The sequence below is a fragment of the Carassius gibelio genome, chromosome B1 (assembly GCF_023724105.1).
Source record: "Carassius gibelio isolate Cgi1373 ecotype wild population from Czech Republic chromosome B1, carGib1.2-hapl.c, whole genome shotgun sequence".
NCBI lineage: Eukaryota > Metazoa > Chordata > Actinopteri > Cypriniformes > Cyprinidae > Carassius > Carassius gibelio.
Genome location: NC_068396.1, coordinates 9,374,185 through 9,446,273, shown reverse-complemented (window position 1 = coordinate 9,446,273; position 72,089 = coordinate 9,374,185). Strand labels below are relative to the sequence as shown.

The 72,089-nt window shown below is 36.8% G+C and overlaps 1 protein-coding gene across 3 annotated transcripts; it reads right to left on the bottom strand.

Moving 5' to 3' along the window:
* Window positions 1-29,884: 29,884 nt before the first annotated feature.
* On the bottom strand, window positions 29,885-47,793 carry pcdh10a (protocadherin 10a). 3 transcript variants are annotated; one of them, XM_052545310.1, is made up of 5 exons: window positions 44,811-47,793; window positions 43,602-43,660; window positions 42,842-42,948; window positions 32,986-33,303; window positions 29,885-31,165 (listed from the first exon to the last, which is right to left on the bottom strand). In XM_052545310.1, the coding sequence occupies exons 1-5, from the start codon at window positions 47,298-47,300 to the stop codon at window positions 31,146-31,148; spliced, it is 2,994 nt and encodes a 997-aa protein (XP_052401270.1). In that variant the 5' UTR covers window positions 47,301-47,793; the 3' UTR covers window positions 29,885-31,145. The 3 variants fall into 3 exon arrangements, with proteins under 3 accessions (XP_052401270.1, XP_052401271.1, XP_052401269.1); XM_052545311.1 differs by having other exon boundaries at window positions 33,146-33,303; XM_052545309.1 differs by lacking the exon at window positions 29,885-31,165 and having other exon boundaries at window positions 32,707-33,303; window positions 44,811-47,792.
* Window positions 47,794-72,089: the final 24,296 nt, after the last annotated feature.

Genomic DNA, 72,089 nt, shown 5'->3' with positions numbered 1-72,089 from the left:
GTACAATGATGACACCTATTCACTTGTAGGCTACGATGCCTGTCTCTATAGAAGAATAAAACATCATTAGCATGAGCTAGTGGTAAACAAAAAGAGCATAATGAATCACACTTTGACAGCTGTAGTTTTTATGTGTGCTGAAAAAAAGTGGGAGCAGCAAAAGTGGAAGAAATAAGAGAAATGTCGTGTTGATTTCATGTCGCATTTTTACTGTTTGTTCAGTAAACATGGGTCATAACTGCAAAGACTAAAAAGCCTTTAAAAACACTTAATATTAAATAGATATTCAACAACCATAAATATAAACATTTGTCATTAAACTCACAACAGTGTTTCTGCTATAAACATGAAAGCTATCTGTCATTATTACTTTTCTTTGTGGTCCTCCTTTTGACGTTAGATAAACCTATGTCAGATAAAAAATGTAAAAAAAACAAAAATTATCCCTCTATATTTATGCTGCTGGTTCTGTCGACGAGGACAGCTCCCGTAAACGTAAGCGTACAGGCTAACCAAACGACCCAAGAAGAGTTTGGGACAAGAGGAGAGAAAGAGTGAGGATCAAAATCGGTGTTGCATTTTCTAGATGGAGAGAGCTTTGTGACAAACTTCAACTAGAAAGAGATGCCGATCTCGCTTGTGTTTTACTCGACAGGTGAGTTGATTTGATTCATATCTTTACTTAAAACGTATGCTATTATAACGATCAACAAGATTAGTATTATGGGGCATACACGCCGAATGCGGGGCATCGTGTCTCTAGACCCGCGCGAGGACACATCTGATCCATAGTCTGATCGGGTTTTTGCATTGACTTTGTATGTAATCTACTCGCGCAAATCGTTGAACTCGCATTTGCTATGTATGCCAAATTGTTGTATTAGAAGACAACAAATCCCATCATTCCACGCTCTTTCTTAGCATCATCAAACCACACGATTGTTATTGTTTTAGTAGTGCACCCTCTAGTGGCAGGTCCTACAACCTGTACCTTTAAGGTTTTGTGGTCCTTCAAACACTCAAAGTGAGTGTTTGAGCTTTTATTTTTAAATTGTGATGAGCAGTTAGCATATAGAGAAAGATATTGATGTATTCTCCTGTGTTTGCATAGGTTTATAAATAATTTAACTTACAAATCTAATGCAACATACCCAGTTGAATGTTATAATAAACCCAAAACAACAATATGCAGAGATGGAATTAGAGATGTAAATGATAACAGTTTGTGTGGAGCAGCATTTACTGTGAATGGAGCCACTCTAAGATGCACGTAATGTTGCATAACCTATACACATGTGTAATTCAAGAATAATTCAAGTGCATATGTTAATACATTTATTTAATTGAAATGTAGTTATGCAATATATCATGCAGCCTTGTAAGCTTTCATGGATTCTCATCTCTGCAATGTGCTACTTCCGGTATTTTGTAGGTTACTCAACACAACATGCTAGCACCAAACTCTATAAAATGCAACAATCGGGAGGTAAATTCTGGGAAAAAATGCCATTCTTTGCATATTTTGCCATAAACTAAAAATCTTTCTGCTCATATAATCAACAATTTTAAATGCATAGTTTTATGTTTCTCAGTCATTTTTGGTAGGCTTCTGCAGTGCTTCATAGTTTTGCAGTTCTTTGCCTCATTAAACCTCTGCATTCCCTCATTAAAAGTACACAGCCTTGTTCATTTGTCTTTTAGTATACGGTTGCTTCAAGTAAAAGTTTGTAATGTAGTGATGAATGTTGTGAGGAATGTTATTTGCATGATTCACCCTATGAAAAGTCACTTACAAGGTTCCATTTTGGTTAGAATGTTGCCTATGTAGGCAGTACACAGCAGGGCAGCTCACTAGCTTCTGGAACAGAGCTAAAATGTCGCGTTAAGAAAGAGAGGGGGAGAGATCTAAACAGGAAAAAGCAGGAAAAGCTGTCAAATGTAGGTTTATAAGGGATTAGGCTACGGCTCACACCAGACTCCAAAGTTTAGAATGCATTAGTCCTGTTTACACAGGCTTTGGCAAGATTATACTCACACCCACAGAGAGAGAGAGAGAGAGAGAGAGCACGTGTGCACACTTAAATAACAGGAATTTTGCAGATCTTAGTCACAGATGGTTGGGCCTACACAGGGGGGTTGACCTCAGTGATGGCGGGATATAAAGAGACGAGAGGGGGAGGTAAATAATAGAGACGGGGGGTTGATAGAGGAGACAGATATAGTATACTGAGACAAATATATACTGAAAAGAAGGACAGAGAGAGATTTTTTTTTTCTTAGAGTAATCATGAATTGGATTTCAGTACAAACTCGCTCCTAATCTTTTCTGTGTAATTTAATTCGGAGGACAAATACACTGACAGACATCTTAACACAAAGCAGCTGTATCAGTGTGTGTTTGAAGATGTTTTGGTATTAAACCATCCAAACAAATGAGTTTGGGGCATTTACAGGGTGAAAAATAGTTCAGCAATGAATATCTCCTCATGGTCAGTGCATTCGCATCCTGTTTGCTCCTCACGTAGGCACCCCTAGCTAGAATGCAGTGAGAAATAGTCCTGACCTTTATGACAAAATAGGGGCTTGGTCTGGAAAAAAGATTATGTTGGATAATAGATTATTACAAACAGCACTTCCCTCAGGACTGTACTTTTATTTGGTGGTCTCAATGAATGTGATCTTTCAGAATAAATCAAAAGTATATTAGTTCAAAAGTATTTAATTTATTCTATTTCTATAAATATATACAGTATATGTGTTGCATTTAAAAATTTGTGTAAAATATGTAGTAATTTTTAATCAGTGATCAACATAGTATAATATAATTTCAACTCTCAATCTTTCAGTGCATCATACTGAAAGTCTATAGAGAAAGAGCCTTTTTTTCCCTATTATAACTGCATTTTAATACAATTTTTTGTTTTTTTTATATATATATATATATATATATATATATATATATATATATATATATATATATATATATATATATATATATATATATATATATATATATATATATATATTTTTTTTTTTTTTTTTTTTTTTTTTTTTACAGTAGACATTCATTTAAAGTTGACTACCTGTCGTATTTCTGCAGCACATTAAAGCTACTTAATCATATAAAATATCTAAAGAAATAAATGTCATTTAATGACATATCCCCAGACGTTTCTAATTTTGATATATATTATGTTCAGTAATGCATTGGTTCTTTCTGATGTTGGCGTCTCCTTTAATTTGTCAGGCACCTTCATTGCTGTTATTGCCTCTGGTTATATTTAATACAACTGACAGTTGTGTTCTTGGCTGTTTGAGCTTGTTATCTGTTGACATAGAGTTGATTTGCTGCCACGTTTTCTGTGACAAGCTCTATGTTTTAGCACGAGCAAGAGTCTACAATCTGATTCATTATAAAGGAACCTTTTATTTTGTCACCATGGTGACTGGCGGATAATATTTTATAGGAACCGGTCCCAAAAGTTGACAGTTGTTCCAAGTATAATGTGTTTACACCAGGGTAGGAAATTAATAATAAAAATGCATGTATTATTAATAATATTTAATATTTATACACTATAAAGAAATATGGAATATGAATCTAAATGTAATTTCTGATTATTGGAAGATTATTGGAATACGCTTTACAAAAAAAATACTGTTTCACATTTAATTTAGTGTTACTTGTTTCTTTTTATTACTATTTGGTATATTTACTAGCAATTTCTGAGTGTAATTTAATTTAGTGTCATTTTTTTAATAAACATTAATCATATTTCATATCTGGTAATTTTTTGGCTTTGCTTTTAAGAAGAAATTTGTGATTTCAGATGTGGGTTTCTGTGAATAAATAAATTGTGTGTATATATATATATATATATATATATATATTAATTAATATTTTTTTTTTTTTTTTTTTTTTTTTTTTAGAAAAATTCAGTGATTTCAGATGTGGGTTTCTGGTCATTTTTTAGCTATTTTTTATGTCTATCTATAGTGAAATGAACATTCATATATTTGCTTATTTAAATATTTGGTCATTTCTAAGTTTCCATTTTAAGAAGAGATGAGTGATTTCACTCTGGTCCTGCACATTCGGCTAACTTGTATTCTGTAATGCAGTTCACTTTTGTTTTATTACCACAAGATATCTATACAATATTGGCAAATGGAATTATAACAAAGCATAACAGTCAGCACCGAGTTGAATATATCTGAAATATGATTACTTCCTCTCTCTCTCTCGCTCTCTCGCTATATTAAAGCATGGCTATATTATGCTTTTTATCCTAGCATGAACTTTCTCTTCTGTAAGATTTATAGTTTTTCATACAGATGTGTTTTAGATTGTTTCCAGGTTTTGGCTGCTATTCACAAAGTTCATAAAGTTTCTTGTTTCGCATTGTTGACAAAAACTATACATGCATATTTAACGCATGATCATTTTTATCCATGCACACACACTGAATGTGGTACAGTAGTTAAACTGTGCTGCTTAAAGCGACTCTAATCTGCTCTCCTGAGGGGCGTCTCTATGCCGTCTCTGAAAGCAACGGATCAGTCTGCCAGCTGTTGTCCAATCAGAGCTCAGAGACCAAGCCAATCACAGAGCACTAATCTGTTTACAAACCGGTTTACATATTGAAGTATTGCTTAAACAGTTCATATTCATTGTTGTTTTTCTTCATATTATATAATTTATATTATATAAACGACCGCAACAAATTTAACTGCAAGACATGTATTTATTTATTTATTTTTTTATTTTGAGGTGAGCAATCACAGATTATTTATCTAAAAGAAATTATTTAGCTACATTTTTGTAATACCACAGTTCTTATGTGTTTATTTGATTGTTTATGTCCCTCTCTTAGCACTTACTCTATCAGTCCATCTTGTCTATGCGTATCCAGGTATACCTGCAGAGTAAACAGGAAATGGGGAGCATATAAATGCAGTGACTTGCAGTGGAAAAGGTCACAGTGGTGACGGAAGGTGATAGAGATCCAATAATGAGGACAAGAGGACTGAGCTAGCATACAGCTAGATGATTATTGATACATTACAGGGACAGAACAACAGTCCAAAAACACTGAGAATACAAGACAAAAGCCCTGATTTGCTGTCCTCTTTCATAATAATAACACACGGGTTGAATTGAGAAGATTACCCATAGTAGCCTACTCACCTTGTGTATGGGATTACAAACCATGACGGTTTTCGCAGTAGTAATGCAGGGCCAATATCCCAATATCTCAATATCTTGAATTTTAGGGTATAACTGCATTTATTGGGTTGTTGCCCTCCATCGTATTTGTCAACAGTTAACTGTATGAAATGTAAGCTGACATGCAGGTCTGGGGGTGTGGGCAATGCGTTAACAGAAAAGAGGGCAACGAGCTCACAATCATGACTTCATAAGTTGAAAATAGGAAGTTTCTGATAGCATGTGGAGACAGCAGAGAAGCGCATGCTCAGCAAAGTGGAGTGCATTGTTTTGTGAACTTTATGGTTTGTTCTTTTGAGTCGTATGGGACGCGGTAACACACATCACTCTCACAATATATTGCTTTACAGGTCTATCGCTTTTGCTGCTCAGAAATATTCACACAATCACGCAGCAGGTATCAGAAGATCTGCACTCTGGTGCGGTTAGCGCTCACGCTCACTGATCTATATACAACTGAACGGTGCTCTTGCCCACCTCTTCCAGCGGAGCCAGGGACTGCTACACGGAACGATCACACTAATAAAACGAACCGGGCTTTGGGGCTTACGATTGGCTAGTGTGAGCACACCCTAAATATTCTCCCGCATCCCACACACAGGAGTCTATAACTGCACATGTAGTGTTGTCCCGCACCGCACTCTGCTGCGTTGGGTCCCGTGATCGTGCAGATCTCTAATAGGAAGATGCCTATTATAATGTTATGATCGAGGCTCCAGACTCTGAGCATGACTAGTTTTTCAACAATAAACGGTCAAATATTTTCTATTAAAATGTCCTGGCAGTGACATACGGCTTGTTTTATATTTAATTTAACTTCATTAATGTTATAAGTTAAGATTTACAAGAAATATTTTAACTGCTACAATGAAAATGGAATATGGCCTACTGCTGTAAAAAAGCACCTTTTGTTTTTGCGAACCAAATGTTATTGCACTTTTGTTCATATAGCAGTAGGCCTACTTTTAAATGAAAAAAGGTGCACAATCCACTACTTTGAATGCATTATTAGTTTTGTTTTCAACAATGCATTTAATTGCAATTAATCGTATGATTGTCTGCAATTAATCATGATAAAATATTTTGCTTAATCATTGCCCAGCACTAATATATATATATATATATATATATATATATATAGAGAGAGAGAGAGAGAGAGAGAGAGAGAGAGTATAGCTTTATACTGAGCTTATTTCACATGCCTGGTTGGAAACTGCTTATTTGATACATGATTTTGTGCATTATTTCACAAATTAATCACCAGCTGTCAAATGTTGTTGTTTGACAAACACACACACACAAAAGACAAGCTAAAACATAAAATAGGCAAATAGTTATAGGGAGAACAGAGGATAATGTTGTGCGGAGAGAGGGCCTTGTTGAGAGAAATACACCCCATATCGAAAAAGAGACCGTAGATTGAAGTGGTGGAAAGAATATTTGGAGAGATACTTTACAGCAGCAGTAGAAGAAATGGGAGAGAACGAGAGAGGACAGCTGGAAAGCAATCTGACATTTCTCTTAAAAGCAGCATATCTCTCTATAAAGTGATTGGCTATGCAGAGGTGAAATGTTCTGTTCTCTCACTGAATAAAACCACTCCGCCAATTTCCAACCTGGCAGCTTCCACAGATTCCTTTAACCTCCCTCTCTGTTTCTCTCTCTCTCCATCCCATCACTCCCCTCGCCTTGTTCTTTTGAAAATTGCTAGCAACATGACAGAAATACGGGTTTCCTTCCAGAGGGCCCAGGGGTTGAGATTCATAGTAACAGAACAGAAGAGTTGTATAGAAGTAAATGTTTTAATTTGTTCGAAAACTGTCATTACAGTGTGACATGTACAAAGTCCTTTTTTTGTGTGCGCGTGTGAGGTTTGTGAGTGTGTGTTGTCAGTGTTCTCATAAAGAGCCCTTCAGTTTATAGCTATTGATATTCAATGTTCTGAAGCTACGCTCAAGCCATCGTGTGTGTACTTTGAAACATGGGGGAAATGCACCTCCGTCAACCACCTTTCTCACTCCGAAATAGAGTTAAAGGTCTCAGAATTGTCATCTAAGTGATATGGATTGAAGTAATATAAAGAAGTATATATAACATAAAAAATAATAATAATACAGTGGGCTCCTACACATTAAGGAAGCTCCAACAGAGCGTTTGACAGATAGGAATGCACAGGGTTCATTTTAAGGGTACAGAAAAAGCTGGATCAGTTTGAAAACAAGGAAAACAGATAATGAGTTTTCTGAAAGCGATGAAATTCTCACTGGTCAATAGAAGTGCACTGGAGTAAAAGTTAAGATTTTGGTTCTTCATGTCTTTTTGACGAATCATCCACCATTGAAATCAATAGATTTACAGTGTTCTCTAACACAATGTAAGAACCATATCACCAGTATAACACAAAAATAAAATTCTGAAATATGTACAAATATAGTAAACTAAAAAGACTACATTTAAATTAGATGAAATAAAGCATATAAATAACATTTCATGATGCTAGTAAATTTATAGAGTTGTAATTAAAGGGCTAGTACACACAAAAAAAAAATATATATATAATTCATTATTTACTCACCACCATGTCATTCCAACTTTGTATGCATTTCTTTCTTCTGCTAAACACAAAAGAAGACATTTTTTTTGGAATGATGATGCAGATTAATTTTTCATTGACTCCAACAGCATTTTTTGTTCATAGAGGTTGAAGTTAATAGGAACCAAAACGGTTTAGTTACCAACATTCTCCAAAATATCTTCTTTTGTGTTCCATAAATTAAAGGAGTGTGTAAAGGTTTGGAATTTTTTGGTGGATTATCCCTCTATGACAATTTTCAGCATTTGCTAAGAAAAAAACACATTGTGGTAGGCAAGTAAATCTTTAAAAAAGGCATTACAAAGTGGATTTAGACATCATACATAATGGTTTATTTTGTTTTGTTTTAGAAATACTCCTGTATGCTTTACATATCATGATACCCCAGCTGTCTTTGAACACATGAAGATGTTGTGTGTGAGTGGCTCCTAACAAATGTTGTGCTGTCTGTTCTCAGTAAATGCTGTTTGGCAAAGTGTATGGTAGCAGCTGGTGATACGCTTTAGTGATGCGGGTCAGGGAACATGAATATCTAAAACATTCCAAATATTACTTTTGGCAAGAATTAATGAATGCAAAATTCCAAAATTTAAACAAAGTCTTGATCCAGAGTTCCAGGACCCCCGTTTTCACAATTTAGTATTTTCTGGTCAAAATATTCAAATGGGTCCTATTGACAAATGCTGTTCTTTGTGAGATTCATGCTTAAAAAAATTAAAAATAAGTAAAAATTTACCATAAGGTTGCATTTGTTAATATTCAGTCTAAAACGTAAACAATTATAAATACTTCTAAAGGATTTGAAAATTTGGTTAATGTTAATTCCAATATTTACAAATACATTATTGAAATCAAAAGTTGTATTTTGTTAATTTTATGTAATAGACTTTATCTTACATGAACAGTGAACAGTTGTGTTGTTATTAACATTAACAAATATTAATAATTACTGTAATGTAGAGTTTAACTAGATCTACTAAATATCACTATAAAATGAATTTTCATTTCAGTTTTAGTTTTGTTTATGGTCCCATGTTATATTAGGTGGCCTTAACTACTATGTACTTGCATAAAAAATAAAAAATAAGCATAATTTACTTATTGTGTTCATAAAGAATTGCAAAACACTTTTCTCCTATTGAGGTGGGATACAGATAATGTTAGGGACAGGTGTGGTGGTATGTGTAGGTTTAAGGGTGGGTTGAAATTTAAAGGATGAGTCAACAGTTAAATTACATAATTTTTGTGCATCTTTTTCAATGAATTTTTTGTGCATTTTTTTCAATGTTAATGCATGTACACAATAAGTGCATTGAATTTATTCATGTAAATGTAAGTACAGAAGGCCACCTAATATAAAGTGGGATCATAACTAAAAATGTAAATTAAATTGAAAATAAATAGAGAAAATAAGAACTTATAAAAAGTAAATAGTATAGTAATGTCTCAGTGGTACAAAAATAACACTGTTCTTTACTAGAAAAGAAGAGAAATAGACTGATTTTTTTTCTTCTTTTTTTCTATTATTAGTCTATTCTGTTGTGGTGTCAAGAGTTATCTCTATCAATCGTGGTACATTAGAACTGTAGTTGAGATGAACATGGTCTCTTTGTGGCTTTGAAGCCCAGGATTTAGGACGTCTAAATGGAAAGGCTTTTATCTCAGTTTCTCATGTGTGCACACGACGGATTGGTGCATTATCCACTTTCTGTTCCGCTGTTATCTGCCATTATATCTAATCATTATCATTATCATCATGCTCAGCGTACCTGCCTTGCTCCTGTTCTACTGATGTTGGAACTCTTTTTGTCATGTCAGTTTTTGAAACGTTAACTTTGCTGTGCAATAAAGCCCACAGCACATATACAATTTGCTATTCAGACGTCTGAATATGTGTGCGGGTTGAGTGCCTTAATGCTTTTGTCTAAGATCCCCTCCAAAGTTTTCTTTCTACAAAAGTTGTCTGTGCCGGTAAATTGAACTGTAAATCACCTGGGCCTATTACACAATGTTCTTGTCCATTATCTGCTTTTGGCCTGCAGTGTGCCGTACGTGTTCTGGGTTTTCTTATTGGTAACCCAGCAACCTTGGTGGTGCATATGGTCTGATCAGACTGCTTACCTCTCCCATGGTCTGCCTCAAAGGTCCATCTCAGGACAACAGGCTTTACAGCACCAGGATCAGCCTTGGTGACCTCACTGAGCAGAGGGATGAGTAATCTCGACAACACGGAGCCCTCGCTACATACAGTATGCTCAGACAGTGCTGTCCAGATGATACATTCAATTTGCATTTGATTTATTAAAGTACTCCAAGTTAATCAGTAACTTAAACTGATCCATTATGACTAACTGACTAAACTGATGAGCAATGTTCAAAGTCAATGTAAAATAAGGCAAAAAATGAGTGCACATGAATAGAAATATATGTTTAAGATTCTTACGCTGATCAAGGCTGCATTTATTTGATCAAAAATACAGAAGAAAAAAAAACAGTACTGTTGTAAAATATTATTTATTTATTATCATGTATCAATATCACTGTGATGTTTATATTTTATTCATTTATTTATTTATTGGAATCTGTGATACTTTTTTCAGGATTCCTTTATTGAATTAAAAGTTAAAAAGAACAGCATTTAATCAAAATCTAAATATTTTGTAATATACAGTAGATATATAGACAATATACAATATATATATATATATATATATATATATATATATATATATATATATATATATATTCACTTTTTTGTAATTTATTTCAAAAAGTGACAATTTACAACCTGTCCTCCAGCCAGTGTGCCCGTATACAGTAGGTTGTTTGTCAAGATCCCTGAAATATGATGCATTAGAGCATATATTACAATATCACCCTATCGGCAACAGGACCTTTTTATATTAATGTTGTGTACTCTTTATTTGCGCTATAATTCGGGTTTTGTGTAGCTCAATTGGTAGAGCATTTTGGCATATGCCAATATGTTATCACGCGATCATGGGTTCGATCCCAGAGAATGCACGTGCTCATAAAATGTATATGCTCTATAAATTACAATTTAGCATGATTTCTGTGAGGGGTGAGTTTAGGGGCGGGGTTAGGTGTAGTCATTCCAATGGATTAGCCACCTAGTAAAATATGTACAAATTACAATGAGATAGGTGTAAAAAGTCCACACATTGCATTTAAATAAACACACATTTTGATTAGTGATGACAGTTATACATAATTTCATGACAACAGATGCAACTCAATACTGTCATTATTTTTATGCCAGCTAGAGGGCACTAAATTTAAAAATGTAAATATAGGTAATAATAAGGTGCTTGCACAAACCACCTAATAGGTCGTGTTTTTTTTTTTTTTTTTTTTTTTTTTTTTTTAATTTCATATATTCTAGATTCATTACATGTAAAGTAAAATCAACCAATCACATGGCAGTTGCTTCAAGCATTTAGGGATGTGGTCCTGGTCAAGACAATCTCCTGAACTCCAAACTGAATGTCAGAATGGGAAAGAAAGGTGATTTAAGCAATTTTGAGCGTGGCATGGTTGTTGGTGCCAGACGGGCCGGTCTGAGTATTTCACAGTCTGCTCAGTTACTGGGATTTTCAAGCACAACTATTTCTAGGGTTTACAAAGAATGGTGTGAAAAGGGAAAAACATCCTGTATGCGGGAGTCCTGTGGGCGAAAACGGCATCCCTACAATGTAAACTATGGATATCTCTCGTTCTTTGAAACCACGATAATGGGGAAGACTACTGACTTGGCAATGGTCCCGTAGACAATCATTGACACCCTCCACAAAGAGGGTGAATAATATAAGTGGCTGTTCACTGAGTGCTTTATCAAAGCATATTAAATGCAACGTTGACTGGAAGAAAGAAATTGGGTAGGAAAGGTGCACAAGCAACAGGAATGACCTCAAGCTTGAGAATACTGTCAAACAATGTTAATTCAAACACTTGGGAGAGCTTTATGCTGAGTGGACTGAAGCATCAAGAGTCACAGCACTCAGACATCTTCAGAAAAAGGGCTACCAAGCCACTTCTGAAACAGAAACAACATCAGAAGCACCTTACCTGGTGTAAGGAGAAAAAAAAACTGGACTGTTGCTCAGTGGTCCAAAGGCCTCTTTTCAGATAAAAGTAAATTTTGCACTTCGTTTGAAAATCAAGGTCTGGATTCTGGAGGAAGACTGTAGAGACAAAGAATCCGAGCTGCTTGAAGTTGAGTGTAAAGTTTCAAAAGTCATTGATGATTTGGGATGCTGTGATGTCTGCTGGTGTTGGTCCGTTGTGTTTTATCAAGTCCAAAGTCAATGCAGCTATCTACCAGGAGAACTTTATGTTTTCATCTGCTGACAAGATTTGTGGAGATGCTGATTTCCTTTTCCAGCAGGACTTTAGCAGCTGCCCACAGTGCCAAAACCACTTCCAAGTGATATGTTGACCATGCTATTACTGTGCTTGATTGGCCAGCCAACATGCCTGACCTGAATCCCATATGGATTCTATGGGATATTTTCAAGAGAAATATGAGAAACAGTTGATCAAACAATACAGATGAGCTGAAGGCTCACACTAGTGCCTCGGCAATGCTACAGGCTGATCTCTTCCATGCCACACCTCACTGATGCTGGAGTTTTTGGAAATTGTGCTTGCATGCGTGTGTGTCTTCTATTTTCATACAGTATCATTTAAAATTTAACTTCAAATGTTATTTCAGAAATTCAATTTTCATTTTTATGACTCATTCATAAATGGAATGTTGGAAAACAGATAGTATTTATATATGGTGTTTGTAATTAGCATGTAAATTACAGACTGGATACATTTGTAGATTTATCTGTTCGACCTTCTGTTACATTTAAGTTGAAATGTGATATATCTATTACTCAAAGTTCAAAGGCTTGTTTTATCCCAGAACTCTAGTCTCCTCTCCTACAGGCCTTTTTTTAGCGTGGTTAATGAGCTGTGAGGGCTCCTTTACATTGCCTTTTATAATCTTAACATATTTCCTTCCCCCGGTTGAAACAAAATTGTACTAATTATTCTTCCTAATGTAACTCCATAATCGTAAACGTCTCTGACCTTCTGCCAAGTTTTTCGACTTTGGCTCACAGTTGTTTCAATAAAGCATTCAGGGCTGTTATTAAGTTACCTGACAACCAATTTCACATTATTAATTTAAGAGAAGCAACACTCCCTGCCTCCAGCAGTTCTTACCGGCTTTCGGTGGTGCCATAATTGCCCATGTTCTTTGCTTATGTGTGGTTTTTAGTATTGACCTAAAGCCCCAGCAAATAGGCCACCTACACATCATATGCTAAATCATATCTATCAATCTGAGAGCTATTACAGAACAGACTGCACAAGCAAGGCCAGTTCTCATGCAGCAGCCAGTTTGCCTTAACCCTTCTAAATGGAAGTCATCCCAGAGATTAATAGAGCTGGCATGAGACATTTTGTTTGCTTTCACCTAGAGGGAGGGTGAGACCGGCGGGGCAAGACCTACATGTACTCAGTTTTTCACTCTTTCAGTGTGCTTTGCTTGGAGAGAGAATCCATCTTTCACCTTTTAGACTGAATAGGGTTTTTAATAAGCAATAACTAATGAGCCTACTTGTATGAAGGTCATCGATTAATGAATGAATTAATCACCTAATCATCCCACCAAGATTCTAAATGAATCTGTAGTCACAGCGCAATGTAATTCAGATCTTTCAGACTCTAATATTTATGACACTTTTGAGATTAGTTTAACACAGCAGCCTTTTGATACATTCAGAAATGCTTTGTGGTAAATTCTGTCAGCTACATTATTAGTTAATTACTGCTGAACATAAGAGTCCTTGAATCTGAATAGTGTGTGAAAATCAATTAGTGCTCCAGATTTTTTTGTGTTTTCCCTTCTGAATTTTACATAAAAATGCACATGAAGACTGATGTGCAGATGTCCACAAAACAATTAGCATTTAGCCACCTGTGGATGCTGATTACCATACTATGCTTAGAAAAAGGGGTTAAATTGACAATGGGCAATATTTGCCAAAAGTTAGGCTACCTACAGTGCTATAGCTAGTATTTCATAACAATCTCATTGCTATTCATAACTATTTTACCTATTGGTGAATTGGTGGCTAACTCGAATAAATACATTCTTTACTCACATTTTGGATGAAATTATCAATAAGGGTTTTACCAAAAGCTGCATTATAATGCTTCATAATGCCATTACTTACCCATAGCCTTCCACTGTAAATTATTGTAAATTCTTTGCACGTAAGATGCCACAGATGCATTAGAGCTTAACCTGTATTTAACCCCAGAACATTCCTGGGTGGGTGTTTGTTTTGGGTGCTTATCTGTGTTTTGCATTTGTTTAAGAATCATGAACTGGTATCCTGTTCTGAGGGGCACCGGTCAGTATAAATGTTTTGAGGTGAAGATAAAGGGCTTAGGGTTTGGTTTATTGAGATGTTGTGAGGGGACACAGAGCATCTGGCCTATCAGGAGGACTCCTGTCCTTCTGGTGCGACGGTCAAATCAGTCCCCCTAACAAGGTTGACCTCAGTCGGCAAATTAAGTTCCATAAATCGGATCAGTGGCCCGCCGTCACTTTGGGTGGCAGGAATATTGTAACACGTAATGAGACTGTCGCCAGCTGGATATAGAGAGGGGTTCAAAAGTTCAAAAGTCTCTCAATATTTTGTTTTTTCTTATTCTGGTGTATTTGTGTATTTTTTATTTATTTATTTATTTATTTATTTTCCCTATTGGTGCAAAATGGAATAGCAGAAATCACATTTGTTTTAGTTTGTTCACCAACATAGAAGTTTACCCATCCAAAAGGGTCGATTATCATGGAACAACAACAACAATAATATAGTTCATACAGTTAATAAATATATGACATGGTTTTAGGTCTTTTTTTCCCTTTTCCACCAGTGGTCTCAGACTTTTGGACCATGATTTACATCTGCAAACATATAGGGGAAACACACATAAACAGAGTTGTAAAGAGAATAGTTATTAAAATAATAATAATAATTATAATTATAATAAATAATTAAATTAATAAATAATGCATTATTGTTGTTGTTGTTGTTGTTTATTTGATATTAAATATTAAATTATATTTTGAATAATTTAGAAATATTGATCTTTATTAATAACAATCCTGTTAATAATAATAATAATAATAATAATAATAATAATAATAATAATAATAATAATAATAATAAAAACAGAATTGTAAAGTAAAAAGGCTATTAAAAAATACATAATAAATAATAAAAAAATAACAAAGATAAAGTTTTTTTTTTATTATTATTATTGCTTTTGTTTTTACTGTTATTGGTGGTGTTGTTTATTTTAATATTAAATGCTAAATTATATTTTTAGTAATTTATAAATATCTAATTTTATTGACTCTCTTCTTTTCCTCCCACTAGTGGTCTCAGACTTTTAGATAATTATGTACGTTTGCAAACACACATATACAGAATTTTAAACTACTTAGAAAATGATTTTGTGGTATGATGCAATACACAAATAATAACCCAAGTGAATATGCAGCACCAAAATCATAACACACTTGTGTCTCTCCTAAATGAAAACTTGTTTATTGGCATAATAATTACAAAGGTGAAGGGTCTCTCTCTCTTTCTCTCTCTCCCTTTGGGAGGTTTAAATTCTTTGTCCTTGTTACCTCTCTCTCTCTCTCACCCTCTGGGAGGTTTAAATTGTTTGTCCTTGCTCTCTTTCTCTTTCGCTCTCTCTCAGTCATTGGCCTGGCTGTGTTTCTGTATCCCTAATGAGACAGTCCTGTCCTGACCTGACACAGCAACTTACTTCTGGCTAACCACTAATGAGCAATATGAGGTGCTCCACTCGTTTATTCACACCCTCGTTCTCTCTCTCAGTCGCTCTCATGCTTTCCAGCATTACAAACCCTCCAAAGGTTTTGGTGTGAGGTCAGAGGGACGGGAAATAAAAGGAGGGTGAATAAATGGCAGGGTAAGTGGAAGTACCCCAGCAGTCATTACCCATGAGGCTTCACTGATACAGTCATCCCTGATTGGCCTGCAGAGATCTCACTCACAAAAATGGCTTCTAGCATTCATTCTACGTGTTGTTTTGTGTTTGGCAAGCATGAGGCAATAACTCATGCGTTTGCTTTGGCTCAGTGCAAAATTCTATCTGACATGTGGGAAAATTAATTTACTTTAAAAATCCACTTCAGGCTACAGTAAGCATGCACAGAGGGCTATGTTTTGTTGATTGGTGGAGTCAAAATGATATTGTGGGAATAAGATAGACATGAATGTATTCATCTGTATATGTGTGTTACTACTATCTGAAAATTTGTAAAACACGATGCATGCAATAAGAGACTCTTGCGTTGATTTATTTATTCTGAATCATTCGATCTGCTAAACATCAATAGAACTCAGATTGGTCTGTATGTCACAGCAGAACTTCTCGTTCTCTATGAATGTGTGTGTGTACTAAAGCTAAGTGAAAATACACTATATGGCCCAAGAAAAGGATATGGTTCCCAACAAATAGATTGTCCTGCAAAAAATATACCAGACCTGAGAGGAATATATATTCAGCATGAATTTTTTTTGTTTTTTGTTTTTTTTTTACCATGTAATTACGTAAAATACTATTACTATATTTATTATTTATTTATACTGTATTTATTTATTTGTTGTTTGTGTATATGCATTCAAAAGCTGGGGGTTAGTGCATTTTTTTATGTTTTCGAATAAAGTCTCGTATGCTGATTTTATTTGGATTAAAAATACATTAAAACAGTAATTTTGTGAAATATTATTACTTTTTATTATTATTATTTTAGTATATTTTAAAATGTAATTTATCCCTGTAATAGCAAAGCTGATTTTTTAGCAGTTATTACTGCAGTCTTCAAGTGTCCCATGATTCTTCAGAAGTCATAATTTCTAATATGCTGCTTTGGTGTCCAAGAAACATTTATTGTTAATATCAGTGTTGAAAACAGTTGTGATGCTTAATGCTTTCCATTGATTTAATTAATTAATTCATTCATTCATTCATTCATTCATTCATTCATTCATTCATTTTATTTTTAAACATGGTATTTCCTTTTTTATTTTTGCAGAATGTTTGGATGAATAAAAAGTAAAAAATAATATCCTTTTTTTAATTTAATTTTTAAAAAATGTATTTATCCTAAGTGAATAAAATGATTAATTTATTAAAATACAATAACAAATAAAAGATAATACACAAGATAATAAGAGAGATTTTCATAATTACCAAATTTAAAATGCATTTACATCATCCTGTTAAAGACATTACATTTGCAACCAAATTTTTAGGAATATATGCTAAATATAGTGAGCATGATGCTAACAGCAGCGAGGTCCTAGGTGCTGTTCACAGAGAACGCACTCATAGACACACACACAAAATGAACTGTCCCTGGAATGCCCTGTAAGTCACAATAAATGTAGTGCCTGCTAAATGCATAAATGTAAATGTTGCTGCAACTCAGCTGGTAGTAGTGACACCAAAGTCGTGGGTTTAATGCCCTTTGTGATAAAATGTACTTTGAATGCACTGTTAGTTGCTTTGTATGTTAGCATCTGGCAAGTGTAAATGTACTGATAAACGTAAGTGTAATTAATGTTTGTTTATGAGGTTAGTATATTTCTCCTGCCCTGTTCTGTGCGGCATGAATCTGTCTGAAGCGTCTTGTGTGTGTGTGTGTGTGTGTGTGTGTGTGTGTGTGTGTGTGTGTGTGTGTGTGTGTGTGTGTGTGTGTGAAGGAGTGTTTGTTTTCTGACAGTATATGTGCATTCTCTTTCCTATGCAAATGTTATGCATAAAATGATTTAAGTGCATGCAACAGATTGTGAGTTACTACAGCAGTTCAGCAGTAACCCTACATTGATATATCTCACACAGAACTGCTGTTTTCCACAATCTCCACTTTGGTCAGGCTAACAGTCTGAGGCAGGCCTTTATACATTACATCTTACGGAGGGATATGGGCTGTGTATATGTGTGTAAGAGTAGTGCATGAGTGGATTAGGTTTAAATAGAGAGACAAGTCTTGCATCTCCTTTGTTTGTTGTGTAATCGTTGTGGAAAGCTGTCAGAGGAGGTTGGAGTTTGTTTTATTCTTTCATACAGAGGCAAGACTTCCAGTTTTTATTCTCTCACATTCTCTTTTCTCTATTCCCCTGTTGTTACTTGTTTATTCTCTCTTTGTTTGTATGCATGTGTGAAAATGTAGTTCCTGTTGATGTCACACTTACAGAAAAAAACAGAACAGTTGGAATTTGCTCAATTACCATCGCAGAACGGATGCTGTTTAAAGAAATTATGTGTTTGTGTGTGTGCGTATATGTGTGTGTGTGTGTATGGGATGTTTGTATATTTGTATGCATTTTACATAAAATGGCATGGTTTTCGGTGTTTGAACACAATGCCTGTGAAGTGGGATGTTTCTGGATCAGCAATGCCGTATTTGCTTGTGTGCACTGTTTATATATTCTTTAAAAATTAGATTTCTAAAGCATTTTTTGTTTTAGCTTGTGAACATACAGTACTTTAGTCTTATTAGAAAAAATAAAAAAAATAGTGTTTATTAGTTTAATATATATATATATATATATATATATATATATATATATATATATATATACATACATATATATATATATATATATATATATATATATATATATATATATATATATATATATATATACATATATATACATATATTTGGTGGATGCAAGAGGTGATTTAACTTTAATATAAATATTTTTTACTTAGCAAACAAGAAAGCACATCAGACAATGCTGTACAGTAACTGAATTGTTTTGTGAATAGTGTAATTTACTGAATTTTTGTTTGTGCAGTATACTTTAAGACAAAAAAGCATAAAAAGCTTTTAGAAATCCAATAAAAACCTTTCAAAATAAATACACAAATATTGAGATATACACTGAAAAAAAGGTGTATATTACCAGTAAACCAAGTAACATATTTTTAATTCAGATATTGAAATGTCCAGCATCCTTGCGACCCTACAGAGAACAAGCAGTTTAAGACAGATAGATGGATGAATGTATTGATAATGGAAAAATATTGTTTACGTCTTTGTTTTAATTAACAATAATTTGTTTTAGATAACAATAAAACCACTTTTTTGAAATTGATATAACGTTTAAAGGGGTCATCGGATGCCCATTTTGCACAAGTTGATATGATTCTTTAGGGTCTTAATAAAAGGCTATAACATACTTAAAATTTCACAGACTGTAAACTTCAGCTGCGAAACTGGGTAACTAGTACATTATCAAAAAAAGGCGATTTGCAAAGATTCATTAAAAAAAAAACAACAACCTATACTAGCATCTTCTGTAGGTGAAGCTGGATGACGGATAATCCAAAACGCATTCACTTCAAAGCGAAAGTAACGTTAAACCTCTGCGTCTTCATTTGCTCATATATAGGGAGTCAGTGGTCTCAGTCTCAGATGTCACACCCATGGACCGGTGGCTGAACGTCTGATGCATACGGCACACAAAAGTGAAAACACTTCAGGAGTTTCAAAGTCATCAATGGATTGATTGAATTATACAGGATTTCTGGGAGACGTTCTCCCACGTTCTCTAACACACCACCAAAATCAAAGTTGTCAATCAATCGTGGGAGTGGCCTTTGCAGAACTACGTCATTCTGACAGGAATCTCAGAACAGCCTCAGATGACCCTCTTAAATATGGTGATAGGCCACAAACACTTCCAGTTCAGTAAATCTGACTGAATCCAGATGATTAAAGCAGTTTATAGCTCCATTTTTGAGGTTTGGGTTCTGTTACATATCTTGGCTAAATCACAGTGAGTGGAATACTTAAGTGTTTGTGTGTTTGGATTTGTTTGTGCATATGTTGTTCACAGATCTCTCTGTCCCTCTCCTATAGGGTGCAAGTATGTGTGCACACACAATTTGACCAGAAATTGTTTTCTGGGAGAAACACAGGACAAATATGAACCAAATCCGTCAAACACATTCATAGCACATTAACTCAAACAAAAAACCTTTCTGCTCATTAGATCCCGATATTTTTATTTATTTATTTTTATTTTTATTTTTTGCACACGCTGATCATTTACAGATGCACACTGTGTTTATGTCACAGAAATGCATGGCAAATGTTTAATTCTTGTTTATGAGTGCCTGATGCTTTTCATTCAGCAAATGTTTAGTTTTCTATTGACTATACTGTAGTAATAATAAAAGGAGAAAGAAGGATAATCCAAAAATATTGTTGTGAAAACTCATTACTGTGTTAAGGTGAAAGTTTTGGTTTTCAAAATGATTACAATACTGTGTTTGTTCTCAGAAGCTAAAACATATATATATATATATATATATATATATATATATATATATATATATATATATATATATATATATATATATATATATATATATATATTTTTTTTTTTTTATAAAACTAGTTTATAAGTTTAATATTGTTTCGAAGTGATAACATTATATGTATATCTTCTACCATTATGTGTGTATTGTTGCTGTTAAATGGATAGTTCACCCAAAAATGAAAATTTGATGGTTATCTGCTTACCCCCAGGCATCCAAGATGTAGGTGACTTCAAAGGATTTAAATCATGGCTAAAATGTACAATAAAAACAAATAAAAACAAAAAAACAGTTCTCCATTTTAATTTTTGGGTAAACTATCCCTTTAAGTTTCTGTCCCTTCTTCAGCATTCACAGTGAGAAAACGTCAGCAGAAGTTCAGCCAGACTTTCTCAGCATCCGCTGCAGATGTCAGGCGCATTTATCACACTTACTTCAACAACAAACTGTTCAGCTGTTTTTGTTTTGTTTTGTTTATATATTTGGATCATGACGAGTCAAGCTATGCTTAATCTTAACCGGCAAATATCTATATCTAATTAAAATATGAACATTACTATTGTTTTTGCATTGCTTGGGGGCTCCGACTGATTCGTCCAGTCAAGGACAATGATTTAATTTAAGGGGGCCTTATACTAGAACTGCGGCTGTACCTTTTTTGCTGGCTAATATACTGGCTAACTCCAGTCCCCGATTTTAGCCCAGAAAGGAATCCAGTCCCCAAGTCTAGCACAGAAAGGGCTCCGGTTCCCATATCCAGCCCAAGGAGGGCTCCAGTCCCCATGTCCTGCCCAAGGGGGACTCCAGTTCCCACATCCAGCCAAAAGGAGGCTACAATGCCAAAATCAAGGGGGTCACAGTTCCTGAATTAGGCCCACAGAGAGCCTCTAAAGATTATTTTTTTTCCCCAATATATATATATATATATATATATATATATATATATATATTTTTTTTTTTTTTTTTTTTTTTTTTTTTGGGTGGGGGGTTAGTAGGGGTCTGGACATGGAGGCTGGGCCGAATGCCAAGGCCTGGCTACCCGAGCTCCCTGTTCCGTCATGCCACCTGAACTGACTGCTCCCCTTTTGCCTCCTGAACTGTCTGTTTTGAAATGGCTTCCTGTCAACCTGAGATTTCAATCCATGGCAGAATAAAATAGAAAAATGGCTTTTAAAGACACTTCATTGTTGTTTCTTATGTATTTACACACATCTGCCATTGAGCTGCTGTATAAATGCAATAGGTTAACACACTCGTAGCCACGTGATATAGCTGTATCTCGGCGTGCTGCCATTACCATATGGCCAAATCACAGCCATATCGATATCCAGCCATATTTCACTGCTACATCTGTGATATTGGTAATATACTGTATAGGTGCATCTCAATAAATTAGAATGTAATGGAAAAGTTCATTTATTTCAGTAATTCAACTCAAATTGTGAAACTTGTGTATTAAATAAATTCACTGCACTGCATTGTGTTAATTGCTGCCTCAATTCAGCGTGGCATGGAGGTGATCAGTTTGTGGCACTGCTGAGGTGGTATGGATGCCCAGGATTCTTTGACAGTGGCCTTCAGCTCATCAGCATTTTTTGGTCTCTTGTTTCTCATTTTCCTCTTGACAATATTCCATAGATTCTCTATGGAGTTCAGGTCTGTTGATTTTGCTGGCCAGTCAAGCACACCAACACCATGGTCATTTAACCAACTTTTGGTGCTTTTGGCAGTGTGGGTAGGTGCCAAATCCTGCTGGAAAATGAAATCAGCATCTTCAAAAAGCTGGTCAGCACAAGTAAGCATGAAGTGGTCCAAAATTCCTCTGTAAACGGGTGCAGTGACTTTGGTTTTCAAAAAACACAATGGACCAACACCAGCAGATGACATTAAGTAAGTAAGTAAACTTTATTTATATAGCACCTATCACAGATAAAATCACAAAGTGCTTTACATATAGCAAATTAACAAACTTAAAAATAAGAAACATCATACAAATCATAAAACATAATAGCTCAGTCAACTGAAAGCTTAACTGAATAGAAGTGTATTTAGCTGTTTTTTAAAAGAATCAACAGAATCGACCACACGTAGAGACAGTGGCAGGGCATTCCACAGTTTGGGAGCGACTGCTTGAAAGGAGCGGTCTCCCCGAGTTTTAAGGCGGGTTTTAGGGACAATCAGGAGATTTTGACCTGAGGAACGAAGAGTATGGAAAGAAGTATAAGGGGTAAGCATGTCTGCGATATATTGGGGGGTATGTCCATGTAATGCTCTAAAGGTTAAAAACTAAAATTTTATAATTAATTGTAAATTTTACCGGAAGCCAGTGGATAGTAAATAAAATCGGAGTAATGTGTGCCCTTCTGTTGGTTCCTGTTAAAAGCCTGGCTGCTGCATTTTGCACTAATTGAAGACGGTTCAGATAAACATTGTTAAAACAAGTAAAAAGAGAATTACAGTAATCTAACCTTGAAGAAATAAAAGCATGAATGATCATCTCCATGGTAGATCTCCATCTCCATTTTTCCTTCCACTCAACTTTCTGTTAACATACTTGGATACAGCACTCTGTGAACAGCCAGCTTCTTTGGAAATGAATGTTTGTGGCTTAACCTCCTTGTTAAGGGTGTCAATGATTGTCTTCTGGACAACTGTCAGATCAGCAGTCTTCCCCATGATTGTGTAGCCTAGTGAACCAAACTGAGGGACCATTATGAAGGCTCAGGAAACCTTTGCAGGTGTTTTGAATTGATTAGCTGATTGGCGTGTCATCCTATTCTAATTTGTTGAATTGGTAGGTTCATGTTAAATGTGAGCCAAAATCATCACAATTAAAATAACCAAAGACTTAAACTACTTCATTCTTTGTGCATTGAATCTATTTAATGAGTTTCACAATTTGAATTGAATTACTGAAATGAACTTTTCCAAGACATTCTAATTTATTTATATTCGCTATGCCACTAATTTATATTGTTTAACAGAAATTAATACTATTTCATACAAAAGAGAGTACATTAGGGGTGGGCAATATGACCAAAATCTGATTTCACAATATGAGAAATTCTATTTTACGATATGTAAATAAATTATGCTGCTGCCCCTTTAAGACCAATCCGATTTACTGAAACACATCTGGTTTTCACCTAACTGTTTACATTTATTTAATATAACTGACTGTGTTTACTTGAATACTCCACACGAAGGGTATTGTGTTTATATTTTACCATTTAAGTTCGAAATAAGGAAGAAGCAGGAAAGAGCTTATTGCACTTATTAACTCTACCAGGTGTGTCCCACTCTTTATTTTCTCATTCATGCATGCTTCCTTAGCACTGAACAGGTGTATAACGTTTAAGCAGTACTGTGTTATACAGATATAATTGCATACCAGGAAAAACACAATATAGCATATAGACTCTTTATTTTGCAGTTACAATATACCGTCATACCGCCCAGCCCTAGAGTACATGAAAGGTGGATAATTTCTTGCTCTATATACCATTTTCCTGTCATCGCTCTGAGGTATAACTCAGTGTCAATTCCAACTGGGATTTGACCTTGCGACCCTCTGAGTGTCCAACACTAATCGTCAGGATTTTATCTAACACACTTTTTACCTTTAAATAAACCATTACTTAACCAGGTTAGTCCCAGTGAGATGTCAGATGTCTTACAATAGAGCTCTCTCATTTCAGAGATCCACAGTGCAGCAACAGCCTTTACCCTGCAGGAATCTCTGGTCAGCCACAACGCACTGCCTTTTATAGTATTTTAATCTGACAGCGCAGTAGGCTGGTTTTTAATTTCATTTTGACTGTGTAGCAGATTTTTACACCTTGTATGACTAGGTGGAGTCAGAATCAATGTTCAGCGACTGTGCGCTCACCAGGTGTGTCTGTGAATTAGCTGATGTGTTGGGCCGCAGACTGACTCTCTGGCACTCTTTCTGTGCTGCTGATGCTACAGGGCTTATTTCTGCTGCATGCTCGCTATTCTTGTCCTTGGACAGACACTGCATCATGGATCTGCTTGTATTTTCTCTTGGGATGGCTAAAATACAATGTTCAAAGGTTTATCTTTCTTCTGAATAGTTCTTTGGCTATCTGTCCCTCATGTGCCCTGTCAAGGTTTGCAAAAACATTGCAAACAAATTGTTATTTTTGGGAAAGTTTACATTATTAGGCAAATTTGGTCACTCGTTCCACTAAATCCAATAAAAATGTAATAGTGTGTATGTGTACTGTAAATACCATTTAAAAGCTTGGGATCAATACATTTTTATAAACTGATATTTACAGATTTATAATGTTACTGTCCTACAGTGAGGAATGAGGAGCAAGGAATGAGGAGAATACAGGAGAATCAGGAATAACAGTCTTTATTGACTTCTGGGGAACACACGTAGGACATGGGAATCGATGTTTAGACAGCGTGCAGGACTCGGGAAACACAGGGCTTAAATACACAAGGAAACTAATCGCACACACCTGGGAACAAAAAAAACATAATTGGAACAGGAAACAGGAAAGACCAAATAAGGGCATAATGATACAAGAGGGAAAACAAGGAACACATGGGAATGAAAACAACAAAACGGGAACACAAGTCTGACATTACCTAATTTATATTCACCTATTTCATCTGAAACATTTTCCTGAAGTTCAAGTCTGTATTAATTTGCTGCTAATAGCACATTTTCTATTATTAATACAGTGCTTGCTAGGAAAAACTTGTATTGAAATCACTCACATTTCTTCATCAACTTAACACTAATCTCCAGGAGGTGTTGTGTAGAGAACTTCAGACTCATGCATTATGTATTTTTGGTTTTTGTAACCTACTAAAATTAGAGTTTTAAAATATCTTGGACTTACACTGATAGAGCGTTCAGCGCTGGCATTGATCTTTGGATCCGTGGCCTTTGACCTGCATGTCTTTAGCTGCTAATGCTTGATGCCTTGCAAGCACCGTTATTTCCTTCAAGAAATGCAAATGTGGTTCTTTAGTCACTCTTTATGCAGGTACTCTGAATATATTTGGATTTAAGTCCAAACCTATCTCTCTCTCGCTCACTTATTCTCCACAGAAATGAGGTCCACCCAGGTGTTCATTACGGCCTGATCGATTCATCTCTGGCTAAGCTGATATCATATTTCCCTCAGAAGGTGCTCCTGATGAGCAGCATTATTGAATAGTATAGATGTGAATGAGGAGCAGCAGGAGCCTTTTCTGCTTACAGTACAGCATAATGAATGATGTGATATTGCTTTATAAATATGTGCATAGCCTGGCTGTGCTAGCTGATGTGAGATCCGGTATAACAAACCATTGCGTTTCTGTCAATAAGTTTGTAATGGAGAGTAAAACAGTGTCGTGTTTATTTGACTCATACTTGTTAGGGATTGTATCATTAAATGCTTTAGACATCAATCCTTGCCATAGGGCTTTTGTGTTTATATTTTCAGAATATGTGCTTGCTGTTTAGATGTGTGCATGTCTGTGAGCTGTCTCTGTCTTATGTATATGTCTATATAATTAGACAAGCATTGAGGATTAGGCAAGTTGCTGCTTCTGGTGGCTGGCCATTCTCAGGAAACACTGCCATTTGTGTGTCACTGTTACTTACTAATATAAAAATTTAAAAATAGCGAGTAATAGATACAGAGACATATGGAGAAAGAAAAAAAACATATTAAATGAACAAGAGATTGAACCATTTAATACTTTGTGCTTTTTTATCTGGAAGAATTATTTAATGCTCAACAATACTGCATTTATTTGGCGAAAAAATACATATACAAACACACAGTATATATATGCCACCAAACTCATAAGAAAGCACTTCATTTTGGATCAGAACAATGACCCAAAACACCCTGCCAGCTCAGTCAAGGACTTTATCAGGGCAAAGAAATGAAAAATCTTAGATTGTCCAAATCATTCTCCAGATTTAAATTTGACTGACCATTAATGCAGTCAATTCCAACTGTTGCTTGTTTAGCGGAGTTTGTCTGTCTTTAGTCTCCTCTTCAGCAAGTGAAATTAAAGGCTGGGGAAAAGCAATTTAAAGGACAAGACCAAGAGTCTGGTGATGTCTATGGGTTGCAGACTCACTGCTCTGATTGCATGCAAGGGATCTGCAACTAAATATTAGCTTTTAATCTTTTACATCTCCCTTAAATTCAACTGTTCCAATACGTATGCTTATGCAAATAGTGGGATGACCTCTGAAAGTGCTGTACTTTTTATGTATATATCTTTTAATCATATTTGCAAATGTCTTGACTCCATAGCAGGGAAAGCTATTTTGTCTTTACTGTTCCAGTGCTTATGGAGGGCCCTACATAACATATTCCTGTGATGACAAAGATGAAATTCCTTCAGAAATCACGCTAATATGCTGATTTAATGCTTGAACGTTAAACATTTCTCATTATTCTAAATGTTTGAAAATAGTTGTGCTGCTTAATTTCTTTTTTTTTTCTTCTTTTTGTGGAAAACTACTTATATATGTATTTGTTTGTTTGTTTCATTCATTCATTTGAGTAGAAAACTTCAAAGAGCAGCATTTATTCTCTTTCTTTTTGTAGCATTACACTGTAAATGTCTTTACATAACTTTACCTTAGATCATGAACTTCGTATAATCCCCAATGGGGATTTCTAATAAAAATAATAAATAATAATAATAATTATCTATTTCTAACTGGTATAAGTTTTCTTTTGACATGAAAAAAAAGATCATGCCACAGAATGCTCTGTTTGCTGAGAAAAACCATGGTACTATATGGCTTATGTCTACTGACCTTTTTGGGGACCTTTTGACTTTAAAAGACAATAAAGTAGGGGTGAGAGGGGGAAACGTGACATTTCACAGGCGGGCCAAATTTGAACCTGATCCCTCTTGTGTGCTCATGTTTGCTTGCTTTTTGCTCTCATTCACACACACCCCATCCCACCTCATCACATGCTTTTACACTGAAGATATTCTTTCTGGTTAGTGGTGTGTCTTGTGATGAACTCCAGAACGAAAGGAGATAAGAGGAGCTCGACCTCCTACAATCACTTACTTGTTGGGATGATCTTCCCCAGCTCTGGCAGGGTCTGTGTGGGATAGTCAGGCCCAGAGGAGGGGGCAGATTGGCTGATAACATGTCTTTGTCTGTGGTCATTCAGTCTTTCGCTGATATCTCTTGACCTCGTTTTTATCTGGGTGCTGTGCCTGTCTGACATTTCATGGTTCCGACCCCCTCTTTAACCCGCCCAACCCTCTCGGCTGCCGTGTGACTTGAGAGAAAGCAGATATCTTGTTCTTGGTATTTAGAGAATTTTGAAAACGAACTTTGTGGTTTTCTACTGGTCACCATTACAATTCTCAAAATGACTATAATGTGTTCAGAGACCCTTCAAGACATTGATAGCCAGAACCTCAAAAAACACAGACATTTTGTGAAATAAATTATCTCTTTTTTAATCTTTCAGTATGATATAATTATAGATAATTATGAGTTTAATTATAGATTGATATAATTAATCTCGATATTATATTATTATATTAATAATATATTATTAGCTTTTGACATTTTTTTTTTTTTTTTTACAAAATACAATCCATATCCATTATCAATGCTATAGTTTAATAAATTGTGCATATACAGTACATGGATTTATATATATATATATATATATATATATATATATATATATATATATCCATGTATTTAATGTATTTTTTAAAAGAAATCTCTCATGATCACAAAGGCTGTATATATTGAATCAAAAATACAATAAAAACAGTCATATTTTGAAATATTTCAATTTAAAATAACTGTTTTCTATTATCATATATTTTAAAATCTAACTTATTCCTGTGATGGCAAAGCTGAATTTGCATTAGAATGATTTCTGAAGGATCATGCAACACTAAAGACTGGAGGCTTCTGAAAATTAAATAGCAAACAGATAATTTACACATTAAAATTGTAATAATATTTCACAATATTACTGTTTAATTGCATTTTAATGGCTCATTGATGAGAGACTTCTTTAAAATAAATAAATCGTACTGATTCCAAACTTTTGATGGTACAGAGCATGAGTGTGTGTGTGTGTGTGTGTGTGTGTGTGTGTGTGTGTGTGTGTGTGTGTGTGTGTGTGTGTATAAATATTATGTATTATGGTGTTATATTGTAAACTATATTCCTTAGAACAAACCTTTACTAAACTAAAGTTAACAACCATGACCAGAGAAAGACATTACTAAATCATCACAGATCTCAATATCCAGTGGTGTGGATAAACCCCATACTGGTCTGAATGGAGACCTCATCTTTAATTTAAACCTGTCTATTCTGTTATTGTGAAAACGTATCATGTCCGTTTGTGCAAGAGAAAATTTCTAACATATTTGTACTCTTAGTAAATAAAGTGCTTGACGTTTTTATGTTGCTGATTAGTCATGCAGGAGTTTCAATTCATACAGTACATGCTGATTTTATCCATGGCATAAAACTGTGTGTGTGTTTTTCTTCTTCTTCTTCTTCTTCTTCTTCTTCTTCTTCTTCTTCTTCTTCTTCTTCTTCTTCTTCTTCTTCTTCTTCTTCTTCTTCTTTCCTAATGGCCAATCAGGAACACTAGCGAAAGGGCCGGAGAAGTTTAATGTTCTAAACAGCTCTCTAATCACAGTCAGTGTGGCAGGACTGAATAAACATCCGCAATCAAAGTCTTTCACACTCGTGTTTATCATTTCAGGCCAAGAAGCAAAAGATGTTCTGGATTGCTTTGAATGAAACTATGAGCCTGTGATCTAATGTGTGTTATATAGAGAGAGAGACAGGAGACCGGGTGAGTTGTCACAAAGGACTGGATCTCACCTACTGAGTTTTGAGTCGAATCACACATTTTTTTTTTTACGTTTTTGTTAGCAGTGAACGTCGATATGGGCTGCAGACACCTAAATTCATTCCTAGAACATTTTTGTAAATTCCGTCCTCCAAATTAAAATTATTTTTCTAATATTAAAATAACCTCTCTGAAAAGTTTGGGAACCCTTGGTTCTTAATACTGTGTGTGGTTACCTGGATGATGTATGATTGTCTTTCTGTTTTGTGATGGTTGTTCATGAGTCCCTTGTTTGTTCAGAACTGTTAAACTGAGCACCGTTCTTCAGAAAAATCCTCCAGGTCCTGCAGATTCTTCAGTTTTCCAGCATTTTTTGCATATTTGAACCCTTTCCAGCAGTCACTGTATGATTCAGAAGGAGACACAGTGAAAGAGCTGGGGGGTGAAAACTTTTGGAATTTGAAGATCAAGGTAAATTGTACTTAATTTGTGTTCCGGGAAACATACAAGAATCTTCTGTTGCTTCCGAAGGGCAGAACTAAAGGAAAAAAAAGATCTTCATCCTGTTCAAAAGTTTTCACCCCCTGGCTCTTAATGCATTGTGTTTCCTTCTGGAGCATCGGTGAATGTTTGAACCTTTTTTTCTTCAAATTTTCACAAATTCTGCAAGGGGTTCCCAAACTTTTGCATGCCACTGTACATATAAATATATATATATATAACTGTTGAGGAAACAAGTAAAAACAAATAAACAACACATTAGAAGTATTTTGTTCTTCACCAAGTTGGTTGTCACATTTATGTTGTCAAATTGTGAAAACAAAAATATTAGCATTAAATTGTAGGGCATGTTGTCACAAAAGGTCGATGTCCGTTCTGTATATATCATGAACTACATATTTTTACGTGATCGATTATTAACCATGTAAATGTTCAAAAATGTGTTTGTATTTAAGACTAGTCCCGGTCTCACCTATATATTGTATGTAAAAGAATTATGTGAAATGACTACAGCATAGAATAATTCTGCACTTACAGACAGAGAGGCCACACAATTTGAAGCCCCAATTTTAATGCAGGTCTTTTCAGCACTTTGTATTGGTTTATGGCAATATGGTGTTTAGGAAACTATCCAATGGGCTACACAGGTTCAGAAAAAAGTATATTTATATATTATATATATATATATATATGTTTATATATATATATAGGTTTATAGTTATTTTAAGCATTAAAAGAGAACAGTACACACTTGCACACGTGAAGATAACCACAATGTCAGATGAAGTATCCGTAGGTCAATGAGAGGACATTTTCTTTTTTTTTTTTTTTTTTTTTTACTTTTTCCTTTTTTTTTTGGTCCCCCGCATCCACGCTTTTTCTAAAGATAGTAACTTCAGAAGAACACTTGACCACACTGATTAAGAAGAAAAATAAACGACTATAGAAAACAGTCAAGTCTAAAACGGATAGTTGAGTTTATAATGCACATAGTTTGGGCTGCTCTTTGTACAGTACATTTGTACAGGGTGTATGCGTGTGTGTGTGTGTGTTTGTGTGTGTGTGTGTGTGTGTGTGTCTCAAAACGGGTAAAGGGCTCAGATAGTTGGTATAGTTTACAGTGGACTGTAAACAGAGACACATTGATCATAGAGCGGAGGGAGTGAGGAAACAACCATGTCCATTGATCATCCATTTTTCTCCTTTTGTCTCTCCATCACTCCTAATCCTCTTTTAGAGCTCTCTCCCTCTGTTCTTCCCTCTTCTCATCCAGTTTTCAGAGGAGATTTGGCGAGGTTTCTCAGTCCTGCTGAGAATTCTTAGGGTCCTTACGTCATCGGATCGCATCTGATCTAATCTGTTTCAGACATCCATACGGAGCTGGGAACGACCAGATCGTCCGTGATTGAGTTCAATTTTTAAAAAAAAGAAACGAAGGGAAATTTAAAAAAAGAAACCCTTGATGCTTTTGGCCGGTTGCGTTACTGTGCAAACTCACGCTTTTTCAGGAATGTCCACGCGGAAGGTGCTAGGAAATCCTTTTGCGTGCTATAGGGCAAAGAACAGGAGAACACATGAATCGTTAAAATCTGATTCTTACCAGTCCAGACATTTATTTCCCCAAACTGAGTCCGATCTCACAAGGAAAACATTTATACATGCACCACAAAAACATCACTCATAGTTCAGACAATTACATAAAAAATATATATATAACTGTATGAATGTTCTTTTGTGTGATTGTCCAGTCAAATATAGGACATAAAATGTATTTTATATCACTTGTGTTATGCTGACAATTATTTTTCTTTTTTGGTGTTACCATCAAAATTAACCAGGCTATTAAAAAATCTCTTATAAATGTTTGAATAAGCTATATATTCACAAAATCTTGGCTTTTATTATTATTATTTATTTATTTTATTTTTTTATTTTTTTGTCAACTTGATTTCTTTGTTTTCACTGTTGATAATGGATTTATTTTTGGAACTGACTGATCCTAGGCCTCATTGATCTGAGCTTATGCTGTTTTCGAAAGAAAAAAAGGATTATTTGTGGTTTTATTTTGGCAGTATTAACTCAAAAACTAAGATGGAAAGCTCAGATTAATTAAGCTAATTGAAAGGAAATGAAGAAGACTGAATACAGTATTTGGAAATAATATAGCATTACAGGAAATTTATAAGCTATGTTTAATTTTTACTGGAAACACTATGGGGAGGGGAAAAAATACCAAAATAATAAAATATAATTATAAAATATAATAATTTTGTTTTTGACATTTTGGTGGTTTGCTGATAAATGTCAGTATTGTGACATTTTCTTGTGAGATTAACCCAAAATTCCCAATTATTAAAAATAAATCAATAAAATTCCCAGTTATGCAAATAGCCTAGAGGGAGCTTGTGGATATAAGGTTCGTCATATCCACGTGTCTGGAAGAATACAAGCACATGCGCATGCACACTTAATATTCTCCAACAGGAGAGCACACAGTGTACACTTTAGTGCAGTAGTGGTAATACTGCATTAAAACAAAATGCTGGATGTGTCAGCGGCTGTGAGCGTACACTACCACAGTTTGCATGCTATAATCAGAGGCGAGGAGGCAGGGCGCTTTGACTGTCGCAAGTGTGATTACAGTAGAGCTGTGACATATGGTGATTAGAACAGCCATGGATGGAAAACAGGTAGATAATGTGGGATTTTATAAGGTGTGAATGAAAGCTGGAAAATAACTGCTGCCATTCTATGTGGCATGCCATGCATTTTTGTTTATGGCATAAATGTGCTACATGAAGGCGGAAAATGTGCTAAATTGACGCAGATGCAGAACCATGTGATGAGATATAGGCATGTTGTATAGACAAACCATGTGTCTTTCATGATTATGATGAAGATAGATTTCAGCTCAAGGAAAAGTCACAGCACAAAGTATGTGTTATGTAGGTTTGGATGACAAATTAGTTGCAAATTCAGCATTCATGAGCTAAATATGTAATAGGATGCTTGTTCACCAGTGTCTTCAGATGCTTCGGGGAGAATTTAGGGGGCAGGGAGAGGACAAAACGTTGGACACAACTCCACACTTTCACTCAAAAAAGTCCTTTATTGATATGTCCATATATTGTACATTTATTGTTTTTTGTTTTTTGTCACTATGCTTTTGAAGGAAAGGGGAAAACAAATTGGAAAGTGAGAGAATAGGTCAAGAAAGGGTGTTCTGAGAATGGGATTACATATATATTTCTTTAGAAATATAAATAGTTCTATACAAACAGAGCCATGGGTTAGATTTGGAAAAGAGATGACGGCAGTGGATCAGATCTGGGGCGTTCAGAAATCGTACATTTTGAGTGGGTACTCACACAGATAGTTGGGTTTGTAAGGCGCTCGGGCGCTTGGTAAGAGTGTGTGTAGCTCGTGGCGTGTGAGCGTGCCGTGGTGTGACTTGTCTTTGCCAAACGTGGAGAATGATCTATCATCGGCCCGACTGCACGCATCGCCCGGAACCACGCTCTCCTGTACCTCAGTGTCCGGCACCGCGTCCATTCCCGGGACGTGCAGGTTGCTACGGTAATCGGCGCCCTGACGATTGTCGCCAGGCATGAAGGAGGGCATCCAGCAACGGTCGGAGTGACCCAGAGCCTTGCACTCTTCAGTGCAGTTGGAAAAAAGATCAGCTCCTGTGAAAGACAGAGGAAAGATGAGAAGAAATGTTAGTCAAAGATAAGGTCAAACTAATTATGTTACTATGTTTACTATACTTAAAAGTATAGCTCAAATTTAAATGAAATGTTATATTATGGTACAAAATAAAAAGTATAATTTCTAGTAAATGTAATGAAAATTATGTAATCATTTACTCATGTAAACGTCATTCCAAACCTGTTTTACTTTATTTGTTCTGTGGATAGAAAGGAATAGATAGATTAAATAAACAAAATATATAAAAATAAATCTTTTTTTGTAAAAAAAAAAATGTCAGTCAGATTTGAAATGACATTAAGGTGAGCAAATTATGACAAAATTAAATTTGGGGGGGTGAACGTTCCCTTTAAGCTTAGGGATTTTATGATTATTTATCTTTTTTATTGAAATCAGTACTTTTCTAAGCAATTCGAATCACAATTTTTGGACTACTGGATTGTAAAATGGTGAGAGAGAAAAAATCCATATCACAGATTTACATTTAGGCAGAGATTTGAGCCATATTTATGGACCTGAATATACTGGTGATTATGATTATGATCTCTGAGCAAGGAAGCAACCACCCAAAACATCTCAACTCCCTAGCAACACGCTGGAGAGTTTTATTCATGTAAACACCACTCACACAAATTCAGTTTTTTGTAACGCTTCAGTAAAGATCATGCATAATGGTCTAAATTTTAGACTATAAAATGAATTAAATTAGCATGAGCGTGGGCGCGTCAGCGTCCCTCTGTCCACGTTCCGAGATCTATTTAGCAAAAAGGTGTTTTAGTCTACACCCTTCCTCACACCGAGATCTTCTGCTTTCACTTTATCTGCTGCTCATATGTGTGACAATCCGATGTCAACAGTAACACAAAGGCAAAATTACTACGAATTATCCAGAGCGCGGAGTCTGAAATTATTCATATTTGAATGGAGATGATTATTTAACCAGACAGATTGCGAGCTTTTTACTCGTTTTATAATCAACTGCAGTCATTGTCAGGCTTCAGCAAAACACAGTAATTGACTGGAAGGCGGCCCACTGAAAGACGGATAGTTATATACACAAAGCAGTGAACTCTCCAGGCCTTTGTTTCTCCTTCTCTGAATCTCCCTGTCCCTCCCACCAACCGATATTAAACAAATCTGCTGTGATGTTTTCATGCTGTTAATTTTACCGTGTCTCATCTGCCGGTCTCTCAAGTCCTTCATACAAACACTAGGCAACACAACCAGAACTAACATCACTGGGAGAAACCGTCCTCCAAACACACAGGCTCACACATACACGCTCTTGCTTTCTGACTAATGACTACACAGAGCATGATAATTAGCCGGTTTCAGAGGAAGCGAACGAGAGGGGAGCTTGAAAGGGAAATAAATGAAAGCGAGGGGCAGAGAGCAGCGTGGCGTCACACTGAACTCTAATAAAGGCCTCTGGATTCAACCCCAGCATGAGGTTCAGTGATACAGGGAGCTTGTAGACCAATTCAGAATTTGGATGGAGAAGATGACCACATTAATGAAGAAATGGAAGTAAAGGCTAAGTGGTTATGTGCTCGACATCACGATCTCATGGCTATTCATTACTATTTACATTTGTGGCTAATTCGTATAAATTCACACAATCAAGGTTTTTTTTTTTTTCTAATCTAAAGTAGAATTTTATACAACAATTCCAAACTATTTATGTTTTGGCAAATTGGTGGTTAATTAATATGAATTTGTATTGTACAATATGCTTATGTTTAGGGGTGAATCTTCATGCTAGCTTTTTGTTTTGTTCAAAAAAACATTTATGTTTTTGTACAACAATGTGTAACTCATTATGTTTTGGTGAATTTGTGCAATGCAATTGATATGCATTGGTACACTCTCATTTGTGCATTTTATTTGTGTTCCAGTTACAACTATTAATAAAGGTGGAACTTCATGCTAACTTAATAAAAATAAAAACACTTTTAGTGCATCGATTCGTAAGTACTTATTTTTTTGGTGAATTTATGGCTAATTCGCATGAATTCGTAAACTCAAATTTTTACGCTTTGCTTATGTCCCAGTTCCAATTATGAATGGGGTGGATCTTCATGCTTACTGTAAAATATAAATAAATAAATACAATTAATTAATGTTTGTACAGCGATTTGTTTTTGCATCTGGGCAAATTGGTGTCTAATTCATACAGTATGAATGTGATATTTTAATTAGTACTTTTTCATAGGTCTGCTTGAGTCCCACTAATGTTTATATTTAAGAGAGAACTGGATGCTGTCTTTTTTCTAAATATCTTAAATTTTTGTTCAGTTCATATAAAAATTGCCACCTGGTAAATTTCGGGTTGGCTTTGATACATCAGGTTTTGTGCAGGAGATGCAGGTTTGAGTTCACCCCATGTTCCTGGGCTAACAACATTGTATCATTCCCTTTGGGTAGTTAAAGGTATCTTAACTGTGGGTACCAATCAACCGACTAGGAACAGCACTAGTAAAATATGTGCAAAGCTTCAAAACAAAGGATAGGGAGACTTGGAGAAAAGGTAGGAGCAGGGATCAGAGTGAAGCTTGGTTTATACTGACGCATTCGACCTGCCATTAACCATCACAGATGTGTGTGCACGTCACAGCATTTATAACTCATGTGCACTGCATTGCACAATTCTCTGCTAAAGAGTATTATTTTTATTTAGTAAAACTATACATATATATATGCTCTTTATAATGAGAACAAATCGTCCCCTTGGAATTATAAGGTTCTATCTGTGTTCTGAGCAGTTTTGAGATATTGAGCTTCAAAGTTTTTGTGTTCCATAGACTTCTGTAGATAGAACCTTTTTGTTTTTTCAATATAAAAATCTCAAAATGTATACAACTTAAAAAAAAAAAAACATCACATAATGTAATTAAGTTGTCACAGAATAAGAATATGTGAATAACTCAATTTTGACAAAAATGTCAGATAGAACCTTATAATTCCAAGGGGACGAAATGAACAGAAAAAACTGTAACATGCAATTTCACAGTGCTGTCAGAAACATTTCACTTTTAAAATGATTTGTCTGAAAAAGTCCAACACAGCTCAGCCAGTCTTCCCTCAAGTTCGGTTTGCTGCACACAAAATTCCAAGCACCTCTTGATATCATTGTTGGTATGCGCACCTTTTTACTTGTACAGATGCATCAGGCATAAACCTGAATTAGGAATGGGTTTTGGACTATGTTTATTTAACAGAACTCTAGTTCCAGGACCAACAAAACATGATACAGGAGCATACTCTGCAAAATCACAGTCAAGGTGAGCAGCATAATATGGTATGGTATGATCTATTATTCAGCACCTGCAAGCCCTGTCCTAATACATTACATGAAATATTAAACTCTTAATTTTTTATTAATGATTGAAATCATATTAGCTCTTTTATCATAATATCACAATCAAATAAGGTATTACTATGTCATTAGGTGCTCTGCACTATGCCTAATAGGAACATTGTTTAACTGGTAATCACTCACCAATTATTTTGTAGTTTAGCCTGTGTACACAATATCCCTTTCTATCTTATATCTTCTAATGAGATCCAGCAGCTTTAGCTCTACCTGCATCAATGTTGCTATTGTACATCTTGTGATATGGCATTTCCACCAATATTTAGTGCTTATTTTTTATTTTATTTACTTTTTTGGTAACACTTTATTTTAAGGTGTCTTTGTGACACGTTAAATGTACTTACTTTTATAAAAACAATAAATCATGCATCATTACATGCAAGTAACGCTTAGTCAAACCCTACTCCTAATCCTAACCATATATTAAGTACATGTAGTTAATTAATATTGCCCAGTTCTTAAATGTATAATTACACTGCAACAAGGACAGCTTAAAATAAAGTGTAACCAATTTTTCTTATAATTTCCATATGCTGTACTGCACTGGAAGTTCTGGTGGCCATTGAGGCTAAATTACAAAGAGCCTGGTTATCAATAATATTATCCTCCTGACATAATTTTGGTAGGAAGACAGCTGCACAAACATCTCTTAAGTATTACTAATGAATTTGGTCAATTCTGTGGCATTTAATCAGCTTATTTCAGTTTACAATATTCAATCTTGTTTTATTCAAATGCAGAAACCATTGTGATAATGTAAAAAATTTAAAAAGGATGAATTAATTCTAAGTCCCTAACTGATAGGGCTGACTATCGATCCTGCTGTGTGATAAATAAACATGTTATAACTGATAAAAGTGCCTAGGCCTGACCAGAGTGTATGTTTTCTTAAATTTATTCGAAAAATGCAAGTATATTCTTTTTGTTTTGAGTTACAGAGCACCATAAAAGGAATGACCCATATAAGAGTGAAGGAGCAGGAGCAGATGCAGTGATGCACCAAGGTCAGATTCAAACAGGTACAATAAGGAAGACCAATTTAAAAGAGGAAATGTGAAGGGAATAAAAAAAAGAGGTGAGGATGAAAGAGTCTGTAGGCTGATATGGGAAATTTGATACAAAGGTAAAGACAAAGGCCAACAGAGGAAGAGAGGGAGGGCATGGATGCATGTCAGGCCAAACTCTAATCTCTAATTCCTCATGGCAGAAGCTCTTCTGAGTGAGATCAGAGGACAAATCTGCCCTTCTGATAAAGCTGACCGTACTATATGAGTGTGTGTGTGTGTGTGTGTGTGTGTGTGTGTGTGTGTGTGTGTGTGTGTGTGTGTGTGTGTGTGTGTGTGTGTGTACGTACTGATGCATAAATGAGCACACAAGGGAATAATGAATTATTAGTGCAGAACTGTTGTGATGATTTGCATAGGTGACCAGGAAACATGTTATTAGCATGGCTTTGGGATCTGCAGATATATGCATAATGTTCTGACCCACAGTGTGGTGCTTATTAGTTTTTCTATAGGGGACTTCGGTAGATGATGAAACATTATTTAGTGATCAAAGTGTCTGGTTATGTTGTGCACAAAGTAATCAGCTTGTTTGCAACGGCTCTTTCATTTATAGGACAGCACAGAAAATGCAAGATAATTGGTGATGAGGCCTTCCGGATTGCGGATTACTCTCCAGACATTAAACATACACTAAAAGTAGGACTTGATAGGCCAACCCTACTCTTTCATTCCTTATAAGTTGCTCTTTTTAAGTATCAAAACATTTATAAAATTTGCCTCAAATTTCTTAAGAGGCATAAAGACGCTGTTAACATAGAGCTATGAAATGAAGATACTTTAGTTCATCTTTAAATCTCTGTTTTTCTATTGCTGACTTTGGTGTCTTAGTACAGCTTTTGACAGTGCTGAGATGTTTTATGAAACTCATAAAGGCATATGCGAGATTACTAACGTATTTTTCTCAGGAGAGATCTGAGAAGCTTAAGCAAAAGTCTCAATTTGCTCTCTGTATCATCGCTGTCAGGGATAAGCAAAGGTAAAGAGATTTCTTATGTGATTCTTTTTTCCTTCGCTCACCTCAGTACTTCTAATATTACAGACGCAACATCCGAACCCACATTCAGCTCACATCTCTGCTCAGATGTGTTGTAAAGTCCATAGATCACTCCCACCACCTGTCCACTTGGTTATTTCACCATTATATCAGGGTGATATATATGGACAGAGATATGCAGATGTACAGAGAGGCGTAAATCTCTTTAAAGCAGGGATCCAAGGCCTTTGTGACATCATCAATGTTAAGTACACTGATAAACATGACTGCATACAATCAAACTCAATGTAATTAGAACAGTGGTCTCTAAATATCCCCACCGAGCGAGCAGACAGAAGCCCACAGCATGACGTTCACATCGATATCACAGTCACATGCAGAGACTCATGTAGTACATGTAGGACCTGATTGGTCTGCTTTTGTAGGTTTTGTGAAAAAGAAAACTACCGGATTGGCATGTTCTGGAGGAGATGTTATTGAAAGCAAAATAATAGTGTTTTATGGATTTAGCATAATTTAGTTGTAGAGTAATATCCTGATGTAGATTTGAATCCTGGTTAGCAGAACAGAATCCAAATTTGGTGGAGATTTCAGGGTAATGGAGGATATACGGTATATGCAGGATTTTTAGGTTTTAAATACTGTTACAATTATTATATAGCCATAACATCTTTGATTTGAACAGGATTGAGATCTCCTTTTCTTTTACTCCAATATACAACCCATTAAAAACATGTGAATCTGAATTTTTTATAATAATATACCACAATCGCAGATGCTTCTATACAAACTGGAATAGATGTCTCAAAAGGACCCTGAGTTACCAGCAATGGTTGTGGAAGAAAAACAGACAATTTTTTCAATTTGGATGGGATTTAAATCACAACGCATGTCTGTGAAACACAAAATGACCATCCTCAGGGAAAACAAGCTCTATTTGAATGAGGATTAAGGTTGAAACTATCTAGAAGTTTGAATGCAGTCATTAAATGGTTCAATCTGATATAAATGCTGAAATTTGGGCTGATAGTTCAGCATTAGTGCGCTTTGGATAAAAAGAACATGACAATGCATCATCCATTATGCATTGCAATCGGTGTACCTCCAGGATTTTATGTTTTTTTTTTAGCTGTCAAGAGAAATCGGAACTGTCAGAATAATTGCATTTAAAATCTAACAGCGATATGTTTCAGCAAACTGCATTGGCACGGTTCATTCCATTATTCTGCAATATAATACATCCTCGCAAAGTATAGTGTAGCAGGTTGTATGCTATAGATTAACACCTGCACTTCATGGCCAGTAAATAAATAAAGAAATCAAAATATCTACATAATTGCCCAAGAAATCCTATAATTGCAGACCTGTATTCGATTACAGTAGATGTTAAATATCCTCAGTGCGGCTGGGAGCTTTATTGAAAACATTAATGATCTGACTAGATGCTGGACTCTGGGGCTGCAGATATCTAGAGAAAAAGAGCTGCTGCGTTGAGTACAAACACACTGACTAACTAAGCTGTTCTCCATCAGGAAGTGCTCCGCATCCCACTGTGTGCGTGTTATTTTCATCCCTTTCCGCTTTTCTTGCATTTTCTCTTCTGGAGACCTCATCACATCTTTTATCAATGGTGTGCAAAAGTATCAGAACGAAAAGGAAAAACACTGCCAAAGCCCTGATGAGCAGAATTTCCCTTCAGAACACCTGTCATCAGGCTGACCAAAGACCTGAGCTCACATGCTGAGGACGAGAGTTTTTGCAATAGGGCTGGGAGAAAACGTTGGTAAATATCTTTTCGTGGTGGGTTTTCATTCAAAATCAGCTTTTAGCCATTGAAGTCACTTACATTGTCACTGCTTTCGATTTTGAGTTCTTCAATGGTATCTTCTATTTTGTGTAGCAAAACGTGTTAAATTATATTGTTTATGACTATATTTTGAGAAAATAATGTACATTGTTTTGTATTTTAATTCAACTTTGAGATCTTTATTGTATAAATTGCTAAATAAATGAAATCATCTGATATACATTTAAAAAGATGTTGCACCCTGATAATACCATAGGATTTATTTACCTTTTGTTAACAGCTTGTAGTGTAGCTGACTACTTTTCCAGAAGGTTCAGACTAGTTGAACTGCTTGGTATTATGAATAGCTTGTACGGTAGCTACGGTAGCTTTCACTATAGCTATAAACTGTGTTTATGTGTGTGTGTGTGTGTGTGTGTGTGTGTGTGTGTGTGTGTGTGTGTGTGTGTGTGTGTGTGTGTGTGTGTGTGTGTGTGTGTGTGTGTGTGTGTGTGTGTGTGTGTGTGTGTGTGTGCGTGCAGAGCAAATGGAGTTGCCTGATTGGGATCTGATAGCATTAAATTACAGCGACAGGAGTGATTTGATTAACGTCATCACCACACATCCCTCATTTATAGATAATCATCAATCTATCGCTCACTCGTGTTAATCTAATTGTGCAATTTGTCACGCCTCTGTCTCTCTGCAAACAAATGCAGATGTAACAGTCTAAATCATGGAAAATGGCCTTTCTCTGACCTCAGCTCTTCTAGCTTGACGCTCATGCTCATCTGAGAGACCCCAGGGCCATTAAAAATAGCTCGACAGATATATATTACTTTAAGATATCAGGCTTTTCTAATCTTATAAAAATGATGAAGAAAATTGTAACTATTTTAAAATGTTTCATTAAAATGTCACATTGCTTACATCAGTACATACACCTTTTATTCTAATTCTCGTGTGTTTTGAAAGGTCAAAATAATTTAGTTAATGCTATCAAATGGAGTGTTTTTGTAAAGTGTTACTTATATATATTCATCACTGGGATCTCCATAAAAACAGTGGAATGCATAGAGTGCATTACACAGCATGAGGGTTAAAACGTTTCTTTGTCTTTATCTTCTATCCTTTGGCTTGGATTCTCTTAATTTAGACTAATATCTCCAAATTGATGCTCTAAGAACAAAAGGAGGTGAGGTAAGGATGTGTGAAGGAGAGAGTGTGTGTGTGTGGGGGGGTATGTGTGTGTGTATGTGTGCGCGTGTGTGTGTGTGTGTGTGTGTGTGTGTGTGTGTGTGTGTGTGTGTGTGTGTAAGTGGTTGTTAATGCAGTGGTTCTACCCCTGTCAGTGTCCCAGGCCTTCATCTTAACCTTGCTGTGATAATTGGCAATGCGGAGACAGGCACTGAAATGGGAGTGCAGAAACTGTGAGCTTGCCAACACACACCCAGAGGAGAGCAGGGAAGGAGAGGACACACACACACACAAACCTTCTCATTTTACCTCTTTGATGCTCTAATAAGTTTTCAAAAAATCTCAATACCCCTGCCTTTCACCCTTTCTACTTCTGCGAACCCCACCCCCCTCCCACACACACACACACACTTTTTTTTTCAAGAATTGGTATTCCATTGTGCGTGGCTCATATGTAATATCTGGCAACCCATCATCTAACTGTTTGCCAAACCGAAGGCTGAATGTCATGATTCTTTGGAGAGAAAGGTCAAAGCCTTATCCAGTCGAAGCCATAAGGCTCCAACTTGATCAATAAACAAGCAGCAATGAAATCTAGAACTTGAAAGTCAAAAAAGCTCATCAAATTGAATATACATAAATAAAGAATAAACAAAATCTAATCAAATTTGTCTCCCACAAACGATTGCCATTTTGTCGTGCTTGACTCAAACGTTATTGGCATTTAATATGAATGAAAAAATAATTGTGTTTGGGGGGTGTTGGTGGGCTGGTGGGCAGCTGTGGATTCGTTACTGGGGAAGCTTTCAAATACTCATTAAATGCTTCAGAAAGCCTGTCCATCAGACAAGCCAGACTCCTTTGCGGCATTGACTGAAATCCGTTTAGCTTTGTTGACAGATGTATAATTTCCACGCAGTCCCTATATTGATCCACTGCTGGAATCGGTTGAAGGCTTGTCACGTTGCTTTCACAGCCAAGATGTAAACAATTTCCCAATGTCTATCGCTGTCTGTTTCTCCTCAGCATTCTCTTCTCTATGCTTCTTTCAAGTCTAGCGTGAGGTCGACAGTAGGTGAGAAACTCGTAATCAACTCACCTGCTGTGTGGCCCCGGTTGGTGGCGTCATGGTCGCTGTCTCCCTGCTCACTATCTCCATGTCCGCTGTCTTTAGAGCTGACGATATCTGCCTCTTGAAACGCTGAACTATAAGGGAAATTTTATGGTTTAGTAGTCATTTGGTAATTGGTGCTTTGTGCTCTTTCCCATTAGAGGTATTGATTGTTTTGGTTATTTAACACTTTCGGCATAGTGTAGACTGCTGATTAAATTCAATATCAAATTCTCTCTTTCTTTGTCAAATTGTGGAGTTATTCTGTTTAACCACGTTGGGGACTATTCTGTGAACTAAATCTGACGTTAAATCTTTTTTTTTTTTTTTTTTTTTTTTTTTTTGTACAAGTACAGAAAAGTTTCTGGGTATGAGTCATAGGTTATATTATTTATAACTGTTTATAAAAAAAATATGAAATGTTCCCATACTGTAAGTAAAAAAGTTTGTACCCAGAAGTGAGCTATAAAATCTCCCCAAATCTCCATTTGTAAAAATACTTTAAAGATAAAGTAAATCTGTAAAAATAAACAATTAATAAATTGTTAAGAAAATGTGTACAATAAAATCATTATTAATATTATTATTATTCAACATAAAAAGGCAGAAAGTTTTCTGTGAAGGTTAGGCTTAAGATAGAATAGAAAGTCTGTACAGTATTAAAATCATTATGTCTATGGAATTATCCATAAAACATGAAAATGCAGCGTGTTTGTGTGTGTACATTGTATTTAATCAGTAATTTCACCTGTTAACACGACGGGGCCTATCCACCAGGTAGCTGAGCTCAGTTCTCTGGTGCTTGGTCTAAAAGACAGCAACAACAATAATAAATTGTGATAATAATGATGATGATGATGATGATGAAGATGAGCAAGTTTATTTGATATATTCTGCATTTGTCATTAAAACACTGATCAGGCCTCTGTTCTGCTCTGTCCATGCACTAGAGCACCTCAGCCATAGAACGGCCTTTGTTCCACTGATACCCAGCGACTGTGTGCTTAGCATACTTAAACCCTCGTCCAATACACTCCCCCCTCCCTCCTCAGACTTGACTCCAGGGCTACACCCTTTCAGAGAGTGCCAGGGGATAGTAAGGTAAACCTTGTCGGATGTGGGGCTCTCTTAAGATAACATGTCTTGTCTCAAAGGCAAAAAGGAAGATTCTAGTATCAGAGCAGAAATGTTATACCAGCTTGTAACCAGCTTCAACATTCACATCCCCCATAGATTCCTATTATTGGTCAATCAATATAGGATTTTCATTGATTGATTCTGAAATGTTTACATTTGGTTTCCATCTAATCTTGAATGTGGTTCCATCCTTCTATGTAACTGACCCTGAAGTGCTGTAGTGTAATTAAAGCACCTGAAAATAGCACTACAGCCCCAAGCTACCTTTAAAAGCACTATGTGAGTCATAAGCAAGAGGATGATTACACTCTGACATTACAAACACAGGAAGCTAAAAGATCACCACTGAATAGCCTTTTAAGGTGCAGAAAGATGTTTCCATTCACCGAACTTCTCACAAGAATTGATGTCATTTCAACTCCGTTTTGACTTTTTAATTTCATTTAAATATTTAACACTGTCAATATAGCAGTAATTTGAAACACTAACGCTGAAATCAAACTATGTATGTATGTACATATATGATTTATACTCCTTAACACCTTTAGCAGTCTTGTTTTAATTGTTATATGAATTTATTACAAATATAAAAAGTGATTTATATATATATATATATATATATATATATATATATATATATATATATATATATATATATATATATATATATATATATATATATATATATATATATATATATATATAATCCTAAAGTGTAATGTGGTAATGTTAATATGGAAATTGCTTGCTAATGATGTAAGAATTTCATTCTGGACTAAGACAAAGTGTTGCCCGGTTAGGTAATAAAATGTGTTTTCACCTCGCTGGATAAAATGCTCCCATTTGAGATGATATCTGGTTGCTGATCCGCGTATCCGGTAACGATTGCCCCGCACGGGTTGTGCTCTGTGTCTGTGCTCCGGGATGGGCTGCACGGTTTAAGGAACATTAGATCGGTTTTGGCAGACTCCGGTGTCAGACACACCTGGTAGCAGTAGTTCTGGTTCTGGTGGTGCGAGCCGAAGCTGCCTGACTCCTCCACCGGCACCTGTGCGGTGCTGGCCACGTTAGTGCTCTGGACGAGCATGATGTCCGATTTACTGAGCTTCTTCTTGCGCCCGCGCGCTTGGCGACTGCAGCACTGACAGCACGAGTCTCCAGCCATGCACGTGTAGATGTTCAGTTTCTTGTCCTTCTGACAGCGCACAGCCAGCACGATCATTGCGAGGAGGAAGATGAAGGACACGGAGCCGAGCGCGATGATGAGGATGAGCGTGAGGTCCAGCGAGCCCTCTTTGGACTTGACCGACCCCCGGTCACCGCTCCGGCCCTCCACTATGCTGTCCACCAGTACTACGTTAATGCTCGCAGAGGACGAGAGAGGGGGCTGCCCGTGGTCGCGCACCTCGATCAACAGGTCGTACGGGTGCGGCGGGTCCCGTTTGCTGGATACACGGCGCGCGGTACGTAGCTCGCCGGTTCTCCAGTCCATCCGGAACATCCCAAGCTCGTTTCCTCGGAGGATGCTGTACGAAAGGCGCGCGTTCTCACCGTCATCCGCATCCGTGGCCACAATACGGGTCACCAGGTATCCCGGCTCGGCTGAGCGGGGCAGATGTTCCCTCGCGGTACCGTTTTTGCCCAGAGGCGCGATTATAGAGGGGGCGTTGTCGTTCTGGTCCACTATAATAACATTAACGGTGGCGTTGGCCGTTAACTCGGGCGCGCCGGAGTCTTTGGCGTGCACCATAAAACTGAACTCTTTTATTTGCTCGTAATCAAAAGAGCGCAGCGCGTACAAGTAGCCGTTCTCAGAGTTGATTGACACGTAGGTTAAGATGGACATACCCTGTATTTCGCACTCCAATATGGAGTAAGTGACATAGGCGTTCTGTCCAACATCAGGATCCACGGCGCTCACTGCGTAAATGTAAGCGCCCGGGACGTTATTCTCTGTCACGTACACGTCGTAAACCGACTGCATGAATCTCGGCGCGTTGTCGTTTTCGTCCGAGACATGCACTTTGATAGACTTGCTTGTGGAGAGAGACGGCACCCCCTTGTCTTTGGCGACCACTGTGAGCGTGTAAGACTCCGCTTTCTCGCGGTCCAGCGGACCGTCCGTGACGATCGTGTAATAGTTTTTGAAAGAGGACTTGAGTTTGAACGGAACCTCTCCGTGCAGCTCGCAGGTCATCTGTCCGTTCTCGCCGGAGTCACGGTCCGTGACGCTCAGCAGAGCGATCACCGTGCCCGGGGCAGCCTGCTCACTTACCGACTCCGTCACCGTGCTGAAACTAATCTCCGGTGTGTTGTCGTTCACGTCGATGAGTTTGACCAGAACTTTGCAGTGCGCGGGCACGGCGTTCGGTCCCATGTCTTTAGCCTGCACGTAGATCTGATGCGTGCTGCTCTCCTCGTAATCCACCTCACCGGTCACTTCAATCCTCCCGGTGCGCGAGTCGATGTTAAACAGATCCCGAATGCGCGGCGGATTGTGACTACTTAAAGAGTAAACTATCTCTCCGTTCTGGTCTTCGTCCATATCAGTGGCGTTGAGCTGAATAACGAGTGTGCCAACTGGGGAGTTCTCGCGCAAGCTCACAGAGTAAACGGATTGATCGAACGTGGGCGCGTTGTCGTTAGAGTCCAGCACTTTAACCACTAGCAGTGCGGTGCCGGTTTTCTGCGGCTGCCCTCCGTCCACGGCGGTGAGCACGTACCTGTGCACCGCCTGCTGCTCTCGGTCCAGGGGTTTATCCAGCACGAGCTCCGCGAAACGGTTGCCGTCGCCTTGCGTTTGTACGTCCAAATAAAAGTAGTTGTTAGTGGTGATGGCGTATGTGCTCAAGGCATTAGTCCCCACGTCAGGGTCGAAGGCGTTCTCCACCGGGAAGCGGGTGCCCGGTGTGGCGCTCTCGGTGATCTCCACGGTGATGTCCGTCTCTGGGAAACTCGGCGGATTGTCGTTAATATCCATGACCTCGATCTCGACACGGAAGAGCTCGAGCGGGTTCTCCAAAAACACTTCGAGGTGCAGGAGGCACGGGACGGTCTGACGACATATCTCCTCTCTGTCGATGCGCTCGTTCACCACCAGCGCTCCGTTCTCCAAGTTGACCTCCAGGTACGGCGTGCGCGAGCTAGGCACGGTCTGGAAACGGCGCGCGGAAAGTTTGGTGATGTCCAGCCCCAGATCTTCGGCGATATTTCCCACAACCGTCCCGCGCTCCTGCTCCTCCGGTACCGAGAAGTGCAGCTGCGATAACCCTCCATCCAAGATAGAGAAAAAGAGAAATATCAAAATCATCTCCAAACAACAAGTGCACTCCTCTTTATTCCCTCGCTCTGTCTTGACACAGTTTCTTCTCCAGTCACAGCTTAGGAATTACCCATCGCTTTGGTCCAAGAAAACATATGCGCTGTGCAACTTCCCAAACGAACAAGAAAGCTCCCGTGTCAGCCGGAAACCATGTCGCCATACGCGCAAGATCTATAGCCATTTGATGTAATGCTGTCTCAGTGAGAGCAGAATTTAGTAGTCCGTGCGTCACAGCAAGACATTGCAGAACCTACAGATGCCCCGATCCTATTTACTGAGAAGCAAAATCTTTCCAAAACTCTTTTGCTTAGTGAGTGGGTAAATAAATGTAAAATAAAACCCTGAACGCTGGCTATTGAAGACAAATAACACTTTTCTGCATATAGTTAGTCTAATAATCCATAATATCTGCGAGATGCTTAGAAATCCGTAGGTCCCCTCTTCCCGAGTTCTGCAAGGAGAGTGAGCATCAGTGCGTTGTTTTGCGCAGAGCTCTTGCCACCAGCAACCAATGGACAGCCCGGACTGCCAGCGCTGCGTCACCCGATTCGACCCAGTGAACGTCAATCAGACGCTCCCGCCCTCCTCAGTGCGCCCTCACATCCTCACTCCAGCTCTCTTTAAACTGAGAATGAGAATTGATTTACATGTCTTATAAAGTCAAACAGTCGCATTCAAGGTAAATATTAGCACTGGAGAACGCGATTCACAGTGGACAGAAATCCTCCTACAGCTGTTTTTAGCTGTCAGTATCTAATCCTCTCCAAATCATTTGTCATTATAAGAAATGGAAGCACGTGTGCATATAATATATGACTATAGTTTGCAATATGTTGAATGTGATTCTTATTTAAGAAGTAATTCCTCAATGATGGCATTTCAATGTTTTGAATATGAAGCACGGAAAGTGTACTTTTTAGTATGCAGTTCACGAGCGCGCATGCAGAGAGCGCGTGTATGTGGAGGAATCTGTCTAGTAATTTCAGTGTGGGAAAATATAAAAATGCTTCAGTAAAACCTTGTTAATTGGATTTCCCCTTATGCAGTAGGTAAAATAGACTACATGTGTTAATACAATAAAATATACAAATATTTTAGGTGGTATAGAGTATGGATTATATTTACATAAAAGTGTACTGTAAAACTTTTTATTTTTATTTTATTAATCTCATTATTTTAATTGTTGGCCAAATACCATTTTTTTTATAAGCTACCTTTAGTATTTTGATATATAATTAGTGTGTATTGCATTGTTAAAGCGTCACGTGTGTTACCCTGATATTGTTTAGTGTTACTGTAACACTGTTGCGCTTTGTCTATTTTATTAGTGGTTACAAGCCGACTTTGAGTGACGTGGCCTTCCATTATACCACTAGGCTTATCATCAGTACGTTTTGCAGTAACAAACAGATTTTAATAGCTCAAATTGGCGGGTATACTGACATCACACGATTTAATAGCAAAATACATGCCATCCTATAATCACTGCTTTTACTGCAAAGAGGACAGGGTTTTAAAAGAAAAGTTAAAAAATTTGACTGTGGCTTCCTCGCCGGTCCGTTTGCATCTAATGAGATTTTGTCATCAGATTGTTTACCAGCGAGCCTCATATCAGTAACAAGATTTATCTCTCTCCGTCTTTCCTTCCGTTTTATCTGTTTCTCAAGACTGCTGTATGCCTGCGTCAGGCTAAACTGATTGTTTGATATCAAGAGACAAACCCTCATTTCGGAATGCTTTCCTCTCCTCCGTTATTAACACGGTAATGTGTGGGTGCTGTGTTAAGCTCTTGTCACACGGTTACCAAGTTCTCTTCGTGTCGCAATGAGTTGTAAGCTCTCTCGCTCTACGTCTCTTCTATGTGCACTATACGCCCTCTAGCGGAAGCACAACGACCTGCCGGTCTGTGTGAGAACAGATTTGAGGGACAAGACGGATAGCCTATTATTATGTTTTAATTGTCACCTCAAGGGCAAATTTCATGAATAATGCATATTATAATATCGTAGGCTGCTAATCTGAGCTATGGTCTAATTCGCTGACAGTTCTAAACAACTGACCGTGCTTTCCACTCATTGATTTTGAGAGGAAGCTCTTAATAGAGATTGTAATATTCCAAAAATCTTCTGTTTCCGGAAACGCGTAACGTGACATTAGAGCTTGTTTGTTGCCCTTTATAATTCACGACTGGCCTCACATTAGAAAACTCACTGGCATCGTTTTTCTGGACATCAGATGACATTCAGCAAACAACAGCGCCTCCAAGCGGTCTGTAAAATCCTCTGATATTCCCCCGTCATGCTGCTGGAGATGATTATCTGGGCTATAAGGAGATGTGTATAATTATGAAGCCATAATGCGAAAGTAATTTTGAGGAGCTGTAAAATAAGCATTTATGATTAACACTGTAACTGTAGCGGCGTGGAGATGATTAGCTACAGTTTTAAGGGAGACAGATACAGGAACTCATTGATGGAAATAATGAGATATTTCTTTCAAAAAGTAATTCAGCTAGGATTGTAATTTGCAGAAAATATGTAACGAATAATAAACAGTCAGACGGTCATTAAATAAACCCTGACTGGGTGAACAGTCACCCTAAAGGATTTTTTATTATTTTATTTATGCCCTACTGACTGTATTTATTAGCATATTTAACCTATTGCATGGCTACTTGTCAAATAAATTAATAAATGGAATTGAAATATTGATCTGAGTTGGAATTGTTTCATTAGCTTACTTTTAGGGACCACAGAGAGACAGAACAAGAGGAAAACATGGTTTCCCTGATGAGCAAGATGAGCAATCATTTATACATCACCGCCCTGGACAACACTCATTATTTGCAAATATTTGCCCTTTTTTTAAATCCATAAACAAACCCTCACACTACTTAAAGCAGGCCACCCAAGTTTTGCTTCGTGACCAAATGCAACAACTGACTAACAAGAAACACATATATCAGAGAAAATCCTGAATCCTTTACTCGTGCTCGTATCAAACGTGTGTGACTTACTATCTTTCTGTAACACAGTTAAGGATACTTGTTTTTGTACAGCAAAACAGTGAAAGGCAATGGTGTCAAAAACACTGGACAACATCGACTTTCATTTTTTGAAGGAAATAGAAGAGGAAGAAAAAAACGTCTGGAAATATTTGAGTGTACTATACCTTTAAGATCTTAAATGCGAGAAATGGAAGATTTGTAGGTTTTATTTGGTTGACAGCATGTCTCTGTCTCTCATGCTATCTTTCTTTTTTTCAGATGGAGTGATTTGTGTTCCATTCATCAATCAACAAGTCATGGCAGGAGAATGATGGGTGTGGGACTATACCACTCTTTCTCTTCCTCCTTGACCTTACTCACTAAACAAACACATCTATTACTTAAAATCAACACTCGTGCATTTGCTTCAGAAAAGAGGACAGTGGTAATGATATTGTGCCATTTTGAGAAATTAAATGATGGTTGCCAAGATATGACATGATGAGCATCTGCCGATTCTGCCGGGAGCCAACCAATAATTGTTCTCTTTTCATCTCTGTCTCACTTTCTCTTTCTCAGCAACATTATTCTGTAAAACGATGTCTGGAATGAGATGGGCCTTGGTGTGTTTGATTTTGTGCAGTGACTATCAAACTCTTTAAAAGATTTAAACCTCACTCATCCCTCCCAAATCCCACCTCACACTACTCAGCGTGGAATAACAGTGTTGTTCAAATATGATGTGAGAACAATGAGATTGAAGTCAAAGTTTACTGACACTAAGCCGGACCAATTCTCTGTTAAATGGGCTATTACACTCACAACAGCCAGCGAGTGTTTGACCGGATAAGACTTCAGTACAGATTTCATTCTCGCCCAAGGTGTAGGATCTGTATAGCTGTCATTGATTGCATGAATGTGCAGGTTAATTGGCTTTTGGAGTGGGTTCTCTGTGATTTCGCTTGGCATAAGTGAGATGTTGATGAATAGCGAATCCTCTTTTGGATGCGTGCTTGTGTAGGATTGAGAGTTGAGGGTGTGGGTGTTCTTGATTCTGAATATGACTGTTGCACCATTGTGATTCCTACTGAGCAGCCCTGAACTTCCAACAATTAGTTTAATAATGGATGTAACGAATGTTGAACACTTACTTCAAGGTCAGCTGCTGTCTTACAGCACGCTTCTATTACTTTTAGATAAAAATGGTAAGTGTTTATACCAGGTGATTTGACACTTTACCTTTCAAGTGGTTTTCAAGGTGTTTTTTTTTTTTTTCTTTTTAAATCTAACAATGTAGCAGGTCTGTGATGGTTAGGATTTAAAGGAATAGGTCACTTATAAATGAAAATTGGCTGAAAGTTAACTCACCCTCAGGCCATCCAAGAGGCAGACTTGTTTCTTCACCTGCTCACCAATAGATCCATTTGCGGTGAATGGGTGTGGTCAGATTTAGAGTCCAAACAGCTGATGAAAAGCATCACAACAATCCACAAGTAATCCACATGACTCCAGTCCATCTGTAAACAATAGTTTTATCTGAATTAGGGGAGAAATATGCACATACCAAGTATTATTTTCAAGTAAAAATGGCTCAAAACAGTTTGAATGGACAAAGTGCTTTAAAGTGAAAACACAGCTTTCCATTTCTTGTGGATTATTGTGGTGTTTTTATCAATTGTTTGAACTCTGGCACATGTTTGAACATTCTGGCACCCATTCACTTTAAAGGATTCTTTGATGAGCAAGTGATGTAATGTTACATTTCTCCAAATCTATTCTGATGAAGAAGCAAACCGATCTACATCTTGGACAGCCTGACGGTGAGTGAATTTTCAGCTAATTTACATTTTTGGGGTGAACTATTGCTTTAAGGGTATTTGGTAGATCTATAAAATTAATTGTGTTTAAGAGATGCCCATACTGAAATAGCTTCTTTGTGTGTGTTGGTCCGTTTTTTAATGTTATTATGTAATGAAGGTACTCTTGAAGAGACTCCAATGCTGACATGACAATAAATATATATAGAAAGAGGCAGGCAGCTTCAGGGGGATATGCTACTCTGCGATTACTGCTGTAACAAACAAGAAGGAACAATCCATCAAGCATCAAGGCCTCTCCAGATTTTAATTAATTACACTAACTTAGGACAAGGTCAGGGGTGCGCCGCGGGAGCAGCAGGGGGATGGATGGATTCGAGCATGCGCAACCTTTCAACACTGAGCTTCTGGCTGAAGTCATTAAGAAGTTTGTGTCCTTTTGTGTCCGGCTTTTGTTCCAGGCACCTCACCGTTTAATTATCCCACGTAGGCACGGAGGTGGATTTAATGCATGCGCATAATACAAACATATTCATCGAGTTTAACATCTCCATTATAATGAAACAATGCACTTTTTGCGTCCAGATCCTGTGCGCTGCAAGGAAGACAGAGCGAGGGAGAGGCAGGAAGAGTGCCTGAAACACATTTTTCATGCTATTGGAACTCTTTGCAATCGACCTAATGGAAATACGATTCTTATCTTTGGCCCACGGAGACTGGCTCTTTAATTTACTCATAGATCATCGTGCTATGCGGCCTATCCTTATTTACTCCTTTTGCTAAGTACAGTCATAATGTGAAAGACTCTCTAGTACACAACTGAATTAAGTGGATGAAGCATCCAGTTACGACAAGCATTGTAAAATGAATGTATTTCGTCGACAACATTAGAGCAGCAATTAAAGTCACAGCACAAATTATTTAATTGTAGATAGCAATGAGTTGTGTTAAGAAATGTAATATGAAAACAGTTCAATGTCACATATCAATTAAAGGTGCCATCCATAATATTTGGCAAAAAAATCAAATCATATTCCACATTCCATACCAGATGGGGGCAGTATGCCAATTGGTCTACTCTAGAGTAACAAACGAGAAACGGCATAGTCTCTATGCTCCGCCCCTACTTTCACAACAACACTACAGCCATAGCCGAAGCCTAACTGTGCGTTCACACCGCCGGCGTCTAGAGCATCAAAAATCGATCTTGCCGGTCTGCTCACCACGCTGCAGAAAGATTTGTGAGCGCTCAGACGCTCTAACGTAGATCGAATGCTTATTTTGTATTTAAAGCGGCCGCAAAGCAAACAAGCTTGTTGATCTCGTGCAGACTAACCACAAGGAGTTATAAGTTAACCTCATTAAATATTGTTGTGGACGAAAAATTAGGATCCTTTACTTAAAATGAACAATCTCAGACACCTTGGTCCACGTATCACTTTTAATTTATGTTTTATGTCCCTGTATGCAAACAGGGACACATCATAGATTAATACAAACGCTAAACAGCAATAATCAACCTGTCCTTTATTCTGCTTGGAAAATAATGTGCCAACTCTCAAGCATTCACCGCGTGACACACACAATTGACTCTTTTCACACGCTTTCACGCCACACATAAATTTTTTCACGCACAGAAAAACCACGAAGCAAAGAGGACATGGAAACCAACAGACTAGACATAGCAGGTTAGTTATGATATAATAAAATGGGTAATGTTAAGTTATAACTAGCTAATTATCAAATGCAGCTACGGTTAGCCATCGCTAACATTAGCACGTTTATCGAACTGCCTTCGATACATTTCTATATATAAACAGATACACAAACATATAAAACAAACTTCTAGCGAAATGCTAACAGCATCTTACTTACCAATCCAAAAGAAATGTTGCAAATTCGGAGTCGAACCTCATTTCTTTCAGGTGAATCAGTTGTCTTCAGCGATTAAAAGCAGTGTAGATGTTAATTTGATTTGTGATTCCGAGCGCGGTTGTTTCCCTGTAGCGTGTGGCGCTCTCTTCCCTGAACTGAAGTGCTCAATGAACTTTCAATGAAAGTACTGGGCTGTACTTTCCACATGATTGACATCAGGTTCAGGCACACGCCCAGAAGCCGTGCGAGTTATTAGTGTATTGCAGGTTGGCTGGTGGTTATGTTGCCTGCATACCGCCTCCCATGGCCGAAACTGGTATTACGACACCTGTCGGGCCGGGGCTAGTAATGCTAATGCTAATTAAGGTTGATATCTCTGCAGCACTATAACTTGACATTTTTTTAATGACATTATCGCCCTTATTTTTTCTCACTCTTTTGATGCGTGTAGGTCATGTTATGGATATTTTTACTTCAATTTTTGCATATGGCACCTTTAATGCAGCATACTGGCCCTACTATGGAATCAGATTTTTGCCATACACAAAAGTCACACGATTATTGTTTAACGTACTGTAACCACCAACAAATGTGGCTGCTCTGAAGTGTATGGGGCTTTCTTTGTCATTAATGCTTGGATAAACCCTTATTTACCAACACGGCCATCGGAGCTGATCGCGGCCACTTGAGTCATTGCTTGCGTTTATATCAACTGCTCCATGGAACATTTTAGAAGCGTCCCAGAAGTGGCTGTCCACACTGCTTTGCTAAATATACTCACATAAACAGGATTTAAATAATGGTTAGTACAGTAGCGGTGATATACAAAAACCTACGAACATTGTAAATAAATAAATCCGTAAGATAACAGAAAAAGTACTGGCAACTCATTACACATGACATTCTCCATTCATTTTACCGACATTTCTGTTAATAATAATAATGGATACCACAATTATGTAATCAATTAAAGTGGCAATTAATCATTCAAAGTCCACTTATGTTATTCTGCATGCTTAAGATATGTTTCTTTCTTTCTACATGTTATCTTAGGGTCCGGCCTACTCTCTAACCATTAGGCCACGACTTCCCCCTTTAGTATTACATTACAATACCATTCATATATTTTAGAATTTGAAAAAAAAAGGAACCAATCCAATGTATAGTTGATATTTGAGGCTTAATATTATAGAAAAGGACTAAAAGTTTTCAGATTATTTATTTTCATATAATTTTCATTTGGCATTGCATCAAACAATGGTATAAACCTCATTCAATTGTGATAAATTGTGATAAATTCTGATAATCCTATTTAATAATCGCATTTACAATTTCAAGGGAATAATCAACAATTATGTTCAATTATGTTCAAGTCTGTAATGGAAATCCAGCTACAGAACAACTTTGATGAACTACAGTATACCTTTAAGGCAGGCAAGATGTGGTGCTTCTATGAATATTTAAGGGAATTCTACTGAGTTTTGACACCCGAAAAGTATCTATTGCTCTATTACTTACACCAACCCCTTTTTTAAGTGGATTTCTTGATAAATGTTCTTGTGGTATCATTACTTAACAAATGGCATTTGGTGATATTTTGGTTCAAATGCATTCATACATTTTACATGTAGTGTAGGTGTCACTGTATGATTAAACATTTCACTCATGGCTGTGCTTAGCTACAAGAAGATACAGTATAAAACGGGAAATAATGTTTGTTTGCCATTTATTATTTACTGAAGAATTATCAAATTATTATTTTAGCAAATACCCAAAAGAGAAATGCCTTATGTAGCCAGAGAAGATCCTCTTTGGTAGCCCTGAAGATCTCATGCTGAATATGGAAGAGTTAAAAAAGAGAAAAATGCAAGGAAGTCCTTTCATCCCACAGTATGAAGAGGTGGTGTAGGTGGCCTGTGGTAAATAGAGCGTAGTGTTGGTACACACAGTAATAAACACAACGTGAGCAAATGCAGGCAGAGCACACTGTCAAGGCAAGTCAAGTCACCTTTATTTATATAGCGCTTTAAACAAAATACATTGCGTCAAAGCAACTGAACAACAGTCATTACGAAAACAGTGTGTCAATAATGCAAAATGATAGTTAAAGGCAGTTCATCATTGAATTCAGTGATGTCATCTCTGTTCAGTATAAATAGTGTCTGTGCATTTATTTGCAATCAAGTCAACGATATCGCTGTAGATGAAGTGACCGCAACTAAGCAAGCCAGAGGCGACGGCGACAAGGAACCGAAACTCCATCGGTGACAGAATGGAGAAAAAAACCTTGGGAGAAACCAGGCTCAGTTGGGGGGCCAGTTCTCCTCTGACCAGACGAAACCAGCAGTTCAATTCCAGGCTGCAGCAAAGTCAGATTGTGCAGAAGAATCATCTGTTTCCTGTGGTCTTGTCCCGGTGGTCCTCTGAGATGAGGTCTTTACAGGGGATCTGTATCTGGGGCTCTAGTTGTCCTGGTCTCCGCTGTCTTTCAGGGATGTAGAGGTCCTTTCTAGGTGCTGATCCACCATCTGGTCTGGATACGTACTGGATCCGGGCGACTGCAGTGACCCTCTGATCTGGATACAGACTGGATCTGGTGGCTACGGTGACTTCGGAATAAGAGAGAAACAGACTAATATTAGCGTAGATGCCATTCTTCTAATGATGTAACAAGTACATCGGGTGTTATGGGAAGTGTTTCCGGTTCCGGTTTACCTACTTAATGCAGCCTAAAAATCCTTTGACGGATTTGGATATTAAAAGCATATTAGTATGTTATGTGTAAGCCAGGTTAAAGAGATGGGTCTTTAATCTAGATTTAAACTGCAAGAGTGTGTCTGCCTCCCGTACGATGTTAGGTAGGTTATTCCAATTACACTGTATTGACTGAAGCAGTAACTAAAGAATAAAATAATAAAAGGAGGCCATAATCACATATTGTTAACCCCGGGTTTCCTTGAAGGTCAGACCAGGTAACTCTCACACAGAGAATATCAGAGATGGCTAATGCATGTGGGAATTGTGCGGACCAGTTTGACCAAGACAGATGATAGATAGATGTACTCTATAACTTATCAATATTGTATTGCTTTCTGAGGGGAAGTTCAGGTGCAAGACAGCAACCACATGAAAAGTGAAGTGCACCATTCAAACACACATAATAGTGCTAGTCATTATGTAAAGTGCTAGACACAGATTACAGAATGCAAATATAATGTTCAGCATGTTTGGAATTAATTAGAAATTAATTACAGGCTCAGCAGATTGCAGTGAATATAAATGTGGGCATGATGACAACAAGGAACATGCAAGAAAAGTGCCCACAATCATATTTCAAATATTTTATGGTGTTTTTTAAAGCAAAGTGCTCTGAGGTGTCTCACTCTTTTGGGGGATTATTTGAAAGTATTCTAAAATCCCACATCGATAACCACATTTTAGAGGAAAACTCTGTCCCGATGTGGATGTCTTCAGGCATACGCTATTATCTTTAAGAGTGTGTTTTGAACAGTACGTGTGAGACTGAACTTTGCTTTTTCTTCACTAAGCAGTTCCTCTGCAGTGAATACACAAGTACACAATAACAACAGAACCCGAATATCACCATCAATTTATTTCATTTTTCATTTCTGACAAACCCCACTACTCCTCTGATTTCTCAGCTCTGTGGAGCTTTAGATTGGAGAGGCACCCCCACAGAAGTTCTTCATTTTACCCTTGAGATATTTTGGAAAAGTCATATTTAAGCTTGATTTCAATGTGTGCATTTTATTGTAGAAGACTGCATGAAAGAGTTTAATGAACCCTATTGAAGCAGGAAGTTACTTGCCAGGCTTGTTCTTTATATGAATAGCCAGTAGCTTTTAGTTTGCGTCATGGCCTGGTCAAGCCACAGTTTTCCAGAATAGTTGCAATTGGAAGTATTATATCTGAGAGCATTTTTTATTTGTATACGCTCTTGCCAACAAGTTGCGTCATCAATATTTTGGGCTATTTTCCAGAAAAGAAATAGTTCAAAATTTTGGATGCTTTCATAGGTGGTTCATTTCAGATCTCGTGAGAGAAGTTTATATACAGTACAGACCAAAAGTTTGGACACACCTTCTCATTCAAAGAGTTTTCTTTATTTTCATGACTATGAAAATTGTAGAGTCACACTGAAGGCATCGAGGGCTATTTGAGCAAGAAGGAGAGTGATGGGGTGCTGCTCCAGATGACCTGGCCTCCACAGTCACCGGACCTGAACCCAATCGAGATGGTTTAGGGGTGAGCTGGACCGCAGACAGAAGGCAAAAGGGCCAACAAGTGCTAAGCATCTCTCGGGGAACTCCTTCAAGACTGTTGGAAGACCATTTCAGGTGACTACCTCTTGAAGCTCATCAAGAGAAAGCCAAGAGTGTGCAAAGCAGTAATCAAAGCAAAAGGTGGCTACTTTGAAGAACCTAGAATATGACATATTTTCAGTCGTTTCACACTTTTTTGTTATGTATATAATTCCATATATAATTCCACATGTGTTAATTCATAGTTTTGATGCCTTCAGTGTGAATCTACAATTTTCATAGTCATGAAAATAAAGAAAACTCTTTGAATGAAAAGGTCTGTCCAAACTTTTGGTCTGTACTGTGTGTGTGTGTGTGTGTGTGTGTATATATATATATATATATATATATATATATATATATATATATATATATATATATATATATATTTATTTGTTTTTAATTTTATGCAAATCAGTGGATAAAAATGTTTTTTGCAGGCCTATTTTATATTATGCACTTTCTGTAACATTTATTTATGATAAACTTCAATTGAATGCTGACTATCACATGTAATACAGCCAAGGCCTATGGTTAATATAATAACTTAATAATGTAATAATTTCTATAATTAATATTATAATAATGTCTTAATTCAAAATGAAGTATTAATGAATCCATCTCTGATAAACCCGGGTTGCTATGGTCACACAGGTTTGTTTACGCAAAATATGGTGTTCCCACAAATTAATATCTCGTTACCAAGAGTTATTAAGTCGTGGCCATGACAAAACTAAGTAAGCCTACCATGTCACCTCCCTGGCACCTTACAGAAGCAGTTCAACACCTAGCGAAGAAAATACGAGTGAATGAGAACTTAGGAGATAATTATGCTCTCAGACATAGATTAAAACGCCATATGCCACTGTAAATGCTCCTCAACACATGTAATTTCATAAAGTGATATGGCAGCATTACAGAATCCTAAATGTACTGCTTCTAAAGATGATAAACTGAAGGCGTTGTGCTTTAGATGGTGGTTTAGTGGAAGCTGACGTTTCCGGTGATGCATGCTGGATGGATCATAGGATGATATGGATTGTTTGTGATGGATGATAAGGGGTGTTATCATGTAAATATGGTATAATAGTTTTTCAGCTTGAGTGTATACAGTAAACTGGCTCAGCTATCTCTCTCTCATTGCTATCGCTGCCTCTTCTCTACTAAAAACAAGAACATGGCACTATAGAAGAGGTCATCTACTTTTCACCAAAACTTCAGCCCTTTTTTCTGTGTAAAAATGCAGCAACCTCACCTTCTTTCTCGCTCACTCTCACTCTGGTGTTGGTATGGATGAGTGGCCAGCCCATTTAAACTGTGTGAAGGACGCTGCACGCATGAGAGGTGGCCTTGTTCTGCATGCAGCTTTTCTTTCTCTCAACCTGCTTTTATTTCATTCACTCTCTCAATCCCGACCCTCTTCAACTGATTCTAAAATAAGTCTGAATTGGCACATTCAGAACTCTTTTTAAGAACATTCATACTCTTTTTCCATTGTCTTCCCCCCCTTTTCTGTTCTTCTCAATCTTGGAAGAAGGGAGAAAAGGTACAGAACGCTATCGATGGAGGATTAGTTCCCTTTTTTTAGAGCTAATCCTATAAAAAACATATTACGCTGAAATTGCATTCTGAAACTTTAATAAGAAATCCTGCAAAAATCTCTTTTAAAATTCCTCCTGGAAATACTCTTTAAGTATAATTGCTAATGTTTTTTAGCTTGTGTAGTTCAGTCAGTCAAGGTGATCAGTTTATTAGTGTTTTTAAAAGACAAATAAGGACTATCTACCTTCAGTTTATGGTTAACTCTTGCTGAAGGACACCATTAAGGCATTTTATACACATTTTTGTATGTGATTGGATGTTTTGTTCAGTTTATAAAATAACACACATACACAATCTCTCTCACACAGCATCGTCACTATTGAATACTTTGCCTCCCTTTGTTACATTTCTTGTGTCGCTGATAAAAGTTAATTTATTTAGTAATAAACATTTGGCTTTCCCTCAGGCTTTGTGCTTGCAGTATGTTAAAACTAACCTGCTCTTCTTCTACATTTATTTATTTTCTCACATCATCTCCTGGAGCTTTAGCAGGTGATTTCCATTAATAGGAGACTATATATATATATATATATATATATATATATATATATATATATATATATATATATATATATATATATATGTTAAAACTTAAGAATTAAGGGTCAATCTAAAAATAATTTCTGCGGTGCACAACAAAGAAAACCCCTTTTTAAAATATTTGATCATTTGTGTAGCATGTTTAAATACAACACACACAAAAAAATACAGCATATTTGTATGGACTTCAGCTATAGCACGAGTCTGTGTGTAATACTGTATAAGGTAGATGTGCACATTCACACAGATCTTGAATCTTGAATCACGTCAAGGTTAAACATTGTGTTTTTCATGCTGGGTGCAGGAAAAAAGTGGGAGAATGGGATGAGCTTGAGCACAATATACATGGAACAAAAAGACTTATTAAGTAATCTCATGAAAACCAGTGACATTTATATTGTCAGAAAATGTAAGACGTTTTTCTTAAAGGGGAAGTGTGTCATTTTTAAGTAACTACTTTCTTTAATAAATGAAAACAATAGAAATGTGTTAGTTTGAGCATCCTGGCAGAGCAACATTTGCTTATCTAATGGCACGAGTTTCTGCCGGACTATCTTATGACTTACCAGTTGATGGCAGAGGCAATGTTTAGGAAACCTGTTTGAAAACAGTCATGATTTCGCTTCAGTTAATTTATATGCTTTTGCAATTCAATTCTATTACAGTATCAGTCGTTGAATTAGTTTGAGCAACATTCTGAGTTTGATATAGGACTTTACTATTTTAAAACAGTAACAGTACTGTGTTCTGCACAGTCTGTAAGCATTATGATAGCATTCCATTCCTAATATAGCCATTGTGTGAACTGTGTGAAATTAGATGGCCGTGTAAATGCGTTTGTGCGTGTTTTAATCTGCACAGTAAACTCCAACTTGCTAACCAGAAAGTTGACATCAGGTCTTCTCCTCTCAACCCACCCACTAAATCACCTGCTTCTTTATTGAGCTAATTAACCTCCAGTGGTCACCTCAATTACACCTGTGTTTCCATGGTGACACAACCTTTCGTGCGGTTCATTTGCACCTGAGTATTAACAACAAGTGACTTGGCAACTGCAAATACCGTGATGACACACACGCTGTGACATTTTGCCAATGTTGTTTTTGTTCTTGTAGTTTAGCAGTGTTCCATTTTTCATTTGTAGTTTACTGGTTTGTAGATGGCAAAATCTTGATTTGTCACCACTGAAAATTCTTCCCAGTCATTCGTGGGTTCATAAGCATGTGAAGAACAGTTTGTCCACAAATCTGACTGATTTGTTCATGAATCAAAATTTGACTCACTTTCTCATTTAGTACACTTATTGTCATTTTGAAGCTTGCCAGTACTAGTATGTTTGAACTTTCTGAAAAAAGAATTCCATGTGAATATTATTCATAATTTAGTTGTTTATTTTTTATTTAATTTTTTTATATATATACATGACATACAAATTAGAAAGCCATTCAGGTATAGAAAGACATAAGGGTGGGCAAATAATGATAAAATGGCCTAGAAAATGCAGACATCAAAAGTAAAAGGTGGACACAACTTGGAAATGTTGATATTCTTTGTGTTGCATGCAAAAAGGAAATGAAACAGAGTTTTTATTCCATAATATTTAAAAATAAATTGTGTGACTAGTTCAGGGAAATAATATTAGAATATTAAAATTTTGATGGAAAGTAAAAGTAGCACTTTATTTTACAGTCCTGTTCCCCATGTACATACTATGTACTTATAATAGTAATTACAATAACTTTGTAATAACTAGGTACTAACCCTAAACCTACCCCTAAACCTAACCCTACCCCATGTAGTTACCTTGTATTACCAGAACTTTCTTAGATAAATACACTGTAAGTACACTATAAGTACATGTAAGTACATGTACTGTAAAATAAAGTGCAACCAATAATTCTAAAAGTAACTTTTGTACTGATATTTCCTGTCCTTTGTTCGTCTCTCCTTTTCTCTGAGAATTTACAGCAAAAATGTCAACTTGTTCAACTCTAAATTATCTATATAATCAGTGATATTATATCCACATTCAGTTTAAATGTCTTATTATTTGGAGACATCCTGGAATACAGTATTTGGTGTCTAGATAGATAGATATAGAATGAAAAAAATAACGCTATGAGTTTTCAGTTTTAAGTTTATAGAGCTATAAAGAATTTGAAATTGCTGCAGTGCATATCACATATGGAAAGGAAGAACAATTTTCAGTGCATGAATAAACAATGGACAATTTCTGACTTTTAAATGTATTTTTTTGTATCACTGAATGGGTGCAGAAATCAGTCATAGAGCAGTGAAATCACTCAAAGCAGCATTGACTTGCTGTATATTTTTACCATCATTCAACTGTGTGATCTCACAGGAGATGTGTTATCACTCACATTAGTAGTAGTTTGTTTTCTTTAGTTATTTATATTTACTTTGTGATGTTTAACTTTATCCCTTTAAATCTCATAAGCTATGAAAGCTGAAACTCAGAGCAAGAAAGTTATCCTTTGGGTAGACTAGACACTTTTTAATGCAGGGAATGGTGATTTTTGTTATTGTTGACAACATGATGCATTTGGAAATTTTCTGGATGTAAAAGTGATGCGAGGCTGCATGTACAGTACGTGCCTGAGAGAGGGAGAGAGATTGACAGCGACAGACACCCTCTTCCCTCTTTGACAGAGATTAAACTCTGAGTGTTCTTTTGATCTCTCCTGTATAATCAGCCATATAAGCACAGGAACCATCAGAGTTTATGTGTGTGTGTGTGTCACAGTGTGTATGTATGATCCTAGGGATATTTAAAGCTTGTCTCTAAGGGTCTAGCTGGTAAATTTGCTGATGTCAGAGGCAGAGATGGAGTGCTGTCAAAGCATCTATCTGTCTCTCTCATACACACACACACACATATCCAAAAAACTGGTTGCCTGTCAGGCATCCAACCTTAATTTAACACATTCTTGTGCCCCCAGAGAATATTTGTATTGGTGTGAGTGTATATACTGCATATGCTTTTGTAATTGTCTTCATGTTGAGATGTATTTATTTATTTTTTTGTTAGCTGTTTTTGAATACTTAAAACTTGCATGTGTTAGCACTAAGACTGTGTAAGGGTTCATTTTAAGACCTGAGCCATGAGCAGAAGGCTGACTAAGTGTCACTCAGAAGAAAGCTGTGATTGAAAGAGAGGAAGAGAAGAGGATTATATGAGAGAGGGTGGGGGAGTGACACTTAGTGACTGGCTGTTGGCTTGAGCTTTTCAAAGCAAAGTGATTTTTTGATCATAGTTTTAAAGCATTATGCCTGTACAAGCAGCACATTCTACTCAGATTATTTTATTTTATTTTACTTCTGGATTTTGAAAGCATTTTTGCAAACATAAAAAAAATAATTATATATATTAAATGTTTGCAAAGATAATATAAATATATATTATATTATAATTTATTATTATTATTATTATTATTATTATTATTATTATTATTAGGGCTGACAAAGTTAGACAAAACTAAAATGCTTATTTCATTACTTTTTTTTACTTTTTTTTCATAAAACCTGAATTTGTGGATATAAAATCCTACAGCTGTAGTATTATGATATATTTTTATATTTGCATTTATTTATTTATATATTTATTTGAGTAGCATAATACAGCCAACCGCATCCTTTTTTTTTAATACTTTTACTGTTTTTTGCTAATTGTGTGTGAACGGTATGCAGTATGCTAAAAAAAAAAAAAAATGTCTTAGCAGCAGTCTGATCACTTGTGTCTAAAAGTAAATGTGAAAAATGTAGGCTTATTTATTTATTTATTTATCTATTTATTTGTGCTAATGTTTCACACTGGAAAAGGAAGGTCAAGTCAAGAATGTTGTATTTTGTGATACAATTTTCTCTTCGGCATACGCTGGCAACAATACACAATACAATCTTACAGAATCTGTCTAGAGATTTGTATACTGTGTACGGTACTGATAGAATTTATTTTTCAAATATAGTAGGGTGATTGTTGCTCCTCAAGATGCTTTTTTAAATAAAGATTTCTTATAGTATTTTACTGTACCATGATGGAAGTCCAGTAGTCATTATTCACTCAAATATAAACAACTTGACAAATCACATTAAATTCCAGTGACATTTACTATAGATTTACAACAGTAAGATTAAAAACGTATACAGTGATGGGTTAAAATGTTTCGCCCTTTCTCTGTGCGCTTCCTCCCCTTTCTTCTCTCTCTCTCTCTCTCTCACACACACACACACATTGCAGTTTATAGCTATTATGAAGCCTTATCACCTTTAGGTATGCTAAAAGTTTAAAGATCAGCACTCTGTTCTGTCTACGCCTGTGGGGGTGTGTGTGCCTGTCTGCAAGGGAACAGTGTTTTTGAAAAGCAGAAATTCCCATACACACACACACACACACACACACACACACACACACACACACACACCGTTTCTGTTCTCATTCTGTTCTGCAGAGAGAGTAATTACTTTTCTGGGCTGCTTGGATGCTTTGAAAAGGCAAGCACGCCTACACACGCGCTCACACAGTTTTTGAAATTCTCTGGAGGCCATATTCCCTCATGGCTCTCTCAAATTTACTCAAAGGCTTTTTTTTCACCACATAAGCGTTCTTAGTATTTTATTTATTTATTTTTCTATTTTGTTATTGCCCTCTGAGGTGCTGATTGGAAAAAGTATTAGCTGGGAGAGAACAAAAATTCTAAATCTGTAAATAAAATGGTTCACTTGCAGTTTTCCCCAGAGCGAGAGTTAATCAAGATGCGGAAGATGTGAGTTGGGTAACCGCCCCCCACCTCCCTCCTTAAACACACACACACACGCACACACACACACATACACACACACACACACACACACACACACAGCTGGCTACTTAGCTATCTAAATGGGGACATGCCATAAGGGTAATGGTTTTTATACTGTACAAACTGTATGTGCTATTGCTCTACCACCACCCTACACCTAAACCTATCCCTTACAGAAAACTTCCTGCATTTTTACAATAATAATAAAAAAAAAATAGTCAGTTCTACAAATGAGGACGTCCTAATATGGTGCTTTTTTTTTTTTTTTTTTTGTCAGGTTAAGCTCACTTTTGGGTACAAATTATGTCCCCAAAATATGGTTAAGTAGGTACACACACACACACACACACACACAGGTAGTAATACCCTCACAAAAACACATTAATTCCTCATAGACTCCTATTTCACTTCTTCAAATATACAAGTACACACATAAAATACTAGCATATTATAGGCGATTTATATCATTGATGCATCTCTGCTCTGCTGTATATTTGATGTTCTCTGTCTCTCTGTCTTGTTTTTTTTAAATGATCATTCAAAGCAAGGGGTTTGGTTGGCATGATCTACCACTGCCCCTGCTGTTTTAAACTATTTGCCTGCATCACTCCCTGGGTAAAAACAAAATAAAAACAAACATAAACCAAACAAGCAAACAAACAAAAGGCTGTTCAAAAGTAGCTGAACATTTAGACTTAACTTTTTGCAAGCAATGTAAACCACAATTATTTCATTATATATGAAAAATACATTGTATTGGTCAAATGTTTTTTTGCTACACTCCTCTAAAGGCATAATTTTCTAGTATTTAATTGAATAAAAACTTGATCTCCCTTTACAATTAATGCAAAGAGTGTCTTTTTTCAGTACATTTTTGCGGGGGTGCCTCAAGGATGTGTAAATGGACCATTAGTTTTGTTCTATGTGCCGTATTATATATTCTGGTCCTGTCTCATTTGAGCACACTTACAGTCCCTCTATGCGTTCGGGTATACTTGTGCACATGTGTATTTGAAGAGGACATACAGTGAAGACACACTCCAGCAGGATGGTTAAGAGAGCGAGTTGATGAAAGAGTATGCACCATTAGGTCTAGAGTAGCACTTGCATCAAAGAAAGTTTACCTATTTACATCTGACACAATAAAGTATCAAGTGATTAAAGAAAAATCTTTACCATATAAATCAGTTTTTGTCCTCACAATCCATGAGCAGATAAAACAAGTGGCAAAATATTCTCTCTCTCTCTCTCTCTCTCTCTCTCTCTCTCTATTTTGAATATTTTATTATATAGATGCTTTATTCCATCATGTAGATTTTTTTACCAGTTCCTACACGTTGAGTAGTGCAGTCTAATTTTGACAAATGTTTTTAGGATGGGGCCTTATGTAAAAGCTTGTCTCATCTGTCTTTAATTTCTGTTGTTTTCTCCATTTTCTAAATCTCGAATTCATCATCTTAGCAATAAAATGCTTTGTAAGATTTCTGCATTAATAAACACTGGAGGGAACAGAATGGAAGACTTTCCCTTGAACTGAAACTGAGTATAAATCAGTATACCAGGAGTTCTCAATCCCAGTCCTCGTGCCCCATGCTCTGCACATTTTGTATGTTTCTCTTATCACTTGAGACGTTTGTTCTACTCGAATGTAAGTGCCCTGCGAAGTGGGCATCACAGAATATTCTGCCATGATTCCAGTTTGAAACATATATGAACATGTATGTTCCATTCAAAGTGTATTGAAGTGTGCGAGATGTTAAAGGTCCCCTGAACTGCCTTGAAACAAGCAGCATTATTCTATGTGGTGACATAATTTAAACTGAAACAGGAAGAGAGGGCGGGACATATCAAGCAACCCCGACTCCTTTTTAAAGTAGCCAATAGCATTTTGATTATGTCTGCTTATGTCACCACATTGTGCAATGTACAAGGCATTCACTGTACAGGAAACACTACAATGTAAAAAAGTGACCTCAGCCAGTGCTTCAGCATTATAGTTTTAGTGCAGGAGGCGGGAACTTTGGATTCTAGAGAGCATTTGATTGGTCATACATCTTAATGAGAAGATGTATGATATGGCGTCAAAAAATGTGTTGAGCCGTTTTGCCAGAAGAGATGCACTGAAAGCTTTGAATGTTTATATTTGCTAAATGCATATTTTGTCACTGTTTTGGGGTACATTGCCTTATATATAACCTTAAAAGTGACATGACATTCAGCCAAGTATGGTGACCCATACTCAGAATTTGTGCTCTGCATTTAACCCATCCAAAGTGAACACACACAGAGGAGTGAACACACACACTGTGAACACACACTCGGAGCAGTGGGCAGCCATTTATGCTGCGGCACCCTGGGAGCATTTGGGAGTTCGATGCCTTGCTCAAGGGCACCTGGTGGTATTGCCGGCCCGAGATTCGAATCCACAACCCTAGGGTTAGGAGTCAAACTCTCTTACCACTAATTTGTATTTATTTACAGAGGTATATGATGTCACACTTGTACGTGTGTGAAGACGATGCACAGCTCCAATTCATGAAGGAATGTTCAGAAATGAAGTAAACTTCAACAGATTTCCCCTGCTCAGGCAGTAGGGAGCAATGAGCACTGTGTACAGACAACGTCAATGGGAACACAATTCATGCACGGAGCTCACTTCCAAAGAAAGACATGCAAAATATGCAGAGCTGGGGGCGTGAGTACGTAAACATAAACTTTTTGAAACTGACATGATGCTCATATTTATGTATAGCTCGGCTTTACATATATATCTTGCAACATTTATTTAATTATTGACATGTAAACATTTTTCTGGTCTTAAACTGTTGTTTGCCTGTTTGTTTTGTTTTTTTTGTTTTTTACATGCATATTTTCTTGACTGTCTTTTTAGGACTGTCTGTCTTAGACTTGCATTTTTCAAAGTTACACTTTGTTGCATACTTTATCAGACACATTTTCACAGTATTAAGATAAATCAATTTCCCATGATATAACAGTTTAATATTTAAATTTAGACTTTAAACAAACTGAATATTTGGCTAAAAATGTCCAAACTTGTGGGCCAAATGATATATACTTTAATCACATGTCAATGTTATTGAAGAGAATATTGTGGTGTTTGTTTTTAACTATTAATGATTGCATTCTGAACTGTGTCTGAACTGAATCTGAAATAATATATCTGTGTCGAAAGGATCTTATGAACTCTGGGAACTTTATCTCATGAATTTTATAGAGCGACAACTTTAACTTCTTAAAAGTATTCTGCAATTCCTTTTTTGTTCTTGTCAAATAGGGACTTTTTCTTCTCCTTAAGCCTAGGCCTCAGATACACTGATTGGCTAATTGAACTTAGCCTTTCATGTTGGCGATGCATGTACCTGAGAGATGGAAGTTGACAGAAACTTTGAAGAAGAAAGTCAGTGCGTTAATCAGAGTATCTGTCAACTTCAAACACTGTCACTGGTTTACTGTTGCACACAGCTCAACACAAACACACATGCATACACACACACACACAAAAAAAAAACTCTAGGACATGCATAAACTGTCATTACAGTTCTTAACAAGTCTTCCATTTCTCTCACACACACGGACACAGAGAGCCTGTGAAAGTTAGAAAAATCACTTTCATTAGCATTGACAGTTTGATGCTCCCTCTCAAATGGAAAATGATTTATTAACAAAGTTCAGCATCCAGTAAGCTACTTTGCATCCATCAAGCTGGTAAGACAGCACACCCTAACTCGAATTACTCCTTCACCCTTTGAAAATTCACTTGGACATTTTGCCTCAGTGTGTCCACAGAGTCATCCATACTCAACTGTTCCTTCAGGAAATCCCATCTTTAGGCTGTCGCTTTCAAAAACACAATGGCAGCATCGTGGATGGAAACTTGCAGATTAAGGAACGGTAATATTAAAATTAGATGCCCTTTCTACATCTCGGGGAGAGCGAAATCTGAGCGACTCGTTGTTTGCAGAGAAAGTCTATTAATGGGTTGTTGTTTTTCACATTTTCTGGGTTGGTAGATGCACTGGGGACCTGATTATAGCATTTAACCATGGAAAAAGTCAGATTTTCATGTCAACTTCAATTCAGCTGGATGGGTTCTCTGAAATCCTTCATTCTTGACTTAGATATTCTATCACAAATGTGCAAAAGAGAGTTTAATGTCATTTTAAAATAAAAAAAAGCACCGACACGTTGACATACATTTATATCAACGTATTCATAAAAATATAAATTTAAATTGCATGGTATCACTCATGTGAGTGACTGATGATATAGTTATCATTTTTGTGCAAATAATTTCTTTAAACACAGTCTTGCTTCAAGATTGCACGTATCAGAGGATGAGACACGGAGGCAGGTTGATTAAATTTAGGAGTTAATGAGGGTTTCCAGACGAAGGGGGTCGGAGTGAGAGCGCAGTCCGTCTGTCTGGGTGAGGGTCTGACAGGGTCAGGGCTGAGGTTTAGTGGTGAGTAAGCCGGTAATTAATTTTAATATGTAACATAACTCGGCGCTAATGAAGACAGAGCCTCAGATGCAAAGATGTAATAATTGGTGAGGGAGAGAGAGACAGTGAGTTCAAGTAAGTGTTCAGAACATAATGAATGCCTTTGACACCTGATGTGTGCGTGTGTGTGTGTGTGTGTGTGTGTGTGCGTGTGTGTGTGTGTGTGTGTGTGTGTGTGTGTGTGTGTGTGCGCGGCTAAGGTGATGTCAGCAAGTGTCACCCAGACTGTGAGGGAAATTTACACTCAACACCAGTACAATTTTTTTTTAACAGTGAGATTTACCTTACCTATCATTGTGACAGGCAAGCAAATTTGTCATAACTCATAAAAGGGTGAAATTATCTAATATTTTAACAGATTCATTAACCTCAATGCCAAAGTCTGCAGGCCTGCAGGGAGCCTCTACTTGTCTGTCTCTCTGTCTGTCTATCTATCTATCTATCTATCTATCTATCTATCTATCTATCTATCTATCTATCTATCTATCTATCTATCTATCTATCTATCTATCTATCCAGCATTTTTGTTACACTACATTACTTTGGCAGTAAAGTTATTTCTTAATGAGCAGTGAAGTGGTTTTGTTAAACTATTTGTCTCATTGTTATGATAGTTGGACAGTTAAATCACCCAGACATTTTTGACTTTATGTCCCAAAGAAATATCAAAATGAATTTTATTTCAGAAATTTAAAATCCTTATCATACAGTTTAAGTGAATACAAGTCAAGACAAGAATACAATATTCATTTCTTTGTTTAATTACATTGAAAGATTAATTCGTGCAATAAATAAAGTTATTGTCAATAATTAACACCATAATAACGGTTTATGAAAATCTGTTTGTCCTTAGTTTCCACTTCTGTTTGTGACTTTGGGATATTGCTATTCTGCTTACATGACTTTGATTGCTCTGTGATTTCCATGCACTATTTCAGTGCTTTATTACCAGACGAAAACAAAAACTGTCTCTATGTGTGATAATTTGTTAGGGAGAAGTTTGCGGAAGCAGTTTGGTAGTTGTGAGGATAAAAGAGTCATTAACCACCTAAACTGTCTGTTTCCTTTGGTGAAGAATGGAGCTTTTTATAGTGGGATGTTAATCAGGAGGAATCTGAAGTGGAGATAAGAGCAAATAAACACACTCGGAGGAGCCTTAATGACTTCATTAGACATTACAAATGAGGACAACAGAACTGCTGCCAGAAGGGTGAAAGAACGTGTGTTATCACATGCGGGAGTTTGTGTGTGTGTGTGTGTGTGTGTGTGTGTGTGTGTGTGCGTGTGTGTGAAACCGGACATACGTACAGTAGGTGTCTAGAGTACTATCAGTATCTTTGTCATGAAGGAAATATCTCATCCTTAAAATAAAAAATAAAAAAGCAATTTACATCATAAGCAACATTTTTGTAATATATGTCATGATATGTTCTTTAAATGAAAACAAAATGAAAACTTCAGCTCGTGTAAAGGAAAACAGTGTTTATACTCCTAAAACAACGACAAACAATTACCATTAAAATACTTTTAGAATGACACGTGGGTTTATTTTTATACTGTTTTTGCAAATAGTTTATTTTTTATTTTTTTTTTTTAGATTGAGGAATCCCCTCCCCCAAAAGCAACGCAATATTTGAAGCAATTTTGATCATTTCCCTCTGAATCCATTTGGGCAGGTTTTTAGCAGTTATTGGGCTGAGTTTGTTACACAGACCTGGCAACCCTTTGCTATATATTCCAGACTTCTGAAGATATAAAAAAGCTTTGTGTGAAGAACCATTTTTTGTTTTTTAATTGACATGGGATGAGTAAATGATAACTATTGTAGTTTTGGACCGTTTTTGTGATCGTTCACTTAATCTTCCTCTTTCAGTGTCTGTCCACATCCTCATCTACAAATTCCTTTATTGTATTGGAAAACGTGAAAAGATACGGTTTAAGAACTGCTATTTGCAGTGAAGCTAGCTGTTACCAAGCAGTTTTTACTAAACAAAAGAACTAGAAATGCAGTTTCCATGTGAAATAATTTTCACAAACACAGAAACCCTCTTACACCTACACTAAAGCATCTCATGATTCATGTTCATTGTCAGCATACATACAAATTAATTCACATTGTCACAGTTATGTTGTGTGTGTACAGTCTGTCCTCCTACAGGAAGAACACCAGAGCAATATTCTCAAGAGACTGTACCCACAGTCCCTCTTCAGTCATTAGAGACGCTACTAATCCATCTTATATCTCTCTTTCCCACCCTGTATCTCCCTTTATCTCCTGCTCGCTCCTTCTCAT

Bases quoted from the DNA above. Each gene is read 5' to 3' on its own strand.
- pcdh10a (XM_052545309.1), bottom strand. From the start codon at position 47,300: ATGATTTTGATATTTCTCTTTTTCTCTATCTTGGATGGAGGGTTATCG. The intron at 43,661-44,810 runs GTGAAAACACAT...GCTGTCTTTTAG, and splicing joins GGAGCATTTTATCCAGCGAG to ACCAAGCACCAGAGAACTGA. The intron at 42,949-43,601 runs GTGAAATTACTG...TTTCCCTTATAG, and splicing joins AGGCCCCGTCGTGTTAACAG to TTCAGCGTTTCAAGAGGCAG.